The sequence below is a fragment of the Silene latifolia genome, chromosome 6, assembly GCF_048544455.1.
Source record: "Silene latifolia isolate original U9 population chromosome 6, ASM4854445v1, whole genome shotgun sequence".
In the NCBI taxonomy this organism is placed as follows: Eukaryota; Viridiplantae; Streptophyta; class Magnoliopsida; order Caryophyllales; family Caryophyllaceae; genus Silene; species Silene latifolia.
The window spans coordinates 78031208-78102904 of NC_133531.1; the positions used below are offsets into that span (position 1 = coordinate 78031208).

The 71697-nt window shown below is 40.0% G+C and overlaps 5 protein-coding genes and 2 non-coding genes across 8 annotated transcripts; 5 read left to right on the forward strand and 2 right to left on the reverse strand.

Annotated features, from left to right (window-relative positions):
- The first annotated feature begins 2414 nt into the window (after window positions 1-2414).
- Window positions 2415-2521, forward strand: LOC141589140 (small nucleolar RNA R71). Its single transcript, XR_012520090.1, has one exon. It is a non-coding gene; the product is annotated as a small nucleolar RNA R71 (small nucleolar RNA).
- A 19207-nt stretch (window positions 2522-21728) lies between these two features.
- Window positions 21729-21801, reverse strand: TRNAE-CUC (transfer RNA glutamic acid (anticodon CUC)). Its single transcript has one exon. It is a non-coding gene; the product is annotated as a tRNA-Glu (tRNA).
- Window positions 21802-21889: 88 nt separating this feature from the next.
- Window positions 21890-25847, forward strand: LOC141586896 (protein CHAPERONE-LIKE PROTEIN OF POR1, chloroplastic). Its single transcript, XM_074408291.1, has 5 exons — window positions 21890-22018; window positions 22382-22594; window positions 22677-22780; window positions 24027-24474; window positions 25538-25847. The coding sequence occupies exons 2-5, from the start codon at window positions 22452-22454 to the stop codon at window positions 25692-25694; spliced, it is 852 nt and encodes a 283-aa protein (XP_074264392.1). The 5' UTR covers window positions 21890-22018; window positions 22382-22451; the 3' UTR covers window positions 25695-25847.
- A 1839-nt stretch (window positions 25848-27686) lies between these two features.
- Window positions 27687-31173, forward strand: LOC141586898 (fructose-bisphosphate aldolase 2, chloroplastic). Its single transcript, XM_074408294.1, has 6 exons — window positions 27687-27957; window positions 28583-28852; window positions 29285-29394; window positions 29565-29655; window positions 30091-30360; window positions 30751-31173. Exons 1-6 carry the CDS (start codon window positions 27778-27780, stop codon window positions 31027-31029), a joined length of 1200 nt encoding a protein of 399 aa, XP_074264395.1. The 5' UTR covers window positions 27687-27777; the 3' UTR covers window positions 31030-31173.
- On the reverse strand, window positions 30088-38212 carry LOC141586897 (putative serine protease EDA2). Of its 2 annotated transcripts, XR_012519650.1 has the most exons (13): window positions 37871-38186; window positions 36898-37023; window positions 36553-36708; window positions 35666-35848; window positions 35393-35509; window positions 35196-35249; window positions 35038-35109; window positions 34222-34427; window positions 33699-33793; window positions 33574-33625; window positions 33031-33105; window positions 32524-32607; window positions 31309-31679 (listed from the first exon to the last, which is right to left on the reverse strand). XR_012519650.1 is itself a non-coding variant. In XM_074408292.1 (12 exons), exons 1-12 carry the CDS (start codon window positions 38066-38068, stop codon window positions 31534-31536), a joined length of 1512 nt encoding a protein of 503 aa, XP_074264393.1. In that variant the 5' UTR covers window positions 38069-38212; the 3' UTR covers window positions 30088-31533. The 2 variants fall into 2 exon arrangements, 1 of the variants encoding a protein (XP_074264393.1); XM_074408292.1 differs by lacking the exon at window positions 33574-33625 and having other exon boundaries at window positions 30088-31679; window positions 37871-38212.
- A 16093-nt stretch (window positions 38213-54305) lies between these two features.
- On the forward strand, window positions 54306-57743 carry LOC141588255 (uncharacterized). Its single transcript, XM_074409706.1, has one exon. The coding sequence runs from the start codon at window positions 54306-54308 to the stop codon at window positions 57741-57743; it is 3438 nt and encodes a 1145-aa protein (XP_074265807.1).
- Window positions 57744-66047: 8304 nt separating this feature from the next.
- Window positions 66048-66796, forward strand: LOC141588256 (protein FAR1-RELATED SEQUENCE 5-like). The gene is made up of 2 exons (XM_074409707.1): window positions 66048-66206; window positions 66257-66796. The coding sequence occupies exons 1-2, from the start codon at window positions 66048-66050 to the stop codon at window positions 66794-66796; spliced, it is 699 nt and encodes a 232-aa protein (XP_074265808.1).
- Window positions 66797-71697: the final 4901 nt, after the last annotated feature.

Sequence of the window (71697 nt, forward strand, 5' to 3'; positions counted from 1 at the left end):
CATTCTTCCATTCTTCTTCATTTCTTGTGTTCTTCATTGTGGGGGCACTACTAAGGCATGAATAGCCTAGGCAATTCCCATCCCCACACTAAGGTAAGGCACTACACATCAATTGAAGTCGTTAGTCCCTCCCTCACTTCTCTCTTACATGACAATTATTTTGATCAAAGTAAATAAAAATCCAAAAATGACAAAAAAATGCAATGCAAAAATTGAAATGTAAGTTAGGGAGTTAGAAATATTTACAAGTGGTGGTTTAGGGAGGACTCCACCAAACTCTCATTCTTGATGAGATGTCAAGGGGGCATGTTCAAGGTGTTGTTGATGTTGCTCAACACCTTGAAGAAGTAATCAAAAGCTTGTTCATTATTGTGGTAGAGGTCCTCAATAGACCGTGGCCCTTGTTGTTGATCATGATCGATGGCATGCCCAATGTAGGGATTAAAAATCCCTTCAAACTCGTCGTCCCAAAGACCACATACTTCATTGAGTTGATCATTGAAAATCTCTTGCTTAGATGGAGACAACTCTCCCAATTTCTTCTCTTGGCCAATGAGGCCTTCCTCTTCTTCCTTGGTTGATTTTGATGAGCTTTGCAAGCTCTCCTTGTCACAATTCACTTGCTCTTTGAATGGAGCATCTTCAATTTTCTTCCTCCATTGGAGTTCCGATTTCTTCCTTTCATCTTTTCGGCTATAATGATCAATCATGAAACATGGCTCATGCAAACGAGGAGCTCTCATGGTCTTGTCAAGATTAAAAGTTATGCTTTCATCTCCCACTTCTAGAGTGAGCTCTCCATGTTTCACATCAATCACCGCACCCGCGGTGTGTAGGAAAGGTCTTCCTAAGATGATTGGAATGTTGGAATCTTCCTCCATATCAACAATGACAAAGTCCACCTGGATGAAAAACTTCCCAATTCGCACGGGGACATCTTCCCATATCCCTAATGGTGTCTTCGTCGATCTATCGGCCATTTGGAGTGTGATGTTGGTGCATTTAAGCTCTCCCATTCCCAACCTTTTACTCACCGAGTATGGCATGACACTCACACTAGCCCCTAGATCACATAAGGCTTTGTTGATCGTCGTGTCGCCAATGGTACACGGTATTGAGAAGCTTCCGGATCCTTTAACTTTGGAGGTGAACTCCCTTGAAGTATTGCACTACTCACCTTAGTGAAGGCGATAGTCTCAAGTTTCCGGATCGACTTCTTCTTTGTGAGGATATCTTTCATGTACTTCGCATAGGCCGGTACGTGATTGATTAATTCCGTGAAAGGAATTGAGACTTCTAAATTCTTCACAATTTCCATGAACTTTCCAAGTTGATCATCAAATTTGGGCTTGGCTTGACGACTTGGAAAAGGAAGTCTAATCACAATGGGCTCCTTCTCTTTGGCCTTGTCTTCATTTTTCTTTGAACTTTCTTCTTTTGATGATTCCCCTTCTTTGGGGCTTTGCACAATTTCTTCCTTTTCACTAGCTTCCACAACTTCATCCTCAACTTGCTTCTTCGGTGCCTCATACCTTGTACCACTTCTCAAGTGAATGGCACTAACCGTTTCATGTCTAGGGGGATTACTTTGTGGTGGTAATTGCCCCTTTTGTCTTTGTGAGCTTGAAGATGCTAGTTGAGTCAATTGTGTTTCCAACATCTTGGTGTGAGCTAGAATGTTGTTGATGGTGGTGTCTTTTGCTTGGCTATCTTTTTGCATTTGAGTGAAAAATTCTTGTTGATTCTTTTGCATTTGGAGGACCGCTTTTTGGACATCAAAACCTTGGTCATTTTGGTGATTGTATGGATTTTGATTTTGGTAACCTTGGTTTTGATTGTAAAAGGGTCTTTGATTTTGGTTCCTCATGGGTGGTGGAGTGTATGTTGTTTGAGGGTTTTGAACATTTTGGCTTTTGTATGAGAGATTTGGATGGAACTTGGTGTTTTCATTGTAAAAATTTGAATAAGGGGTACCACTTTTGTAAGCTTGGAAAGCATTAACTTGTTCGGTTGTTCCCCTACACTCACTTGGGTCATGACCCAAAGTTCCACAATTCCCACATATCCCACTTGGGATTGATGAGGATGCCGTCATGGCATTGACATGATGCTTTGATGATTTCGAGTTTTCCTCAAGTCTAGCCATAGCTTGTTCAAACTTCAAGTTGATTGTGTCAATGTGAGCACTAAGTTGAGCACCCAATTGAGTAACGGAGTCCACTTCATACTTTCCTCCTCTAGTAGCCTTGCGAGGTCTACTATATTGTGAATTATGGACCGCCATTTCCTCAATCTTATTCCATGTTTGATTGTCATCAACTTCGGTGAACATTCCATTTGATCCCATATTGAGAATGTTCCTTGAATCTTCATATAAGCCGTTCCAAAATTGTTGCACTAAAAACCATTCGCTAAGTCCATGGTGAGGACATGAGCGACAAACACCTTTGAACCGCTCCCAAGCTTCATACAAAGATTCTTCATCCCTTTGCTTAAAACCCGTAATTTGAGCTCTTAGCATGTTAGTCTTTTCCGGTGGGTAGAATTTTTTGTAGAAAGCTAGAGCTAACTTCTTCCAAGAATCTATTCCAAGGGTGGCCTTATCAAGGCCCTTCAACCATTGCTTTGCGGTGCCGATTAACGAAAAAGGAAATAAGACCCATCTAATTTGGTCTTGAGTCACGCCCGTTTGAGAGATAGCATCACAATAATCGCAAAAGGTTTCCATATGAGAATGAGGGTCCTCACTAGGCATTCCCCCGAATTGGCTCCTCTCAACTAGTTGGATGAAGGCGGACTTGGCAATAAAATTACCGGTGAGATGTTGCGGTGTAGGAGTACCATTTGGTAGATTCTCCTCGGTGGGTATAGAGTGTGACGAGAATTTAGGCATTGTAGGTGGATTTTGTGGGATATTGTGTAATGGGTTTTCTTCTCCTTCTATTGCGAAAGGATTGACAAACTCACTAGTGGGTTGAACAACTTCACCAACACCTCTCAAATTCCTCCTAACCAGTCTCCTATTATTCGTCAAGGTTCTTTCGATTTCACGGTCAAAAGGTAACAAATCACTTTGTAACCTTCTAGACATGCAAAATATCAAACAACTCAAAAACAATTAGAACAAACCTTGAGGAGTTTTACTTCCCCAAGGCGAAGAAAGACACAACTAATAACAATAAAAAGAAATCTAAATCAATTAAACACCGTCCCACAACGGCGCGCCATTTTTGATCGAGGCCATTTCGTGTTCACAATTAAGTATATGTGGTCGTTGGTCAATGGTCGATACAAAACACAATTTATACTTCACAAACAACTCTACAATTAGTAAAGAGGCAAGTAAAGGTCGGATCCCAAGGGACGGGTATTGAAATGAGAATTCTATTGTAACTAGTAGTGTCTAGGGGTGTCACAAACTGAGTTGGTGTAGAAGGTCACTAAACTAAAATAGCAATGAAAATAAACTAGCAAGATGAATAAAATAAGGGGTGTAAACAATTGATTAAAGGCAATAGGGTGTCATGGGATCATAGGGGAATCATGGGATATGATCATACAAACATGTTCTCAAATTATAAGCAAGCAATTATTGTTGTGATGGATTGAGTTGGGTTATATCTTACAATCCTAGGAAAGTTTGGGTCCCGGAGCCGAATCGATTAGATTGTACAACACCTACAAGTCGACTTAATCTTTCCTACTCAACACATGCATGGTCTAATGAGACTCGAGTTGGGTTATGTCTTACAAGTCTCATTGAAAAGATAGAAGATGATAGTAAATGCAAGGATTCATAGGCTTGGCATTTCATCAAATATAACATGTGCATGTATTAAGATCAAAACAAGCAAGCAAATAAGATATGAAAGCATATTGATTTAAGCATGAATCATTCCCCATGATGGTTTCCCCTAATCACCCATTAAACCCTAGCTAAGAGACTACTCACTCATTATCATGTTGATCATGCTAGCAAGGTTGTCAATCATACCAACAATATGAAACATGATGAATAAATGAAAGTAATTAACAATAATTAAAAAGGGATTAAGAGATTATACCTACTAATGATTCCAATAATAAAGCAAGAATAATAGAAGTACTTGAATCCTAGATTGAGAGGTTGTCAATCTCCCAATAATAACCCAAATAATCTTCAATTACCCAAAATAAAGGAAGAACAAGAGAGAGATTAAAGAACTAAAACTTGGATTAAAACTTGATTAATACTTGATTACAATGTTGAAGAGAGATTTGATTGATATTAACTACACTAATTATTGATAAGAAGAACATGCTCCTCTAATTAGCCTAATGGGGTATTTATAGTGAAAATTAGGGAGGATGCATTAGGGTTAACTAAGGGCTAAACTAGTAATTACACTTTTTAAGTTGAGCAAGGAGACTCGGTATTTTACGAGAGAAGGGCTTCTCTTTTCGTAGCTTGAAGAATGAAATCCGTCTTTGTGCGAGGAATCCGTGCGGATTAGAGTCGGGACGGCCGGATTTGGCTGTGCAATCCGAGCGGATTCAGGAGAGGGACGCTCGGATTGTTGAGGGGAATCGAGCGGATTCCAAGGAGGGACGCTCGGATTGTCTTGTTTGGGACGGACGGATTATGCGCAATCCGTTCGGATTGTTGGTCAGCGTCAATTCTTCTTCTTTTCTTCCCTTTTCTTCATAAATTCCTTGGGGATTTCCTTGGGGACGCAAGGATCCTTTCTCAACATTGTTCTTCTACTATGATATGTACAAAGGCCTTCTAGTCTTGTCACTTCTTGATGCTTGGTCATTGAATACAATAAATTTAGCCTCGTTTTGCCATGAAAATGCAAGATTCTTACTCCTTTCCTACCAAGGGATCAAAATCTCAAAGAATATGCAAAACAAAGAACTAAAGATAAGAAATGACCCAAATAGGCACTAAAAAGCACGGAAACAATGGTAATTCGGGGGCTAAATATGCGCCAATTATGGTCACATCAAAACACCATTCAAAAGACGAGAAGACCACCGCCTCCGACCCTAACCAACACCACCACCGAACACCCACTACCACCCTACCCAACACACCTAAAAAAGAAAAGGACCTCAGCAAACATGACCTCACTCCAACCAAAAGACAGACGGACTCGACAGACCAGCCACGAAAGACACGGCACACCCAACGAACACCAGACGACTGAGACTCCAAATTCCAAACGACCCTCCCAGGACCATCGGCAGACATACAACAAAACCAATCAAAGAAACCACGACAGACCGACATAACAATCCGGAAAAGGGACCAATCTGGTGGGGGAGGGGGCGAGGGGTAGGGAAAACACCTGATCGTCCCAAAACCACCACCACTAACGGAAAAACGCCACCAAGATGAGTTATGCTCATCGACTAGACACAACAACAACCGACATTCAAGACACCGGAACATACCAGAACAAACCAGGGGTGGGGAAAAGGGCGAGGGAGAGGGGAAACACCCCTGGACCGCATGCGACGCTTTCGATGACAGGACAGGGGAACGTGGAACGAACCGACCTCAGAACAACCACACGACAACACCTGACAAGCCAACCAGACGATCGGGTCGGTAAAAGAGAACCGAAGAAAGAGATGAACGAAGTCAGGCCATAGGGGACCACAGCCGCAGGGAGGCGTGTTCAATCACCGGAGATGGGTCAAGGAATGACCTCATCTCCAGCGATGGGTATGGAGAGAAGGGGGGAGGTGATTGGTAAGGAGAGGCGGCGGATCAAAATTGGGGATTTAGGGTTTTCTTTTTTAGAGAGAGGTGGGAGGTTATTTAGAGAGAGACTTAGCTAAACCAACTATTTTATGCTCTTGTAGTTACGTCCAGTGTTTTGTGAGCAACTTATGCTAGGTTATTTGTTTTGTAATCCGGGTTCATCTCAATAGTATAGTAATCGAATAATTTCTATGCTTGTAGTTTGTGGTTTTGAAGTAAGAGAATTTTTGGATTAAGCTAGCTTGGATTGACCGTCTCGAGAGGTAAGGACTTTTACTTTTTTTTTTTAAAATTAAGTAAGAGAATATTCGGTTTGACATTTAAACAGTTTTTCCATACGGTAACGATAAATTTCTATTGGCATTTGTGAATTTTGAATATTGTTTTATGTGACCGTGGGCAACTCATTGGAATTATTTGGCGCAAGCCGTCTTTGAGAGCTGAATCTGGGAGTTCTGCTGATCTAGAAAGTTTTAAGGTGCGTCTGAGACATCCCTGGGATTACGTCTCGAAAACTGAACTCTTGGCCCGAGTTCCATTTGGGTGGGGTTTAACCGGCCCCCACTCGCTAGGGAGTTAGACTTTCTCCTTTGGCAGTCTCATCCTACTGACCTCCCAAATTTGAGAGATGCGCATTATTATAAGTCTGACTAAGCACATGTGTTACCTCTAAACCGTATCAAGGGTAGGATCTTGGCACACAGGTGGTGATAATTATGAATTTTAAATTGTTTGATCAATATTATTGGATTTAGGGCAATTGGTTTTAGAACATATTTCTTGTTTTTACTTTGGTTTTGAAGCTTTGTTAATTTATAATATTCCTTGTGAATATGTAATTATTTCGTATTTTCTTAAAACTCGGCTTTCTTTGACGTCCCTCTTTGGGCCGTTCCCCTCGGAACTGTACCTATTTGTGATTTTGGGTACAGTTGATCGGTACACTTGAGAGACGTTGCATGGGTGCATAATGGATCTGGGGAGCAGTATGAGCGTGGAAGGATTTTGAATAAAGAACTCTGTCTTACTTTATTTTGGATTTTATTTACTTGTTTTGGATTTTGTAAGACTTAAGACTTCCCGCAACGTTTTATTTAATGGTCATTTCAGAAATCTATTTAGTATTTATTTTCTATCTCTGTATTTACCTTACACTTGGCATTGTAGCTAAGTGTGGAGTGGTGTTGTGAATTTTACGTATCTAGTTTGCATTTTTGGTCGCAAAAATCGGGGACATTACATATAAATTTAGAGAACACCAGAATATAACGATTTTCTTTAAAATAAATACTAGTTTTAACCCCGTGCAAAATTGCACGAGTTTGATTATTAAACTTGTTATTGCAAAAGTTTAACTAAGTTACAAAATATTAAAATCGGAATTCCACTAAATTAAATTTTGAAGTACTAATCAATATCATACACATAATTTAACCACAGTACAAATATTGGAAAATCTTTATTATCCCATTTCAAAATCATTATAAACAACATTAATGTTTGCTTTTTATATAGTTGGAATATTAAATAAGTAATTCACCAAAATCCTTAAATCGAACAAAAACTTCCAGAAAATCTGAAAAAAAACATTATTTGATCATAATTCTTTGGGTTGTAAGAACCAATTTCTGATTGGAATTGGACACCAATTAGGGCCTGCCTGGATTGCCAGTAATGAGGGTGAATAAGTTGGGGGGGGGGGGAATAATTATGGTCTTATTTTACAAGTTTGGATATAGGGTAAATATTTAGGAGGAGTAATTATTTCCCTCAAGAGAGGGTAATACATTACCCACCCACCTGTGGGTTAATATCCGTATACTACCCTTTAATTGCAGGACTATAACGTAAATTTAAACATGCAATTTATAGTCATAAAACGATAAAAACAATAGAAACGATTAATGTATAGAAATAACCTCGGGTCCTTTAAATTGCGGCGTAAAGAACAGAAATCAAAGCAGATTTCCTCCTAATCGTAACACCCAAGACTTGTCCGAGATATGCCCTTGTGCTAGAACAGTGTTCTCCGATTGCCTTGCAATATAGGGAGAACTGATGTGAGTTTGCTTGAGATGTGAGATCTCGGTTTCTCCAGAGAAGAATGCTCCTTTTCGAAACCCTAATTTCTTTTACTGATGAAGATTAGGTTAGACAAGAGGAGAAGCTCTCCTTATGTCCTTGGATGGCTCGGCCAAACCGTGAGGAGGGAGCCTTATGGGCTTCTTAATTTCCTCTTCACTTAAGCTCGCGGTCCGGTCCAAAACTCGCTAAGTGTATATGACGCGGTCTGATTATAAACTGTTATCGGTTATCGGAAATTAAGGCATCAGCTAATAATACGGGTTAGCTGAATTATTAATTCGTGTCCGACAAAACAGTATTGTATAATTATTTTTAATATACATTTAATTAAATATAAATCACGTATATTTAATTTTACGAATTAACTGGTTAATTCGCCTTAGCCCATGATATTTAATCCGTATTAAATATAATATCTCAACATCACATATTTGACTAATTACTAGTCAAATAACTCGGACTAACTGGTTAGTCAATATTTGGCATCTACATGACAGTATTTTCATACCGTCACATCTCTCGTACGTATCCTATAGGTGTGACTTTTAGGGACCGATTGATCACCGCCATCCGTATGACAATAACGTCAAACTTATCTAGCAAGCCAACCGTTATTGATAAACGTGGATCAACTGATAATAATACCAAAGTATGCCCTTTGATCCTTTTAGAGGTTTATAAGTCCTTGCACTAAGCGTTAAGGACACCAACCCCAACAAGCTCCCACTTGTCCGTACAAGTGTATGTGCAATGACGTTATCCGCACTAACCGGAGGACACAAGCTCCAACAAACTCCCACTTGTCCGAACAAGTGTAGGTGCGATAACCGATTCTCATATTCATTTAAAATTTCTCCCACTCAATGTAAAACAATTTGCGGATCCGGATCCACAAAGGTCGTATTTTACAATCGATCTGTATCTAGAGTGGTTTCCCCAACTAGAGAGTAACTTAACCGATAAAACGAATCCGTATCCGAGCATGGCCATGCATTTCGATTCTGACTCCTCGAGTGGCCCCGAGAAATATCGAGTACACGATAAAGGCTGAATATTTCCTTCAACTCGACTCCTTCCGATCTAAGCACGGCATGAAATGACCCAGAAAAAAAATCTACTTGGCCCCCTGTTACGGATGACCGTGAGAAAGAAACCAAAGTCACCCAAAATCTGCCGTAGTCTCAAGAGACAATCGATAGTCAAAAGAATCGACTCTTAGGATCACCATGGAAGTCCTATCCACGACCGGGCAACGAATGTTATAAAACATTTAGGACTCCACGTCGATGTCACAATTGTGTCCTACGAAATATCCGTATAAATCGCCTCTGTGATTGGTCAGTCAACCGGTTGACTTATGGCTCGTTGAACCCACCATCAACCAACGTCACGGAATAATTGCCAGAGTTATCAGCTCATATGGGCAATTAAGGACTAACAAGATATGATGTTTGTTCAGTTCACTTTGTGGTGTTCAAAATTGTCGTACAATTCCACATGAAAAACAAAATATATATATAAAATATCAAAACGATGATGTCGTATAGAGTACAAAGGAGAATGAATCTGATCCATAAAAGAGTACTACAACTCAGGAACACGTTTGATTCCCATGGAATTTACGTGCCCTTCATGCTTATCTTGTCGTAATGCTTTAGTGAGAGGATCAGCTATGTTATCATCTGTAGCAATCTTTTCTATCACTACTTCCTTTTGCTCCACGTAATCCCGGATTAGATGAGCTTTCCGTTGTACATGTCTAGACTTGTTGCTAGACTTTGGCTCCTTAGCTTGGAAGATGACACCACTATTGTCGCAATAGATGGTGATCGGGTCATTCGAACTAGGCACTACAGAGAGCCCATGTAAGAATTGACGCATCCATATCGCTTCCTTTGTTGCTTCAGACGCGGCATAGTACTCGGACTCAGTCGTAGAATCTGCTGTAACAGTTTGTTTCGAACTCTTCCAGCTGACTGCAGCGCCATTAAGAGTAAAAACGAATCCTGACTGAGATTTCGAGTCATCACGATCCGTTTGGAAGCTAGCATCTGCAGAACCTTAGGTTGCGCATAGCTTTTGTTCGCCTCCATAAGTCAAAGCCCAATCTTTAGTCCTCCGTAGGTACTTAAGAATGTTCTTGATAGCCAGCCAATGTGGTTCACCTGGTTCTTTGTTGGAATCGACTTGTCATACTCAATGCATATGCCACGTCCGGACGTGTGCATATCATGGCATACATGATTGATCCTATAGCCGAAGCATAAGGAATCCGTGTCATGCGCTCTTTCTCTTCCGGTGTCTCTGGTGCCTGAGACTTGCTCAAATGCACCCCTGGAGCCATAGGAAGAAACCCCTTCTTGGAGTTAGTCATGCTGAATCTCTCTAGGACTTTGTCTATGTAAGACTCCTGACTGAGAGATAACATCCGTCGTGATCTATCTCGATAGATACGGATGCCTAGAATTCTCTGTGCCTCTCCCAGATCTTTCATCTGGAAATGGTTCTTCAACCATACTTTCACCGAAGTTAAGAGAGGTATGTCATTCCCAATCAGGAGTATGTCGTCAACATACAATATTAGGAAGACAATCTTGCTCCCACTCGACTTGATATATAAACATGGTTCCTCGACTGATCGAGTGAATCCATTTTCTTTTATCACTTGGTCGAAGCGATGATTCCAACTCCTTGATGCTTGCTTAAGTCCATAAATGGAACGCTTAAGCTTGCACACTTTCTTAGGATGTACTGGATCGATGAAACCTTCGGGTTGTACCATGTACAACTCTTCCTCCAAAAAGCCGTTTAAGAAGGCGGTTTTCACATCCATTTGCCAAATTTCATAGTCATGAAAAGCGGCGATCGCTAAGATAATCCGAATGGAACGCAGCATAACTACGGGTGCAAAAATCTCATCGTAGTGCAAACCTGGCACTTGGGTGAAACCTTTAGCAACTAGTCGTGCTTTGTAGATATCTTCTTGACCTTCCACAGAATGCTTTATCTTGTAAAGCCATTTGCATTGAAGGGGACGAACCTTAGCGGGTAAGTCAACAAGATCCCACACGTTGTTCTCATACATGGAGTCCATCTCGGATTGCATGGCCTCAAGCCATAGCTTTGAGTCGAACTTGTCATGGCACCTTTATAGGTTGCGGGTTCACTACTCGTTAAGAGTAGAACGTCATCTATGTCATGTTCCTCGACCATACCGATGTATCTGTCCGGAGGAATAGAGACTCTACCCGACCTTCTAGGTTCCTCAGGAATATTCACCGCAGCCGGGATTGAAGGAATTGGTTCCTCCAATGGTTGCTCGGTGTTTGGTTCTGGAATCTCCGACAGTTCGAAGGTTCTATCACTCTTTGCATTCTCGAGAAATTCCTTCTCTAAGAATGTCGCACTAGCCGCAACAAAAACACGTTGTTCGGTTGGCGAATAAAAGTAATGACCACGTGATCCTTTAGGATAACCTATAAAGTATGTCTTGACCGATCGCGGGCCGAGCTTATCCTCGTGTCTTCACTTGACATAAGCCTCGCAGCCCCAAACCCGTATAAAGGACAAGTTAGGGACCGTTCCCTTCCATAGTTCATATGGAGTCTTGTCAAATGACTTTAGACGGACTTGATTTAAGTATTAGAGCGGCGACATAAGAGCATAACCCCACAATGAATCAGGTAAAACCGTGTGACTCATCATGGATCGAACCATATCAAGTAGTGTTCGATTTCTCCGTTCGGACACACCATTCAACCGAGGTGTTCCGGTGGAGTTAAGCGTAGGGCAATCCCACGGTCCTTCGGTGTTGATCAAACTCGTGAGAAAGATACTCGCCACCACGATCCGAACGCAGTGTTATTATCTTTCTACCCAACGGGTTCGTACCCTATTTTGGTATTCCTTGAATTTCTCAAAGGATTCACTTTTGTGCTTCATTAAGTAGACATAGCCATATCTACTCAAATCGTCCGTGAAAGTGATGAAATACCTATAGCCTTCTCGTGCGGTGATTGACATAGGACCACATACATCCGTGTGTATGAGCCCTAATAGGTCGGCAGCGCGCATTCCAACACCTTTGAAGGAAATCCAAGTCATCTTACCGATGAGACATGATTCACACGTGCCAAATGATTGAAAATCAAAGGCCGAGATAGCTCCATGTTTGATGAGAAATTTTTTACGCGTTTCTCATTAATGTGTCCCATACGGCAGTGCCATAGATATGTTTGATCTTTGTCACCAACCTTTAACCTTTTATTCATTACGTGTAATATTTCCGAGGTCTGATCTAAAACATAAATTCCGTTCATGGAAAGCGCTTAGTAAATCATATCGTGTAATGAGAAAATGCAAGCATTGTTTTCTATTACAAATGAAAAACCGAGTTTATCAAGCGCAGAAACTGAAATAATGTTTTTGGAAAGACTGGGTACATAATAGCAGTCATATAATGACAACTCAAATCCGCTTGGAAGCTGGATCACATATGTCCCCTTGGAGATGGCAGCTACTCTTGCTCCATTCCCAACACGCAGGTCCACCTCACCCTTTACGAGGGGTTCGATGTTTCGAGAGCCCCGCACATGATTACACAGATGAGAACCACAACCAAGTATCAAGTACCCAAGTTCCGTAACTTGCGTGGTTAATCTCAATCATATGAATAAAAGTAGAAGAGAGAGAAGACATACCAACAGGTTTAACACGACCTGCCTTTAAGTCCTCATGATAAACAGGACATGTGCGTCTCCAATGCCCAGTCTTGTGGCAATGATGGCATTCCATGTTTTCACTCTTGCTCTTTGTCATGCCCGATGAGTTGCTCGCCTCACCAGGACCACTCTTCCCCGAACCCGACTTCTTGAACTTCGCCTTACCTCTTTGTTAGGTTTGCCGGAGCTTTGCCCTTACCTTTCCCTTTGTTTGACACAACGAGAACATCTGTTTGAGCTCCCCCATGCACTTCATGTCCTTCTCGGTCATGTACGAGGAGGAGTGCGATTCATGGGGAGTTTTCTTCAAATCATTCATATAGTAATTCGCTCGAAATTGCGAATAACCATCGTGGAGTGAATGAAGAATACGGTCGATAACAATATTCTCGCTGATGTTACAGTTAAAGGTCTCCAGTTTCTCGACATTCTCAATCATGCTGAGAATGTGTGGGCTAACCGGTTGGCCCTTCTGGAGTCTCGCATCAAAGAAGCGAGTGGTATGCTCATAGGTCACGATTCTCGGTGCTTTCGAGAATTCCTTAGTGAGCGTGGTGAAAATCTTGTTTGCACCATGGGCTATGAAGCGTTTCTGCAAATTGGATTCCATTGCAAAAATGAGTACGTTTTTAATCGCACCCGCTTCCATACAGAAATCGTTAAACTTGGCGATTTCGGTAGCTCTAGCCGTGGGACCTGGGTTTGCCGGGAGGGGCTCTAACAAAAATTTGAGCTTCCGTCGGCGGTGGCGCATTCCGTAATGCCGCCTCCCGGTCCGCGAAGTTGGATCCATCATTCTTGATCGAGTAGGCGATTCATCCGATTCATGAAGATCCTAAGCCAGGACTCACGGTCCAATGTGGCACTTGGCATTGGGTTATCACTTGAACCAGCCATTTGTTTGTTTAGCAGTTTAAAACGTGATCTACACTGAAAAAGAAAGAAAAACAAAACGAAATAAGCAACTCATCGAGGTGATTTAAGTCTATTTTAAAATTCATTTTAAACATGTAGACTCTCGCACTTGCATAATTGATCTCCCTCAAGAATGATACAAGTGATCCCAAGACTCAATTTCAGTAAATTGATAAGCCAACTGTTTAGCTAATTCTTCCGGAAGAACTCTTGGTCGATAGATTTCCGTAAATCCTATCTATAGTCCACCATGATCACAGGATCGTACGAGTGACCATAGTGTTGAGATAAAATAGGTCAATCGGTTCCAACTTACCCGACGTAGAAGGGGTCATAGTATGCCTACCGACGAAGAAGGGACTCATTGGAGTTTGACCTATAAAGACCATTCTCAATTTTTGGTTTATACGAGGAAGATCCCATCAACTAAGTTTTAATTCATTTTAAGTGAACGAATAACTAGCGTCTGTCGTGAACGAATTAATTTAGATGATGGCTTTAATACGTGTGACATGAGAATGTCAATGAAAACTAACTCGTGACCTCTATATGTGTCAGTTTTCATGCAATAATTAGGTGGTTTGGTTTTTAGGCGGAATATGATGCAAATTATCGTTGCGAAAAATAAATAAAGGAATGCAAAAACGTAAATAAAATATTCCTAGTGTGGCCTATCCTAGTATAAGAACATAATACAACTTTGGAATCCACCGTTGGACCCGAAAAGCTTGTCTTGATGTTCCATCTTGATCCAAGTAGCGGGAGTGAGCATCCGGTCTCCATCTTTGGTCTTCTCAAAAATTACAATTTAAAATTACAAATATAAACCTATTTACATTCTAATTAAAACTGTAATTACAAGTGAAAAATCCAAAACGGAGATACAAGATCTCAAAATACAACCAAGACCGTGTTCCATCATTACGGTAACACGTTCTACTAAGGCCACACTAAGTTACAATCGCTTGTAAAATTAAATACGTAATTAAAAGGCATTCACGGCATTCATAAATTAACGATAAATAAAAATGCATCAACTAAAAACTAATTCATTCGTGACATAATTCCGTAATTATGTTAAATTTATCCAAACCACCTTTTAATGATTAAAATTCGTGTGATAAAACCGCTTCTATCATTTAATTTTAATCTATTATAACCGATTACTTTAAATATAATTTAAAATAACTTAATGGTACGCGATGTGTGAACGTTTCACAATCATAGCGAGTGTACTATATCCGGATAAAGTACATATTGAAGCCAAGAGAAAATTTAAATCAAAAGAAACAAATTTTAAAAGCTGTTAAAGACGAAATCCCTCGATCCAGGGACATAAGTGCTCGATCGAGGGACAGGAGGGCTCGATCGACTGAACTGCAAGTCGATCGAGAGGTATGCTAATCAGGAGGTGCTCGATCGACTAAACTGGAGGTCGATCGAGTACCTATATCAGCAAAACTACTCGATCGAGTACGAGGACAACTCGATCGAGCAGAGGGGTTTTGAAAGCAGGTCGATCGAGTACAGCAAGGACTCGATCGAGCAAAAGGTTTTTGAGACAGGGTCGATCGAGTACAACAGGGACTCGATCGATCAAAAACAAGACAGAAAAGCACTCGATCGAGTAGAAATACGCTTGATCGAATGCTAAAGTGGCTGAAACTTCAAAACCCTCGTGAAAACATATTTCGAGACAAAATCAATTGTAATTTTGATCAAAAACGCCTCAAAACAAATTTAACAATTTACAAAAACTTGACATGTTGCTATAATCTCTGTATAAAATAACAACATGTAAAAACAACATGAAATTTGAAGCAAAACAGCCGTGTAAAACATGGCACGGTTTGGTTTTCGAGACAAAACAACAACAAGAGCAACCGTGTAAACAAGACACGGTTCCCAAAGCAACCAAAAACGCAGCAAATTAAAAAAATTTCTGCCGAGTAAAAAAATTGGCTGCCGAGACAAAATTTTAACCAAAATCATCGTTTCAACAATCGTTTGATGAAAAACACATATAAAAATTTACGTGGCCTCGCTCTGATACCACTTGTGGGTTAATATCCGTATACTACCCTTTAATTGCAGGACTATAACGTAAATTTAAACATGCAATTTATAGTCATAAAACGATAAAAACAATAGAAACGATTAATGTATAGAAATAACCTCGGGTCCTTTAAATTGCGGCGTAAAGAACAGAAATCAAAGCAGATTTCCTCCTAATCGTAACACCCAAGACTTTGTCCGAGATATGCCCTTGTGCTAGAACAGTGTTCTCCGATTGCCTTGCAATATAGGGAGAACTGATGTGAGTTTGCTTGAGATGTGAAATCTCGGTTTCTCCAGAGAAGAATGCTCCTTTTCGAAACCCTAATTTCTTTTACTGATGAAGATTAGGTTAGACAAGAGGAGAAGCTCTCCTTATGTCCTTGGATGGCTCGGCCAAACCGTGAGGAGGGAGCCTTATGGGCTTCTTAATTTCCTCTTCACTTAAGCTCGCGGTCCGGTCCAAAACTCGCTAAGTGTATATGACGCGGTCTGATTATAAACTGTTATCGGTTATCGGAAATTAAGGCATCGCTAATAATACGGGTTAGTGAATTATTAATTCGTGTCCGACAAAACAAGTATTGTATAATTATTTTTAATATACATTTAATTAAATATAAATCACGTATATTTAATTTTACGAATTAACTGGTTAATTCGCCTTAGCCCATGATATTTAATCCGTATTAAATATAATATCTCAACATCACATATTTGACTAATTACTAGTCAAATAACTCGGACTAACTGGTTAGTCAATATTTGGCATCTACATGACAGTATTTTCATACCGTCACATCTCTCGTACGTATCCTATAGGTGTGACTTTTAGGGACCAGTTGATCACCGCCATCTGTATGACAATAACGTCAAACTTATCTAGCAAGCCAACCGTTATTGATAAACGTGGATCAACTGATAATAATACCAAAGTATGCCCTTTGATCCTTTTAGAGGTTTATAAGTCCTTGCACTAACTGTTAAGGACACCAACCCCAACACCACCCCCCTGGGTAAACATTACTAGGGTAAAAAAAAAAAAAAAGGAACAACGACGAAACGACGCTCTCTTGCTTTTTCATCAGGTTTGACATATCCTTCTTGTTTCTTCTAATTTCATCTGTTTTCACTTCCGTAATTGATGATTTCTCACATATTTTTGGTCGAATAATTGACTAAATACTTTATAGTTGCTGGATTTTCGTTTTTCATCAATCAAATTTGATTCATCAAAGTTTTGTGGGTAATTATTCGATAAGATAAATGAATATTGTTTGTTTGTTGGTGAATGGTTCTATTGAACATGAAGATCATAGTAGTTAGTTGTCATGCTCATGGCAATTGGTATGCACACTGATGATGCATTGATGCGTGTAATTTTCATTTTTTTTTTTTTTTTTTTTTTTTTTGCTTTTTTTCAATTAATTTCTAGTAACCTGATGAACTATGAAGTTGTTTCCATTATTCTTGTATAATTGTTGTTCACCAATATAATGCTTGAATATTAGTTGATATGTACAACTTGCTTGTATGATTTGCGTAAATTATCAATAATGTCGTGTTGAGTTTGTTTACTCGATCTTGTATGCAGTTATGGCGCGTAGATTATTGTCCCGAAAGGAAAAAACTATTGTTGGGCTTATTTGGTACATTAGGATGAGGGACATGATATTCATATGTTTTTGCTATTATATGATATCTATATTAGAAAACATGAAAGTACCTCGCAAAAAAAATGTTCACTCGGCCAAGCGAACATTGATACAAGGAATTGCAAACTTGAATGGGTTCCTTACTTCTGATAGTGCTTGTATAGATCAACTAAGAATGGATAAATTTACTTTTGATGTATTATGTGGACTTATTCGTTCACATGGTCTCTTAAACGAGTCAAAAAATATGTTCCTCGAAGAGAGAGTAGCTATATTTTTAAATATATTAGCACATGATCAGAAGCAAAGGATGCTTGTTAGACGCTTGAAAAGGTCGAAAAAAGAAACGTAAGTAGAAACTTTCGTCAAATTTTGAGAGCAGTTTTACGTCTATATCAATATTTGATAAAGACTCCACAACCTGTTCAAGAGGATTGCAATGATGCGAGGTGGAAATGGTTTAAGGTATAATTTAGTTTAATTTAAGTGAGTTTTGAAAATTTTGATATAATAGATCTTTACTAAAAAAAAGTTTTATAATAGAATTGCTTAGGAGCCTTAGACGGGACTCATATCATGCTAAAAGTTCCGGTTCATGAAAAACCAAAGTATCGTACAAGAAAGGGATTTATAGCTACAAATGTTCTAGCAGCTTGTACCAAAGATATGCAATTTACTTATATTTTACCGGGGTGGGAAGGTTCAGCCGCTGATGGTAGAGTTCTCCAAGATGCGGTTAGTAGAAGACATCCATTTAAAGTTCCTCGGGGTGAGGATTTTTTCCTATTTTTACTTTCTTAGTCTTTAATTGTATGAGAGAGACAAAATTATTAAATCTTTCTTTAATTTATATATTGGTAGGATACTATTATCTTGTCGATCTTTGGGTTTACAAATGGTGAAGGCTTTCTTGCTCCATATAGGGGACAAAGATATCATCTCAATGAATGGAAAGATGGTCGTCAGCCAAACAACCATATGGAGTTTTTTAATATGAAGCATTCATCGGCAAGAAATGTAATTGAGAGGTGTTTTGGGTTATTGAAAATGCGTTGGGCAATACTTAGGAACAGTAGTTTTTATTCTCATTGATACACACACGATATAATAAGCGCGTGTGCTCTTCTTCATAATCTCATTCGTCAAGAAATGATTTTTGATCCAATGGAACCTCTCTTAGATACGGAATTTGGTAGACAATTTATGGATAATTCTCAAAACTATATCAGTATTATTGATACATCTGGATCTTGGACGGAATGGCGAGACAAATTAGGTCGTGAAATGTATGATAGTTGGCGACAACGTAGACCTTTTAGGCATGTTGATCACAATGCTTGATGGTTTTGTGCTTCTAGTTTTGTGCTTATTATTATAGCTTGTAATCTTTTCGAATTATTATGACCCGTTATTTGTGATTGAAATAACAAATTTATATTTTTGTTCATCTATATTCTACTGTTTTAACATTTTTGTAATAATGCCTCTTGAAAAATGTGTATACGTAGAACCAAAGACAATGATTTGAAATAGAGCAAGTATCTTGAAAAAATTAGTCCAAGAAGATGGACACTAGAAGAAGATACCTTGTTGGTAAACTTGTTACTATCTTTGCATGTGGATGGTAAATGGAAAGCTGAAGGTGGATTCAAATCTGGTTATCTTGTACATTTGGAGAAGTTAATTTTCGACAAAATGCCTGAAGCTGGACTCAAAGCAACCAATATTGATTCAAGGTTAGGTTATCTTAAGAAACGATTTAATGCACTCTTGGAGATTAAGCATAAGGGGAGCGGGTTTGGATGGGATGATGTTTTGAAGATGGTAACGGGTGATCGCAAGCTATTTGATGAATGGTGTAAGGTATTGCTTCACTCTTATATCCATTTTTGTGCTAGGTTTGTTTTTAAGAATTTTACTTTCAATTGCAATCAAATGAATTTTTTTTTGTATGGTCTTATTATACAGAGCCATAGGGATGCCAAAGGTTTGTACAGAAAGCCGTTTCCATTGTTTGATGTCATGGAAGAAATTTATTCAAAAGATAGGGCGACGGGTGTTAATAGAAATATGCCTCTTGATAGAGTTGATCAAGAGACTAATAATGAGATAAGTAACGCTGAAACACAAAGTGCTGTTGAGGTGTCAAATGAAGAATCAGGAATCAGTAAGAGAACTCTAGACGAGACTTCAAATCGACCAACTAAGAAGAAGGCGCGTAAGAACAAAGAAATTCAAAATATGCAGAAGAGTTTTGAAAAACTTATGGGAACCATGTTAGAAAATAGCAATTCGCAAATAGCTCAGCTAACGGCGATGCTTGAAGGTCCTAAAAATTTCAAGACAGGCTTGTGTGAAGAATTAGGGAAAGTTAACGGGATATCAAGGAATAATATTTTGACTTTGTTAATGACGATGACTGAGAGTGATGTTGCTATCTTTCGAGATTTAACGGACGAGGATGAAAAATATGATTTTTTGGGTATGATTTTGGCTAGGGATTAAAGTTGCGTTGGAGGTAACGAATATTTGAATGTTCGACGGTAGAATGAAGCACAGTGACATTTTTTTTAGTTTGTTAATGGTTTTGAATAATGTTGGTGGAAAACATTGTTCTCCGTATGACAATTTCTTGAGAACTTATATTATTATATCTTTTGCTAAAATTAGTTTTTGATTCAAGATATTGCATAGAGTTTTATTTAATTACTCTTATGCCAAACCTGGGGAATGATTACTCCAGTAATCATCTCCCTTGTATGCCAAACCTAATAATTGGGATACATTTTCCCCCTGTATTAAACTCCCTAGTAATGATTACACTAGAATATTTACCCCTGGAAATATTACAAGGATTCCAGGCAGGCCCTTATATGTGATGTTAGCCATTGAAATTAACTTCTAGCCAAATTACTTTTGATGAGTTTCGAGAATTGGGAAAATGAGAAATAAAGATGGTAGTGGGAAGTTTCTATGGTCATGCAAATAATGCGGGTCCCACAGTTGTTGAATTTTTGGAAAAAAAAAGTTGTATATGATGACGTGGGTGAAGGAAATTGCTTTAAATGTTCTTGATTTAATAAAGATAAGATTATCCACTTATGGTATTAATTAGTATAAAGATGTTAATTATTTAACATATACAAATATAATATAAATATGTTATATTTTGAAAACTATTAAAAGGTAAATAAATCAAGCTAGATTTCCAAAAAATATTATATTTCATATAATTTTTCGATTTGATTTAATGCATATATGTAATATATTTATATAAATATATAAGCCTCTTAAAATTCCATGCCTAAATAGTAAAAGTAATTCTGTTAGTAGTGAAAAGAATCGTAGTAACATTGGATATAGTAATATGATAGTAATCACTCATTTGAATAGTCAAATTAACAATATTAGCAGCGAGCGGGAGTAATGAAAGTAATAGAAGTAATAACGAGAGTAGTGAAATTATCAATATTAATGCAACAGTAGTGAAAGTAACAATAATTATGGCGGGAGTAATGAAAAATGAGTAATAATAACGAAGGTAATAAAAGTAATAATACTAACAACAAAAGAAAGTATATATGAACAATTAGCTAACCAATCGATTTAAGTAAAATATTAATAGCGGGAATAATGAATTTGTCTCATAATTTATTTCATCGTAATTTAAAGATATGTCATAGAAAAATATATTAATTATAAATTTGTGAGTTATACAACTTTAAAGTAGTTTTATTTAATTAAAAATAAACTAGTTTAGATCCCGCGCAATGAATGCGCGGTATTTATAGAGTTTTTATTTTTGTATTACTTTATCATGCTAAATTAATCCCTCATTAGTTTTTCATATTTCACGTCATTATTCAAGAAAACTGGGTAAAATTGAACTATAAAATAATAGTGGTATCTCAGTAATTGTTCATTTTTCTCGTTATTGTATTTTGTTTCGAGAAAAAAAAATTAAACTGAAAATTAATCCAAGAGAATCGAGAGTAATGTGCTGAAATGTATTTTTTTTTTAAGTATTTTTATATCACAAAACTAATGATTCCAATTTATATATTATCTCAATTTTTTTGTCATGAAAGTAATCAAAACGATTTATAGTTTTGTTTATACATAGTATGAGTCAAGTCATTCTAAAATAATAACATCAATAAAATATTTAATATTTTATAGTTTTAGATTATTTATATTTTAATTAAAATGTTAAATGTTTATTGAAAATTATATAATTTGATGAAAAGATTACTTTTATTGAAAAGAATTGTATAATTAAATACATTATAATTATTAATTTCCTTATTTAGTGAATACAACTAAATTATCACTAGCCTCCTTATTTAAAAATATGCTTTTTGGAGAGAAAAGTTTGTGAATTCACCTATTCTTTTAGTAGATTAAGGTTCCTACCTAAGTATTAACGTAGGATAAATTAAAATATTTAATTAAAAAAAACATGTTGTATCACAGTCTAATTTTACGATTTCTCGATAATTTATTACGAATTTTTGGTTAGAAAGTTAGAATTACTTGAGCAAAAAAACATTCCGTTGCCGGGACTTGAACCCGGGTCTCTCGGGTGAGAGCCGAGTATCCTAACCAACTAGACTACAACGGAAATATGCTTATATTGTAACTGAAAACATAAGTATATTGAAAATATATGTTTTCGCATTTCATCTACTCAGCAACTATGGCTTACATGTATGTAGCTTGCTTTGCTCTACTGCAAAGCAGATGAACAACCAAAAAAAAAAAAAAATCAAACAAACAAACAATTAGTAGAAAAAAGAGAACAAATTTGGACCTAGTTATTTCTCAAGTCTTATTTTGAGGTTAGTATATCTCAAATTCTCCCTTAATTTTGGTACACAAATATATGACCCCTTGTAATTTACCCTAATTGTCACATTTTCATGTCTGAGAAAAATACGCTCCTCTTTAAACTACTAATTCTATGTTTTTTCAAGCAATTATGACCTATTCTTTAGTGGGTCAATCTTAGAACTTGTTTGTTTTTTTGTCATTTTGATGTTTCGTTGTTGCTCGTTATCTGTTCGACGAAATGCCCCACTGAAAATGCTGTTGTTTTTTGTGTGTTTTCACTGCTCAGAATTACTTCTGCTTACTGATTTCAACTTTTTAACCTATAATATGATTTGGGTTAAGGTTTGATGATAAATTGTGTGACTTTGCAGGTTTTGATTGGGTTTCTTTTAGGGTAGTTACTAGGTTTGTCATCTGGGGTTCAGGTATTAGTTCAGAAAGATGTCTGTTACTGGTGTAGCTGGTACTTTATCGGCTTATAGTATTCACTTGCCTACTCGAGAATCGAGATTGTCAAATGCTCGAGTTTCTGCCTGTTCGATGGTTAGAATGCCTAGAAGCGGGAATTTTCTCGGAGTCCAAAGGTCTTTTTTTATCGCCTTCTTTGTATTTTGGTATGTGTAAAAGTGAACCAATGTTTGAATGTGCTTGAATTATGTTTTGCAGAAATAGCTTGGCTCAAGGTGTGAGAAAACAGTGCCGTAGGCGAATTAATATGATCAGCTGTGCTATGGATGCATCCTTTGGCGATGCTATGAATAACCAATTTGGTAATTGTTGCTCCTCTAAGCTCTTTCTATGGTTGGAACTGTAATGAATTTTTTTCTTTGGTGTTTTGAGGATTGTTGCTTCTTATGTGGCTTATTCTGGAAATTTGATATTCTTGTTTGTGATTCTATGCATGGTACTCTTATGTGGAATGCATTATATAGGACATTTGTCACGGTATTACATATCGTCTGTTACTCCGTATTGTGACCCGATTATCAAGGTGCTGAAGGTTACCGCGGTCACATTTTGTTGTGGTCAGATTCACTTTTAGTGTAATGAACGAGATCAGGCCACTGACACAAATTTTGAGATCAAAGCTCAAACTGATTCGTAACCATGACATTAGTAGATAGTGCGTGTGAAGACTTCTTTTTGGCTGGAGGAAAATGCCTCTTGCGACTTTGGTACTATGAATGAACCAGGTTAGCTTGTCCCATGTAGGATTTAGATGCCCTTCTCCTTAATTCCTTTTGTCTTCCCTATGTAGTTAACCTTCAACACCTTAGCCAATTATGAAGGTGTTGAAGGTTACCGCGGCCACATTTTGATGTGGTCAAATTTATCTTTAGTGTGATGAACGAGATAAGGCCACTGGTACCAATTCTGAGATCACTCAAATTGATGCATAACCATGACATTAGTAGATAGCATGTGTGAAGACTTCTGTTTGGCTGGAGGAAAATGCCTCTTGTGACAAAATGGTATACCATGAAATGAATCACGTTAGTTTGTCCCACCCAGGACTTAGATGCCCTTCTCTTTTTGTCTCCCCTGTGTAGTTAATTGTTCATATCTGGACATTCAACTATCCAAGGGCCTTAATATGGGAAGTAGCTTTAGAAAAGCTTGTCATTTTTCATGTTGCTTGTGTGTTGTTGACAACAAAATCCTAGTTGTGGTCCTCTTGTTAGTGTACTTAGTAAAATCTCATCCGTTGACTTGCCAAGATATTTCCAAATCGGATTGTATTTATGACGAGCAAAGCTACTATGAGTTATATGACTTGGGTGATGGGGAGTACATTACAGGTATCATCCAAAACTTCTGGAGACTTCTTACCTATATACTTCTTCTAATTCAATATTAGTGTCATGTCTAGGTTCCTGACTTCCATTATTATGTTTAGTTGCTGTCATAATCATGTGTTGCGTTGTTTCTTGTTGAGTCCTTTAAATGTCGATCATATGTAGATTTCTTGTGTTAATGTCGTTTACGTCATCTATTCTAACGTCATGTTTTGTGCAGATGTCTTTCCGAGGATCAACATCAAAGATCCCTACAAAAGACTCGGTATTAGCAGTGAAGCTTCTGAAGAAGAAATCAACGCTGCAAGGAACTTTCTATTACAAAGATATGCAGGTCACCAACCAAGTGTTGATGCTATTGAAGCCGCTCATAACAAAATAATCATGCAGCAGTTTCATGAAAGACGGAGACCTAAGCTTCATATTAAAAAGAAAGTAAGAGATGTGACACAGTCCCGCTATGTGCAAGCTGTCATGAACAGGTTCCGTACTCCTGCAGACACCAAACTCATTGTGAAGACAGCTATTGTATTCTTAGTGCTTGGAGTCTTAACTGTCCTCTTTCCCACCGAAGAAGGCCCAACCCTTCAGGTTGCCATTTCTTTAGTGGCTACAATATATTTTGTTCATAGCAGACTGAACAGCAAATTACGGGCGTTCCTTTATGGGTATGTAATCTTTGATCTCAATCTTGTGTTTCTTTTTAATTCTTGTAATTTGCTTTTATGTTACTTGGACTCGAGTATGTGTGTCGTTTTGTCAGATATGGGTGCATATTCAGGGGTAGAACTTGGCAAGATTTAAAAATATGAGACACGGGAACTCCGTCCTCAGTACATGTCTTGAAAACCTTTTTATTTAATGAAATATGAGATTTTATGAAGTGAAATTGGAGAGTTGTTCTACACACAAGGCTTTAAAGTCATCAAAAATCATATTATATGCTCCATATTACTTGTCTTTTCCTTATGTTTTATCATGAAGCCCTCGCTTTCTATATTCGTTTAAAGAAGTGAAAAGTACTGACTCCATAGTTCATACCATACCCATATCTGAGTGTTATGTTGGACACAGGTATGGTCTCAAAAGTAAAGAATAGGACTACAGGAGTAGTGACATAGGTTTTTGCTAGGATGATCACACGTGAATGTAGGATTAACATCTCTTTTCATTCTTTAAACTTGAATGCAACAACATTATCATGTTGCCTTCCTTAAGGGCTCCCGCAAAGAGGGGGTAGTGATGACTCAAAATGAAAGTTGCGTTGAGAATGGCGTTGAGATGCCTGCTACTCATAATAAAAAGAAGTGTATCTAGTTTAGTGAGCCATTTTGCTCTATTGCGTCATAATTTGAGACCAAAGAACAATGAATGTCTGGTTCATATGTAAATAGAAAAATCTCAGATACCGTCATTCTCTTTGGAGTTTCCAAATCCAGACACAGTCAGTCACAGCACACAACAAGCAGTTGCTCAGCTTTCTCAACAAGTGCTGCATTTGAATATATCCATCGTCTTTCTTAACTGTCAACAGTGTTCCTTTTGTTTCTCATTCAGTTCGTAGTCGGTTACCCATGTAAATCTTTCAAAGACAATTGAGTTGCTTGTGTGTCCACGGTTTATCATGTAAGATTACTTTGATTAGGTGCTGTAAAGTTTATTAAGATGTTGGCCAAGTGTATTCTATTGTAGCAGTTATATCAGTGATGAAGTATACTTAACATGGTGCAGGGCTGGAGCTTTTATTTTCTCATGGCTCGTTGGTACCTTTCTGATGGTATCTATCATTCCTCCAATACCACTGGTAAAAGGGTTCAGGAGTTTCGAAGTGATGACCTCATTGATAACCTATGTGCTTCTCTGGGTGGCCTCTACGTATCTGAAATAGTACTACTGCCACCATCCAAGATTTTGCAGGTTGTCACTTAGTATTTGTCTTTTGCTTTTTACTAGAATTTGTGCAGGATTTGAGGCTTGTAACAGTGAAGTTGTTTGAGTATATTCTTAATTCTTATACAATGAGTAGAGGATTCCATGCAAATGGTGCAAAATTAGATTTTTTTTTTTTTTTTTTTATTCATCTCTTTGTTGTGTCAATGAGTCTGAGATCTCTATGGCTCATACTTTGGGAAATTATGATTTTGGGATCCACTAGGCTTGTTGTCTTAGCAAGTACTACATGGAACCCACATCCTTGGCGCAGCTATCAGCCTATCAATTATTGCATTTTGCATACACGGACCAATTTGGCAATTTGAGTTTGTTTTTTTTAACCCTCTATACAAGCTCGGATATTTCGAATATCATATGCCCGCATCAAATTGTTGAGGGCTGTGTACTTACCATTTGCACTTCCATTGTTGCTAAGGACTCGTCCATTGTTGCCAAGGACTCGTTGTTCTATATATGTGAACAGGGCAAAATGGCAAAGTGGTTGCCTATTTTAATCGTGAAGTGGTGGTCATTAAATCTAATTCAGGACACAATTTCATTCTGGGTCATTTGGAAACAGCCTCGTTATATTCTTAATGCTGGGTAACCCGATGTGTATGCTGGACTTCCTTTACCATACCATTTGCATGGTAATTGCACGTCTTCAGTTATCATACTGGGGCTCTTCTTGTATTAGTGTGTTCCTCTGGGTTCTTGCGGAGATCTGCAGGTCACTGTAGTTTGTACCCGGTGAATTGACATTGATGTGGTTGGGTTACTGATTCAGGTTGATGAGAGTCATGAAATAGACTGAGATATTCTTCTCTATGAGAATGGAACCAAACTTGTTCTTTATTTTTTCCGCTTCATTTTTCTTGGTGAAAATATCCGAGTGTCTCAAAGGAATTCGTCTGTATAAACCTGTTCCGCTAGTTGAAGAATTGACAGAGTGAATCAGTGGTGGTGCGTGCTATTTCAGTAGAAACAGGACAATGTGTCCGAAATTCTGTGATGTGAGAATCATGAAAGATGCCTTAGATATTTGAAGGGAAATTAGAGGAACCCATTTAATTCTGGACATTGGACACTGGACACTGCTGGCCGTTGTTTTGAAGGGACCTAAAGTTATGAAGGGACAAATTAGTATTAACAGAAAGTTGAAAAATATTGGAGGGAGAAACCAGAACCATATTCTTAGTCTGTCACCTACCTTTACTGATTAGTGTGGCCACAATTTCACGATTCACTCATGTATTGTGGTGACTGGTGATTCTCTATCAATTTAAACAAATATAAACACACCGGAAATTAGAGTCTTCTGTTGTGAAATCGTCTAAAATCACCATTTTGGGTGACAAAGTCAAACGATAATTTGAGTGTTTCTGATGGTCTTATTTTAAAATTGCGCTCTTTTGATAAAAATACTGAAAAAAAAAAAAAAATTTGACTTTTGCATTGCAATGTACCTACCGATACTCAATACATGATGACTACTTTGTATCGATTTGAATTGTACAAGCGATAATATACTCGCTCCATTCAATTGATTTGACCGCTTTTTGAAAAATATGGGATGCAATTTGAAAAATGTACATAATATATAAACTAACGAAGCTAGTAGTTTGAAGTGTAAAATAAATGGTTAGACAAGCAAGTCTATCGGGTTTTTCTTTCCATAGACGAATCTTATATGAGACAATCTCATATAAGTTTTAGTGAGTTTATTAGATTGTGTTGGGCAAGAGAACATGGTTCCCCTAAAAAAAAAAAAGATGCAAAACAAAGAAATAAAAAAATAGCAAGAAAAGAAATTGATATTTTGTATTTAGAGAAAATGCCAGGTCATAAATAGTAACCAAAGATGATCCAAGTTGGCAAGCAATAATTGGCTAAAGTATAGCAGCCTCAAAGGGGATATCCCCATGCTTGATTAAGGTACTATAAAAATGTAGAGCATGTGTAAAGATAAGGAAGAGAAGGCAGGCATTGCATTGCATTTAAAACAGTTGGAAGATATACTACTTTTTAGCAACTGAAAAATGGCAACAGCATCAGCTTCTCTTCTCAAGACATCCCCAACTAAGTTGGACAAGTGTGATTGGGTTAAGGGTCAGTCCCTTCGCCAGTTCTCTTCGGTGTCCCTCGCCAAGTCCAACTCCTCTGCCTCATCCTCGCTCTCTGTTAAAGCTAGCTATGCTGATGAACTTGTCAAAACCGCGGTATGTCCTTGTCTGAAACTTTATACATACATGATATATCATGTTCTCATTCATTCTAGATACTCCCTATCTTAAAAACACCCTTCTTGGTTGTTTGATGATGATGAATTATTTGTATAGAAAATAAAAGACGAGGGCCGGAAATAATTTTCTAAAATACTTAGATTTACCAATAGAATTTCCTTGCATGGCTTGAATAGGTCAATCAAATATACATACAGTTGACTATGGACATGCTTGATGGAGTTGAAATAATATAATAGTATGTTACTACTATGTTACCTGAAATAATGAAATTGAGTCCTGAGACTATAAAGATTGGCTAGATGAACTTTCTAATAACATCAACGAGCCTTTTATTTTTAAAATTTGTATGAAAAGTAAAGCATGTCTGTCTTTCAAATCCAATCTGGTTAATAGCAGTGTGTGAGGAGTCCTCAAAGGAACTCGATTCAACATTACTCTGTTTTTCTGTTCTTTCTCGAAAAGGGAGGCAGCCACATTGATAGTTTCATGAATAGTTGAGAACCGCATCTCAATGAGTACTATGTAAGTATGTAGGTACAATGTAATGTGGAGAATGAGCTGCTTACTTTTCATTAATTTATGGGAATGTTACCTGCAGAAAACAATAGCAACACCAGGGCGTGGAATCCTGGCCATGGACGAGTCAAATGCTACCTGCGGAAAGAGGCTTGCATCCATCGGATTAGAGAACACAGAGGCCAACCGCCAGGCGTACAGAACCCTGCTTGTTTCAGCCCCTGGTCTGGGTCAGTACATCTCTGGAGCCATCCTTTTCGAGGAGACCCTTTATCAATCCACCGTTGATGGTAAAAAGATTGTTGATGTTCTCATTGAGCAGAACATTGTGCCTGGTATTAAGGTGGACAAGGTCAGTATCGAAACTGACACTTGGGAGTTATAAAACTTGATTTGCTAATTTTGCATGAGAATGAAAATAATACTATGAACTTTAAAGCAACCTTTTGTAACTAGACCTTTGTAAAACTGACCTAACCCAAATTGACTAGAACTAAACCCGAAAATAACCCAACCCCCAACCACCGACCTAATCTGACTAGTATCTGAAAGGACTTGATAGTTGTGAATCTCTACGACCTAACCCAAGTGAGCTTTCTGTCGGGTCTACTAGTTGCAACTGTAATACGATTTGAAATTTAGAAGAATGCTCTGAAGTTGATACATTTTGCTACTGTCTCATACAATGAGAAGGCCTGATGCAAGAATAGTCATACTTGATCACTTTAATGGGCGGGTAATTGCATGGCTAACGCGTGGAGCTGTACTGATATATGTCTGACAGGGTTTGGTTCCCCTGGCTGGATCAAACAATGAGTCATGGTGCCAAGGTCTGGACGGACTAGCCTCCCGTTCTGCTGCATACTACCAGCAGGGCGCACGTTTTGCCAAATGGTAAACCACTCTTGCTTCTATGCCCTTTCTTGGTTTCCTGTCTGAAATCGTAACATAAACACTCACTGTAGTGTCCTTAGAAAAATAAAATAATATAAAACAAATAAAAATAGAAACACACCTCAATTTGGATATTTTGTGACTGCCTTGCTATTCTGCTATTTGTGAAGGCGTACAGTGGTTAGCATTCCTAATGGACCATCTGCACTGGCTGTGAAAGAAGCCGCTTGGGGTCTTGCTCGCTATGCTGCTATTTCTCAGGTAATCACACTGACGCATTCTCTCCTTTGTCTCTGAATTTTCTACTTTTGAATAAGTAGTTTATTAAGGCTAAAACAGCCACAGGAGTGCATAATGGACCTGCACACAGTGTAGGAACCAAGAGTGCAAATGAAACACACAAAAAAATAACCAACTCCAAACTCGAATTATTCATTCCGGTGTAGCTATAAGCTAATATCCTCCTTTGAGGGTTTCCACTTTCCAGTTGCACGAAGCGCCTGCCTCATCAAACATGCGTCTCAACACCTGATTATCGCAATTGTCCCTTTATCCCTGCGTGGACTCCCCTACTTTCCTTTTTCTGCTATCCTATACCCTTCACAAGTGTTCTTCAAAACACTATATTTAGTATACCCACATCTTAGTTACAACCATGATCTAGATCTTTGGTCGATTAATTTGTGGGTTATGCAGGACAATGGATTGGTTCCAATTGTGGAACCAGAAATACTGTTGGATGGTGAACATGGAATTGACAGGACATTTGAGGTGGCGAAAAAAGTGTGGGCTGAAGTTTTCTTCTACCTAGCGGAGAACAATGTCATGTTTGAAGGTATCCTCCTGAAGCCTAGCATGGTCACTCCTGGTGCCGAATGCAAGGATCGCGCTACTCCGGAACAGGTTGCTAATTACACCCTCAACCTTCTCCGCCAGCGCATTCCTCCAGCTGTTCCTGGAATTATGGCAAGTACCCCCAAAACTCTAGTTAAACAAGTACATGTTTATTATACAAATTCGTACATGAGACTTAAAGTAACACATTCGAGCATCAAAAAGTATGTATACATTCTATAGTACTTTTGAAGCTTGACGATGTTACTTCCGAGTCAAATCATACAATGAGACAGTCTCTTGCAAGAAAAGGTTCTCCCACCGACTCTTCATATTACTCATATACATGTGTGTGACTGTGTGTGACTTGACTCTCAGACATGGGTATGACATTTAGGTGCCTCACTTTCAACCCAAAACATGAAACTTTCCATAAAATAGCAGAGGTTGAGTAGCATAACCTGCTACTAAATGCGAAATAAAAAATACAACTCACCCTTGTGCTTAAATCTTGTGGTGCAGTTTTTGTCAGGTGGACAATCTGAAGTGGAAGCAACCCTAAACTTGAATGCGATGAACCAAGCATCAAACCCGTGGCATGTATCATTTTCATATGCCAGAGCTCTCCAGAACACCTGCCTTAAGACATGGGGAGGACGGGCCGAGAATGTCCAGGCCGCCCAAGAGACCTTGCTAGTCCGCGCTAAGGCCAACTCCCTTGCTCAACTCGGCAAGTACACTGGTGAAGGCGAGTCTGACGAGGCCAAGGAAGGAATGTTTGTCGAAGGCTACACTTACTAAGCTTGACTATTAAACCGGAGTTCTATATGCTGTTGTATTTTACCCCCTTTTGTATTTTTCTCCCATCTTTTTACCATGGTGTACTCCTGTACTCCATGATTTCATGTAATGAAGCTACATTCAATCCTAGAAAGTTTGGAACAATTTTGCTCTTTGGCGTAAATTATTTTTATCGTTAAATATGGACAGAAAAGAAAAAAACATCAAATACAAAGCTTCCTGATGCTGAAGGAAAAACAAAGTATAGAATATCCACTTGGAATAGCACCAGGACAATCATTAAAAAAGAAAAAAGCTTTTATGCTCCATATAAACTTAATGTTGTGAATAGAGTACCCAAATTACCATGTAAAAGAGGTACAGGCTGATATTTCCATGTCTTGAAATTCATCAGTCACCTAAATCGAGATTATTTTATAGTATGGACAGATAAGCTGGTAAAAGTACAAGATTGAAGGTTTCCAGAGAGGGAAAATATGGAATGCAACAGAAGTAACGCAAACTCTACGAGGATAGCAACGTCTTAGGTTTCATTGCACTCCAATACCCACCAACATCTCCGCACTCAGACAACCACAGATCAATGTGTTCTGTAATATGTTGTCTGACTTTGTTGACAGCATCAGGAGAGCTGCAACCTTTAGAGTCCCCTGAGTCGGAGAATTGAAATGTTTAGCTTGGTTCACACATGCAATTGAATTTCAACAATAAGTTCAAGCTAAAGTAATGGCACATCTAAAAAAGGTAATTTTAAAAATCTAGTGAGGGCAGCAGACAAATTTCTTGAGTTTTCGGACGTATTTCAATGAAACTGGCAATTCTCAAAAATTTCACGGGGTATGGACAATATTTTACTTTCTGCCTTTTCTTCTTCCGCATTCCCCTTCTCATGTGAGTGTGACAAACGCACAAAACCGTCTCAACTTTTCCTCTCTCATCTTGACACTAATTGGCGCCATCTCTCAACTGTGCCAAAAGTATCAAAGTATTCCTTCTCGTATCTCATCATTGACAGAGTTCAACTTTGCTCAGCTAATAGCTCGAGGAAAGATTACATCTACCACGTAAATTTGGTTGTCCAGTGCTACATCTGTCCCTAATTTGGTTGTCCACGCACATTTTATGGCAATCTCACATAAAATAGTGGAAAGTAATATCTTTGTGCAAAGAGAGTAATTTCGGGGGAATATAAAAACAGTAGGACAGTCATTGAGAAACAGATGGATTCTGAATAACTTAAAAAAAAAAAAAAAGCATTCTCAAAGGTTGATGGCAAGCAAGACCTTATAGAACAAAGTATGAGACTACATCCATTCCACTTATACTTGCCTCATTGACTTGGGTGAGCAAGCGATGTCGACTTTCCAATATATTCTCGTAATATACAGTTACTATTCCCACAACATCACTATAATCTTCACATAAGCTGAATGTTACAGACTATGGAGTACTCATGGAAAACAGTAAATAGCATCCCTGTAAGGTGTAGCGTACCTGCCATACTCACTGGTGACTGTGGGCAACCCCGCACATCAGAGCAATGGCCACAATTATGACACGTGATGAGATAAGAAGGCACTGAAATTACAAACAAGACTTTATCAGGACCGAGAAATTAGAATTATTGAATCCGCATGACTGCATCATAATGTCCATTACTCTAACTAAATATCTCAAAAGCCCAACTAAATGTGAAAGGAAACATATATGTTCAACTAACAATCTGATCAACTAATTAATACAATCAAATTCTCGATGAAGTAAAGTAAGACGCATTCGTCAGTTCAGAATTCAATAACTGTTTAAGAGCATATGAGATTATGCATGACTTCAGATAAGAATATGAATTTCCAATTTAACAACAGAAGCCTTCCGGGCACCAATTTAAGGCACGAGAGTGCAACAGCTCATTAATGAGAAGCTGGTCTGGTACCTCCAAAGCTGAAAAAAATAGTCATTTTTAAAATGAAATTTATCGACTTTTATATAGAAGTTACTCACTGCCTGGGGATGAGATCTGTTTCGATGCACGTCTCCAAGGGTCTTGTGAGCCATTCGCAAACACTATCTTTGAACCTGACATTTACAAGGCAGATTAACTAAATACAACAACATTACCCAACAAATAGCGAGGTAACGAGGGTCGAATGTAGGCAGCCTTATCTCTGTGTTGCTAACACAGAGAGGCTGTTTCCAAATGACCCAAGGTGTGAAGATTCGTCGCAAATTGCATTGAATGACTGCTACTCCACAGTGAAAAGATGCAGCCAGTTTAGTAAGCCATTTTGCTTTATTCCACCATAAACCCCAAAGAAGAAGAGTCACAGGGTTCATCAGAAATGGAGGAAGCGCAGATTAACTAAACAATTAAACAAATTCTCAGGACAACATAGTTCAGTGGATTACTACACGACCACAAAGTCATATTTTCAAGGGTTTATGGATGGAACTAACCAAATCCCTTTTAATAGGGAGAAAGTACATTCCAAAGTTTAAGTTTCACTTAATGTGTCTGAAACTCAATTTAAGGTCTTGGATTCTTACTTAACAATTTTTGTGCTGCCAGCTCTGTCGAGATAATGAGGTGGTCTTTCAGCTTCACCAAACATAAAGCATCTCAGATGCACACAACACAATTTAACAACAGATGGGAAGGCAGGTCCACGAACCTGCTATCTGCAACCCTCCATAATATAAGTTAGTTGCCTCAACCTCAGGGTATACATTACCGCCGAAAACATTCCTGCAAAGGTCCAAATGGTACCTGCATATCCAAATTTAACAGCAATTATAAAGTAAAAGCATTAAAAATACTAAAACTTCCATGGTCTTTGCTGACCTTAGATCAATTTTTCACTCTATTGACATGAGATTTGAGAATTTTCCCACTATGGTGAACTAAGGGCTAAGGTATACAATTGTCAAGATCCATCTAAATTAGTGACATATTTAAGCATAGTGAAGAGCGAAAAGTAATATCAGTGTAAATTGTAAGGCGAATTATGCAAAAGTTACACACAATTAATCATGCTAAAAACCATTTGTGTTCATTACATTTAGGCCACCAAAGTGAGAACTCAGCAAGGAATTAGTGAAAAGTATGAGCACCAAAGTGAATTTTTCCTGAAAAAAATATAGAAGGCATACGAGTAAACATACAGGAGCATGCCATTACAAGAAAGAAAAAACAACCTTGTGTCAATTTTAGAAGATCGAATACTATCATTTGCTGGAGCCACCTGGAAATATGCAACTTCGCTGCAAACTTGGAACCACCACAATCTGTCTTCACTATCTTCACCAACAGTAGAGTTCTTCAAATGCTCTTGGCTATATGTTTTAACACTGGCACCAAAGGTTTCAATATAGAAGTCTTTCACATATGAAGCATAAACAGCCTGTATATAAAGAGACAAAATTCAATAAGTAGACTCACCTAATTCCTCGGGGAAAAGGAGGACACAGACCGACATAGAGAGATTACATTTCAAAGAAAATGCACAGAAAGAACTTCCATGTCACACATGTAAATGAAATACAAATCTTCCCTCATAGAGTCATAGGTAAATAGGTGAGAATATGTATAGTGAGGCTGACTTGGCTTCACATTACTGGATAAAACAGACAGCCATTTTGAACAAAATGGTTGTGCTTGTTTTATGTGAAACAACAATTATTCAATGCAATTCTTGATGCAACTTGCATTATGGACCATCCAAAAGCGGCCTCACTGTGTTATTAACACAAAACAAGGGTAACGCTACGCACATTTGATCTCCCTTACCCTGTCATTTGTGGGAGTCATTGAAGCACTAAGACGCCAAAAATTCAACAACAATTTACAAGAAGTCAAAAAATGCTCCTCCGTGAAAAATTTGCAAAAACATACATAAATCTTAGCAGACTTGGTGATATGACTGATATCAGGAAAAACAGCGACAGAATACGCTGAATAGTCGTCAAGGTGGTGTACATTGTAGGATATTAGAAGAATGAAGAAGAGCATACCACCAAATCTTGATTAGCCTTCTTAGCTTTAAGCAAAGGAGGGCACAACTTATCTGGATTTCCATATTGAAACTGCAAGGTTTTGGAAAAAGTGAACAACTGAAAAAGCACACCACCACACGGAATCATGGAACAGAAAATTTATAGATTATTCCTACCGCCATAACTGCAGCATCAGCCAGAAAAAGGAGAAAATCGCCATCAACTTTCAACTGAAAGAAAGTGAAAAGAAAAATATGAGAAGGGAATTTTAGTTTAAAACTTTAAATTGGCAACAACCAAACCATAAAAGATGACGAGACAATACTACATGGATATAGTTCCAATAAGGACTGTAACACGGATAAGACCCTACCTCAGATGCACCAAAGAGTGACTTTATTTCCTTTGCATTTGCCTTCAGTCTTTCTTCAACAAGCTGTGTAACTTCTTGCAATGCAGCTTTACATTCTGGGCCGGCGGAGATACCAACCTACACAAGAGTATCAGGATGAAAGCAAAAAAAAATAAAAATTGTTCAGCGCAGAGTCTTTGCCTAAAAGAAGCGCAACAAAGTAAATCATAAGTGGAGTTTATTATAATATAGGAGTATAAGATAGCCATTGAGATATAAGTACAGTACATGCACCTGTTGATCAAACTCTGTGAAGTTATAAACGGCAAGGACCACAGCAGAACTTGCAAGACTTCCACAGGTCAAATGTGGAAACTTCAGGCGGAACCACGCGCTGAGAGCTCCAGCGTAAGACCCACCAAACACAAACCACGGATTTTCAACATTTGACCGATTCAGCTTACGGTTTAAGGACTCCTGTAACCACAACAAGAGAGCCTTAATCCCCAATTGATTTGGAATCAGCTAGCACAAATCATTATTTGAAATCTTCAATGATAGGTAAAATAATGAAAATAAAAGAAGGAAAACAGAAAAAACGGAGAAAAATACTAATAAAAAGGAGGATATGAATTACGGAGTCCTATATATATGATAAATTCACAGAATCAAGGTGGTCATACTCATAACTATGCAGAAAACTTTATGATAAAAACATTAAGATGAAAAAGAAAACCACCAAAAGACAACATTTTAGAGCTTCCAACAACAAATAAAACTGGATGTGGATAATAAAACCAATACGGTAGGGTGGCTGAACAAAAAGCTCCCGAACTCCAATGATCCAATCATCCAAAACGAGTTATTCAAACGGGTATGAGGTACCATTGAGATCACAACTAATGCCCTTGAATCTAGATTGTAAGGTCTTTTGAGAAAATTATAGATACTATTAGTCACCTAAGGTCTCCCGCAACAAACGCCAGATCTTCCCAACTTCCCAAGATAAGAACGGCCACCCCAGCGCAGGCAATCTTGACAAAAGCCAAAGGTGTTTCTGATAAAGGCTCTCCTAGGCCTCACTGTCTGACTGCTAGGATTGAGACTGTGTGAGATAACAACCGACGACCTTAAAGTTGAAGGATTAAAATAAAAATACAACGGGAGACATAAGATCATACCTGATAATATTGTCGGAAAGAAGCTAAATCAAAGAGAGCTTGCTTAGATGAAAGATATCTAAGATTTTCAGTAGTGTGTGATTCAAATGGAAGGCTCTTTCCGTAGTATCGATGTTCAGGAGAAACAATTGCTGCTCCAAACTTCTTTGCTAAAGCCTGTAGTTGACAGCAGTAGAAGTGTACATGTAATGAATTAATGGAAGAAAATAGCTGAATACACAGTACAATTCTTAAAAACATATTGACTATGCTGATTAAGAACCATGAAATAATGAAACCATGCCTAAGACTGCAACTACCGCATCAGACAAAATGAAAGAATACAGTGAGAATAAGTGTACTCACACATAGATAGTCATTGGTTATCCCATTACATGAATATTCACCGCAAATTTGCAAGAATATCGGTCCATCAGCAGATCGGAAATCATCAAGAAATTCATAATATCGTTGCTCAAATTGTCGATGGTCCTGCAAGTAGCGATGTCTAAGATATTTATCAACTGCAACGTTATCACCCAAGGTTATGTATGTTACCTCAGTAAATTACATGAGATAGCTAAATTATAGACATTGTTTACACAAGGAGGAAACAATTTGAATTTGGAAATATATTATGAATGCTTGAACTACAACGATTGTTGAGACTTTAAATTTAACCCAAGTGACAGCATTACGACTCAAGTATAAAGAATCCTAATGACCCCCCAGCCCGAATAAAAGTACTTCAGAAGTATTATAATTTGCGAAGTTAGTTTAAAAAGGCGTGAGGCACACTGAGGCGACAAGATTCCTTTGGCGACAAGACGCATTAGTATTAAGAATTAGACCTTAAATCATTTATTGAGTCTCAAGTCTCAACCATAAACTTAGACTTGCATTTTCACGTGATTTCAGTGCTACAAAGATTAAGAGCTCAAGCTAGAACAAAGAGCAATCAATGGATATATGGGCATTCGCGTGAGACATTTGTTTCCATAATTATGAATGGATTAACTAAGGTGAATTTCGAAAGGAAAACAGAAAGTGACGTAAACAATCATAGTGCAAAGCTATAGCACATTAATGCCCAAATCAATCAAACTATCCAAACAATTTTCTAACAATTACCCATCTACTATACGTGGGTAACAATTCAACTTTTTAAACAAAATTACCGAAAACATCTACTCTGTACCTTCCATATTAATTGCGAGTGGTATTTTAATCCGAGGAAAACAAATGATTGTGACGGAGTGAGTAACAGTTTTTTTTATAATAATTACAGAAAACCAAACTTGAATGCAAAAAGGAAAAAGGAGGGATAAGAAGAAGATACAAAAGGGGAGAAGTGATCGAGAGATTGATTAAACCGGTGTTCTTGGGTGGTCAGATATTTGTCACCATTGTAACGCAGACGAGAGGAGATATAAGCCGTTGAAGGAGATAAGTGTGTGATTAATATTGAAAATAATAAAATTGGTAATTTTAACAACAATGGCGTCGGCGTCGCCATGCCCGACTTTACCCACTTCATCTATTTCTTCATCGTCATAGATACTACTCCGTACATCCGTACCAGATCCCTCTCGAGAGTGGATAATCGGAAATGTATAACTCACTTGCCTTCCCACTCTCCTTTGCACTCGCACTTGTTATCCATTTACAACTTCAAACAGATACTATCCGTTTACAATGAGACGGATTGCTTTTTAATAGGGTGCTCTTCAATTGAACAACAAACTCAGTTGATGTATTATAAAACTGCTTTTATATACAACTTATTTAGTATATTTGAGCTTTGTTATAAAGTTATCGAGCTCTACTAACAAAACTAGATTTAATGCCCGTACGATGCACGGGCCTATTTGTAATGCTCTGTCGATGTCGGGGCCAATTTTTAATATCCTATGATTACGATGTACTCCCTCTGTCCCGGTCATTTGTTGTTGATGGGGCATATTCTGCACCCGCTGACCGAGTCAACATATTGAGCAAGGTCAAAGCTAAAAGACAGCAAGTCAACATATTAAAACTTAACTGGCAAAGCTCGTCGGCTGTCACTGGTTTCGGCTCAAGAACTAGCCTGCCGAGAGGCATATCCGCGTACTCACATCCAGTCCCCTCGGCATGGAGTCAACAAGGCCCGCCGCCCGTCATGGGTCCCTCGGCCGAGGGTAAGACAGTCTTTCCACCGCTAGCCACTTGGCACCACGTGACAAAGGTGAAAGTTTATAAATACTCCACTTCTCTCATTGAGAAAAGGATCCCAAAACTAAATCGAATAAACCGGTATAAACTCCCTTATCTCTCTACAATATACTTTGCCAAGTTAACACACAACTTATCTCTTTAAGTTTACTGACTTGAGCGTCGGAGTGAGTACGCTCGGTACCAAGCCGAGCCCTCAGTTTGTTCATCTTTACAGGAGAGAGTAAAAGGAAGAGACAAGCAACGACATCATTCTACAAGCTTACGTGGTCACAAAACCTGCTCCGAAATTACATCCGGAACAATTGGCGCCGTCTGTGGGGAATAGATACTAAAAGCTAGTCAGCTACCTTACAAAAAAAAAAAAAAGAACCAAAACCATTCAAAGAGCTAAGAAGATGTCAAAACAACAAGAAACTGTGACTGAGGGAACTGCATTCTTCCAGGATGACACGTTCCCTGATTCTGAGATCGGGATGCCGAAGGACTTCGGGATGCCGAAAGAGCCAGAAACACCGCTGCCTACCGACCAAGTCACCGTCATGGGACATGTGGTCGATGCGGCCAAATTGAAGCTATTCCTGGACCTAATGGGTAGTACGCCGATCACCCCTGTCACGACGACGGTGACGGCAGCGCATTCACAGGTGACCAGGGCCCATAAAGTGACTCTGAACAATTTGACCGGAGCGATACAAGGAGCTGGGCATGCTAGGACGCCGGCGGAGCCCGTGCTGCCAGTGGCAGACCTAAGTCCTTCCCCCACTCGCGGGAGGACAGCGGTCGCCGCGACAACAACAAGGCCTGCCCCGAAGGAATGAAAGAAGCCCGACTCACCAGAGTCGGATAAGAAGCCCGACTCACCAGAGTCGGATCAGAAGCCCTTCCCGCCAGAGGGAGAGAAGCCGGACTAGGGTTGCGAGGAGCCGATCGCCGCGTGTCATTCGACACGTGGTCAGACAGCCCCTCAGTGCCTATGTCCTAGAGGTCCCTGTGCCAACTAAGCTGAAGCTGCCGCCCATATCATACAAAGGGGATAGCGACCCGACCGACCATGCCGAGGCTTTCGAGTCGTACATGTCGGTATGGGAGCAGCCCGATGAGGTGTGGTGCCGAGTCTTCCCAACGACCCTGCATGGGATGACTCAGAGTTGGTACAAGGGGTTACCTAATGGCTCGGTGTACTGTTATACCGACCTGAGGGACAATTTCATAGCCCAGTATGCTTGCAACAAGCGAAGGGCCGTGGAGACATCAGATCTCCTAACTATCCGACAGGGGGAGGACGAGTCCCTCCGGAGCTACGTCAAAAGATTCGACGCTAAGGTTCAACAGATCCGTGAGCTGAATACCGAACTGGCGGCCTTCGCGCTGATGAAAGGTCTCCCGAAAGGCGATTTCAAAAACGAGCTCATCAAGTGCGAAGACCTCAACTTAGACTCCGCCAGAAAGATGGCCGACCGAGCCGTCAAGGTGGAGGACTATCACAAGACCTGGGTAGGCCACAGTAAAGCTGGGCACCCAGAGAGGAAGAGCCGCCGGGACAACATAGACGAAGGTCGATGTGACGTTAATAGGTCACGGCCTGAGAGATTTAATAGGAAACAGAACTCGGCGGGCGCCGGGGGGAGTTCGGGACCGTACAACCAGAAGCGGTACAGTAGTCTCACCCCCCTGGCCGCCTCTCCAGCCGAGGTCTTCACCCTAAGCAAGAACGACGGACAGAAGTGGGCAAGGCCCCCCAAGGCGAGGGGGGAAGGTGACGCAAGTCAGTTTTGCGAGTACCACGGCCACACCGGCCATAAGACCGACAACTGTCGGCACCTAAGGAACGCCATCGAGGAGCTAATCCGAAAGGGGAGCCTCAGCAAGTATGTAGCTGGAGGCCCAGGAGCAAGCTCCGACGGGGCGAATAGAAAATCCGTTTTTCAACGGATGGGAGTGATCCAGGTTGTCATCGGGGGAAACGAGAACGGTGGGTCAGCTAATGGGCACAAACGACACCTAAATGAGTTTTACCAAGCCATCAACTTTGTGCCCACCACAGCGATCCCCGCTTCCATCATCCCCGATATAACCATCGGAAAGAAGGACTACGAAGGAGTCGTTGCCCCGCACAGCGACCCGCTCGTAGTCCACCTAGATATAGCCAACCACTTGGTCAAAAGGTGCCTGATTGACACAGGCGCCTACACGAACATCATGTTCAGGGAGTGCTTTCTCAATCTCGGTCTAAAGATTGGAGACCTGAGCCCCTGCACTAACCCGCTATACAGCTTCTCTGGGGCCGGCCTGGTACCCCTTGGGTCAATCAGACTGCCGGTGATGTTCAGCCAAGCGGATGCGGCCAAAAATGTTTTATCTGAGTTTGTGGTTATTGATGGTTCGTCTGCCTACAACGTTCTCATAGGCCGGGTCACTTTGAGCGAGGCCGATGCTGTGATGTCCATCCGGGCCCTGGCATTGATGTACGTTTCGGACCGGGGGGGAAGCACAAAAGCTCGTCTCAAAGGACGAGAGAGATGAAATCGTCAACATCCAAGTATCTGCCAGGGGGTGCAACATGCAATCCCTCAAAGTGGCAAAGAAATCAGAGAAAGGGAAGAGCCCATCCTTACAGCAGGAGGGCGACCCGATGAATACTCATGTCGGCATGGTCGAGGGAGCCTAGACCGAGGAAGTGGAAATTGACCGAGAGCGCACCGTAACTATCGGTGCCGACCTGGAGCCAAAATTCAGGGCCGATCTACTAGACCTGCTGAGGAAGAACAAAGATGTCTTCGCATACTCAGCTGCCGAGATGCCAGGCGTGAGCCGGGAGGTGATCGTTCACAAGCTGAACGTACTCTCCACCGCTCGCCCTGTCAAGCAGAAGATGAGGAACTCCTCGGCCGAGAAGGATGAGGCCATCAAAGCTGAAGTAGACAAATTACTAGAGGCGGGCTTTATAATGCCTTGTACTTACCCTGAGTGGCTAGCAAATGTTGTAATGGTGAGGAAGTCGTCAGGGGCGTGGAGGATGTGTGTTGATTTTACCAATCTTAATAAAGCGTGCCCTAAAGATTGATATCCCTTGCCTCGAATAGATAGTTTAATAGACGCCACAGCAGGCTACACTATGCTGAGCCTGCTAGACGCCTTCTCAGGGTATCATCAGGTATTCAAGGCCGAGGAAGACATGCCTAAATGCGCATTCATCACCATACACGGCACATACATGTATAAAATGATGCCGTTCGGTTTGAAGAACATTTGGCGCAACATACACTAGGTGGTGGACAAAGTGTTCCAAAATAAAAAAGGGCGAAACATCGAGGCTTACGTCGACGACGCTATTGTAAAAAGCAAGTCCGACAAATGAGAACTTGGCCGATTTAAGCGAGACATTTTGTTCACTAAGGAAATATAGAATGAAGCTCAACCCAAAGAAATGTAACCGGTGTCCGGCCGTAAGCAAGTTCCTCGGCGTGCTTGTCGGCGCCAGGGGGAATTGATGCCAATCCGAGAAAGTCAAAGCAATACTAGACCTACCGGAGCCGAGGAATCGAAAAGAGGTTATGACGCTGACCGGGAGAATGGCGGCTCTTGCCCGCTTCATCTCTCGGTCGGCCGACAAGAGCACTCCGTTCTTTACGGTGCTGAAAGGGAATAAAGACTTTAGCTGGGGGGAGCAACAGAGCACAGCTTTCAGGCAACTGAAAGCTCACCTTCTGACACTGCCGACCCTGTCCAGGCCGATGCTGGGGGAGACGCTATATCTATACTTAACAGTTACCTCGGCCACGGTCAGTGCCGTAATCGTCAGGGAAGAAAATAAAAGCAATACCCAATTTACTTTATCGCCCATACACTGCCGGACGCCGAAAGAAATTACCCACTAATCGAAAAGGCAGCCCTCGCCGTCGTCGTTGCCGCAAGGAAGCTGAAACCCTACTTCGACGCACATCCCGTGACGGTCTTAACCGACCAGCCATTGGAGAAAGCGTTAGAAAAATTCGAAAAATCCGGCAGACTTATCAAATGGGCAGTGGAGCTCTCCGGCTTCGGCATTCAGTACAAACCGAGGCCTTCGATAAAGGGGCAAGCGCTTGCAGATTTCCTGGCCGAGTGCACATATCAAGAAGAATCACATCCCGGCGTGTGGGAAGTGTATACCGACGGGTCCTCCACGGCGAACGGCTCGAGAGCGCATCCTTATCATCACCCTAACGGGGACGAGTTTGAGTACGCCATGAAGTTTACCTTCTCGGCCTCAAATAACGAATCCGAATATGAGGCGGTGATAACTGGAGTCGAGTTAGCTAGAGCTGCCGGGGCGGAGCATGTTGTGTTAAAAACAGACTCGCTATTGGTGACTAATCAAATCCGAGGAGAGTATGAGACTCGAGACGATGGGATGATAAGGTATCTGGAGAGGGTAAAAGCTGACACCTCAAAATTGAAATCTTTCCAAATACGAGTGCATCCCTGTGTCGAGAACAACCGAGCCGACGCTCTCTCAAAACTTGCCAGTTCAAGCATCAAGAATGTCGGTCGAACCGTCTTTGGTGGATATCGAAATGCTAAAAGCATCACTGAGACCGTCGGCATGGTGGGCGACATCGAAGCCGAGACGACGTGGATGACTCCGATAATGAAATACAAGCTTACAAATGAGTTGCCGGAGGACCGCAGTCTGTCTCAGAAGATAAGAAGGATCGCCGCAAGGTACTCAGTGTTCGAAGGAGAATTGTACAGAAGGTCCGTAATAAGACCACTCTTGAAATGTGTCGGCCCAACCGACGCGGAGCTTATACTTGTGAGTAAATTCACGAAGGCGTCTGCGGACATCACATGGGGGCGAGAACGCTAGCCCACAAAGCTCTCCGAGCCGGCTACTTCGGCCTACCATGCTTTGAAAGATTCCGAGCAAAAACCAAGAAATGCAAGAATTGTCGGATGCATGCTCCGGTAATACATGCACCTTCCCGAGACTCGCAACCAAGACTTAGTCCCCTACCATTTGCACAGTGGGGGATGGATTTATTAGGACCATTTCCGACGGCCTCCGGAGGAAGGAAGTACCTGATTGTCGCCGTTGACTACTTCACCAAATGGGTCGAGGCGTCGCGGCACCGCCAAGACCACGGCGGCCGTAAGAAAGGTGATTTGGGAGAACGTCATAACTCGTTTTGGGCTACCCCAAGTCATTGTATTTGACCACGGCCGAGAGTTTTGGAGCGACATGGTGATGAACTGGTTGGAAGGGCTCAGTATCAAATTTGCATACTCCTCCGTCTGCCACCCTCGGCAAGCAACGGCGGCGGAGGCGGCTAATAAAACAATACCGAACGGGTTGAAGAAGAAGGTTGAAGATCTAAAGGGGAGATGGGCTGATGAACTACCCGGCGTCCTGTGGTCCCTTCGAACCATAGAGAAAGAAGCAACAGGGTATAGTCCATTCCACCTAGTCTATGGGTCTGAGGTCGTCCTGCCAATTGAAGCAGCGGGGCCGACATTCGTAACGCAAACCTTTAACCTGGATCGAAAATGAGGAAGGCCGAGAGCCTCCTAGACACTGGTCGAAGAAAGTCGAGATACGGCACGGCTCAACTTGGCAGTATATCAAAACCGAATGAGAAGAGCCTACAACCGTAGGGTCCACAAAAGGGACTTAAGAGTAGGAGATCTAGTCCTGAGAAAGTCGACCGCAACCAACAAAGGAAACATCCATGGTAAAATGACGGCCAACTGGGAAGGACCCTACAAGGTGGTTGAAGAAATGAGGCCGGGGACATGGGTACGACAGACATGGAGGGTGTTCCTCTAATGAGCCATTGGAACACGACAACCTTAGGAAATACTTTGTATAGCGGCGGAGGTGTCCGAGACTGTTGTGGGCACCCCAACGCGTGATTATATCTTATGAAGAATGATCCAAGTTTTCCATCGAAATGCTTGTCCCCTCCGTAGTCGTATCAAAGTAGACGCCACGGCCAAAGCCGGGCAGTCGCTGAAGTAGACGCCACGGCCAAAGCCGGGCAGTCACTACAAATGCAGTTGATACTCGCGAAAGCGACCAACATGCGACCAAAGTAGACGCCACTAGCCATTACTACAAATGCGATTGATACTGCGAAAGCGACCAACATGCTTAAGAACGTATAAGTACGATTGAGAACGCAAATCGATCGCCTCGGCCAATCCGGGAGTGGCAGAGGAAGCGATCAATATGTCTATAGATACGAACGCTGTCGAGCCGTAACCTCGATTGCCTCGGCCAAAGCCGGAAGTGACGGGAACACAACGACCGATACGCTAACATGTTCACAATTTAGTTGGGAAGCGCAAATCTGACCGCCTCGGCTAAGACCGGGAGTGGAGGAGGAAGCGGCCGACATGCCAACATGTTTAAAAACGTTTAAGTACAGTTGAGATACGCATCTAACCGCTCGCCAAGCCGAAGGTAAAACGAAAAAAAGCGCTCAATATGTTTAAAAACGTAAGAAGACAACTGAATGGAGGGCAAATAAACAAAACTTCATTAAAAATGTTTACAAGTGAAACAAAGTCGACGGCCGTCCCCATAGGGATAGCCTAAGCACAACCTACCAATGTTTAACAAAAAACGAAGGAACAACAAAAGGTTACAAACATCAAAACATGAAGCGTCAAAAGGATGGCAGGGAGGAAAGGCTCAATAGTTGGCCCCCGAACAGCTGAAGCTGTCCGAAGGGCCGGGTGAATCCGGTGACGACCGCCCGTCTCCCTATGCTTGTTCTTTGCCGCCACCGGCAGCAGTAGGGCAAAGATCACCAACGGTGGGCGGCCCAGAGGACGACTTGGCAGCTTCACCTGCCTTTGCCCTCTCAGCCTCCTCCCTAGCCTCCTTCACCTTTGCAGCATGGGCCGCCTTGGCCGCAGCTTCCTGAGCAGCCTTCGCCGCCTTCGCCTCGGCCATGGCCTTGGCCTCCGCAGCATCCGCCTTCTCATCCAGAAGCCTGTCAAAATCCTGCCACGGAAAGGTGCCTTCAGGAAGGAGCTCTTTAATCGCATCCCTTGTAGCATCTTCAGCTTGGTCCCGGTACCGGGCACACATGTCAGGGATGATGACAGTTTTCAGCGTCTCAATGTCCTTCTCCCTCTGAACAAGGATAGCCTTTGTGCCCTTATGCTCCTTCGCCTCGACTGAATGTAGGGACTTCCATTTTTCCCTCTGCTCAACCAGGGCCTTATAGCCGCCCTCAAATTTGTCTTTCTCCTCCCCCAGCTTGGCGACGTCAGCCAACGCAGCCTCAACCTTGGCTCTCTCGGCCAGGACCGCCTTCTCAGCGTCCTCCTTAAGCTTCCGCTCAGCAAGGAAGTCCTTCATGGTGGCGAGGAAGTCCCTCTTCGTCCTCTCGGCCTCCTTCTTAGCAGCGGCAAGCTCAAGCCTAAGCCGTTCGAGCGCAGGGGCAGATTGAGCCATAAGCTCTTCTTGCTCGATAAGCTGAGTGCTGGCTAGTTCAACCCACTTCACCAGCCTTTTGGCCAACTTTACGCCATCCGCCCTGAGCTGAACACAGGAAGCCTTCTGGGATGAGGAGTCGGCGGTGACATTTTTATCGCCCGTCTACACAGGCTGCTTCTCCAATTGCCGTTCACTGAGAACGACAGCCGGCGATGGCTGATCTATAAAAAACCCAGACAAAGCATCCATGTCAACATTCATTGACATATCAGAAAGCCTGTCATCAGGAATGCCTAAAGAACCTGCTAAATCCGAGCCATGGGTTAGATCCGTACCAGTCTTAGCCTTCTTGGACAGAGGGCCGGCTGACCCCTTTTCTTTCCCTGCCTCGGTAACAGCAGCAGCAGGCGTTATTTCCTTCCTCTTATTTGAAGGAGGAGGACACTCCAGAACGGTGACGTCCTCGTCAACATTGACGACCACCGTATCCTTTTGGATTGCGGGGATTGGAGATCGAGTTGGAGTTGACGTCGTAGCCGCCTTAGACGTTGTTTTTGGTCTCCGGCGCAGCACGTTACCGCCAATCTCCGCTTGAGTCGCCCCCACATCCATTGCCTTCAACGCCTGCTCCATAAGTTTGTGCGGGGCCGGTCTGCGATCACGTGGCGCGGCCTTAGGGTGCAGCTCAATAACTCTCCCGTCCTGGTCAAGTCCCAACTTGTTTAGGATGGAGACAGACAGATCCCGGCCAAATCGATTTGCAAAAGAAACAAAGCAGGAGTTAAGCAAAAGAAGTAAACCGGGGCTAAAACATTGAAGCATAAAAGCAAAGAGGGGCCTCACACCGACCCTACTCACCCTGGCGGAGGGCCGGTATGAGGCCGACGTGACAAAGCGGCTCGTCTTGAAGGACGATCTGCGTCGGAGGCATCCATCCCTTCGGCGTGCCATCCTTCGTCGCCTCGAACATGCTCATTGCCCGCGTTTCGTCATCTTTAAGATAGACCTTCTTGGCGTCCATCTTAATCTTATTACGGGAGACATATCTTTCATGCTCCCCCTGACTCTCACACCGCAAATTGACGCGGCGCTGGAAGGACCGGGGCAATGGATAGTCCTCCGGAACCTCGACGTATACCCACCGCCCCTTCCAGTCTTTGCAAGATGTCAGCTTGGTGACGGTCACATAACCCGGCTCAGTCAGACATTTGTACCACCCCGTGCCGCCTAGGGTAGTCTGCCGAAGATGGTGGAGCCGGCGGAATAGGTTCACCGTTGGGGCCTCCCCCTTAAAGAGACAGAACCATACGAAGCCAATAATCGTCCTGATGGCCAACGGATGCAGTTGTGCCACGACGACATTCATAGCTTTGATTATGGCCGCAACGTGTTCATTAAGAGGAAATCGGAGCCCATACTCCAGATGTCTGATGTACACGCCGATGCAACCTTCGGGAGGGCAACAGACTGCCTGATCACCCTCAGGGATAATAATTCTATACCCCCTGCCGAAGGAGTAATGATCTTCAAAAAGTTCAGGCCCGGAGACATTAGCGAACTTGTTCGTCCAAACACGATCGGGTTTAATCGAGCAGGCTTCGCCGTGCCATAAGTACTGCGGCCTCTCGGAATCAGAGTGGGTCTTTTCATCATCGTCATCATCAAAATCCTCCAAAAATTTCTCATCAATTTCAGGAGAAAGTGACTTGCGGCCCCCGAACCCTATCGGGGTGACAACCAGTGGCTCCTGTTCATCAGGATGCGACGGTTCGCCCCCCGGAGTTGAGGTGCTAGGCAGAGCATCAGCAGAAGACATGGTGGCAACAATTAATTAACAAATGAAAGATTGGGGAAGAATTTGTTTGTTTACCTTGAAAGAAGGTGTTACGCCGAGTAACGCTTCGAAGATTAGAGAGAAAACGCTTCAAAAAACTAGAGAGAAGAAATTTTTTAAGAAAATGAAGTTTGATGGTCAAAATGAGGGGCACACTGCTCTATTTATAGAGCAAAGACCATTCAGTGGACCAATCAGAGCAAAAGCCCATGAAGCGTCCACCAATCAGCACCAGGCCACGTGTCAAGCATGCAGCCACGGAATGTCAATCGACACACAGTAACCAATCTTCTTCGACACGCTCCTTGGTATCTACTTGCTAACGGCCAGCTGATCAACCAAGCTTGGCAGCACCGGCCGGAGGCAATCAAAAGCACACGACACTCTCAACCTTGGTCTCGGCCAGCGCCGTTTCCTTTTCCACATTCGATGTCCATTACACAACCATGTGGAGGGGGGATATGGTACGGCCTGAACAGAACCAAGCCGAGGAAGAAGTTCAACATGCGCAGAATACGCTCAACACTCATCGAAAGTCCATACCACGACATAGACTACGCTGGGGGCAAATTGATGGAGCATATTCTGCACCCGCTGACCGAGTCAACATATTGAGCAAGGTCAAAGCTAAAAGACAGCAAGTCAACATATTAACAGCCTAACCGACAAAGCCTATCGGCCTGTCACTTGGGTCTCGGCTCGGCAACTAGCCGGCCGAGAGGCATATCCGCGTACTCACATCCAGTTCCCTCGGCATGGAGTCAACAAGGCCTGCCGGCCTGTCATGGGTCCCTCGGCCGAGGGTAAGACAGTCTTTCCACCTGCTAGCCACTTGGCCACTTGGCCACTACGTGACAAAAGGTGAAAGTTTATAAATACTCAACTTCTCTCATTGAGAAAAGGATCCTAAAACTAACTGAATAAACTGGTATAAACTCCCTTATCTCTCTACAATATACTTTGCCAAGTTAACACACAACTTATCTCTTTAAGTTTACTGACTTGAGCGTCGGAGTGAGTACGCTCGGTACCAAGCCGAGCCCTCAGTTTGTTCATAGCAACGACATCATTCTACAAGCTTATGTGGTCACAAAACCTGCTCCGAAATTACACCCGAAACAGTTGTCCTTTTCTATTTTGGGGTGTCTCAGTCACTTGTTGTCCTTTCTATTTTAAAAATGAACTTGATGAGTAATTTGATCATTCACACTCAATTTGTTCCACTTGTCATTTAGCTATTTGCTCTCTTGTCTTTTCTTGGTCTTTGTGCCAAAACCAAAGGACAACAAATGACCGGGACGTAGGGAGTAATAATAATCCAAAGCCTTGTTTTTTACCTTAATTTTGCTGAACTGAGCTTATAGTTGTGATCCTATATAATAACGGTATGCATGAGAATATATGCATACGTTTTGATAATATGGTTATTATAGTCATAAAGATTAGTTGTATAGGAATTCTAACCTACAATCACTAAATTAATCTCTTAAGCAACTTCCGTAATATTTTTTTTTTCCGACTCCATTTTCGTTGGAAAATTGGAAATGAATACATTGTATTGAAGGTTAGTTTTATACTTTTATGTAACCAATATTGAATGAACAAACAAAAGCATGCATAATCAAACAGTATATATGAGGACTAACAAAATTGTACTTCGTATGAAAAAGACAGTTTCGTTTTTAGATAATTGAGGATGTGTCTTTTTTTTTTTTTTTTTTTTTTTTGACAGTGGGGAAAAGACGTATTACATAAGGTTCAGACTCTCCGAGCCCATAATACATCCACTAATTAAAGCTAAAACGATATCAGTAATACAAACTAATAAACTTAAGATAGTGTGGAGTAAAACGGAATATGGATAACGAGCTTTTGCACCAGCTTCACCATCACAACTGACTTCCAAAGACCGCTGGCACATACGAGCCGCCGGGTGGCAATAACAAGGTGTACTTACGCTCTTGCGAAAAGAATGTAGATAGAAAGGGTGAAAAGCAAGACGACGAAGTCTGCCATCGGTGGAGATTACTCTCCTACACCTTAATTGAGGATGTTTGAATGTGTTTGGTTTTGTTTTTTTATATCTATGGTATATAAACAATTCATTGCTCTTTGAAAGCTGTAGTTTTGTAAAAGCCATGTACATATAGATTAGCCAAGTTAATTCTTAGCATTTATGAAAGACAGTTTAGCAACTATACATGGCAGTTGACACATCTTTAGAATTAATAATAAAAAAGATAAAATGTATTAAAAAAATCATAAACTCGTATATCCGTATAGTAATAGATATATTAACAATTCAAAAACTTGCTAAACTGATCATATATTGATTGTCTCGTGATTAAAGAGGATTGAATGTTTAACTTAGATAAGGGTACAAACCATTAAAACCGTAAATAATACTCCGTACATATTTATGGAAAGAGCCCTTGAATATATGAAGCCTTCAAGAATCATGAAGGCATTATGAGTTACTTCTCTCTCTTCTCTAGAGAGAGCTTTTTCTCTCGATTCTGAGAGCACAGGGTTTTCCAAAAACCACTTTTTAAAATATCAAAAACAAAACAAAAACTCTGCATCTTCCTTGTTTATCTATTGGGCTGTGAAGAACCCTAGATTTTCTCTGACAAATCTATACAAAAAACGCTTCTAAAAAATTTCCTAATCATTACTTCCCTGTTAATTTATTGGTTGATTGTTTAAATTACAATTAACGTTTTCTTCATTTTAATTTCTATTGGCTAGATGCTTATGTCTAGTCTTAATCAAAAACTTTTAAACCCAAAAATCTTTCTTTAATATTATAATCATTGCCATTTAACCCATTTAATTGGCGATTGAGGTGCCTTGAGTGGCTTTAACAAGCTATCCCAATCAAAACCTGCAGCTTTTGGTGGGATTGGGGAGAGGAAGCGTTAACCCTAACTTCTGCATGCATTAGGGTTTCCTCATCCAGTATATATAAGCTATTAAGATGGGGAAGTTTTCACCATCCAAATTCAAATCTTCATCTTCCTACTTCAAGTTTAATAATCATCTGAGTAATAATCATCCTCCAGCTACACAAAAATCATCTTCTTTTCCAATGGATTTTGAATCACAGTTTGGGCGTTTTGGAAATAATGAACGTCCTGAAGCAGATGTTCATCAGAATATTTATCATCATCAAAATTATCATCAACCTTTTCAAAATGCTGAGTTTAACCCAAATAACCCTTTGCATGCAAATCTTTGGAGATTTCCGAGGTCGGGGGAGTCATTAATGTGGTCCCAGCTGAGTTGGGACGATCAAGGGAGTTTTGGGGTAATTGTTGTTTAGGTTTCCTTGTGGATTATAGGCTTTTTGAAGATGACTTACTTAATGATATGATTAGGAAGAAATGGAGTACTGATGGCAAGATTACGGTGTTCAGAATGGGGGAGATTTATGTTTTTCATTGTGAGAGTGCTAATGATCTTGAGGGACTCCTGGCTAGGAGTACGGCTACGTTTGATGGGGCAGTTCTGGTTTTTGCTAAATGGTACCCAGATACCATACCTAGGACAGTTCGCTTTCCTTATGCTGAGCTTTGGGTAAGGGTTTGTGGTTTACCTTTTGAGTGTTTGAACATGCATGTGGCTCATGTGGCAGGAAAACTTTTGAGTCATCACTATAATATCGAACCATTTGAAATTTTGCCTAGGAATGATTATCTTAGGTTAAGGGTTTGTCTGAAACTTAATGAGCCACTGATGCCAGGTTTTTTCCTTGCTATGGATGATGGTCACCTTTTGTGGGTCCAATTTAAATATGAGGAAGTGTTTAAGTATTGTATTAGATGTGGTAAGATTGGACATAAGGGGTCACAGTGTCGGGAAAATATGATGTCAGTGGTGTCGGCGGTGAATGGAATGTTGGATAGGTCAGTTGAAAGAGGGTTTGTGGTTTTTCAGGCGAACAGTAGCCACACAATGTTTCACTTGGATTTGAGGGCAACACCTTCTACTACAAGGTATATTTCTTCCAGACTACATTTGGGAGATAGACGGCTGGCTTATGAGAATCCAGGGAGGCGTACCAGAGAAAGGGCGGTGGAATTTGACTTGGGGACAACACCGGTGGTAAATCTTGTGTATGAGTTTTGCGGTCACAGCGCAACCTTTTGCTGGACCTGTGGTGTTCCAAGTTGGCTTTGGGGCTGTGCACTTGGGAGAGGAAGGAGGTGTTCAGGTTCAGGGAGGGTATGGTCATCCATTAGGCCAGGGAATCACAGAGGGACAGAATCAAGATGTTGTGATGGGAGAAGGAGCTGCTGGTGGGGTTGGGATTTCTGGGAATCAGAATATAGGGACGGCTGGGTTTGCTGAAAATGGTTTACAAATGAATAATGAAGCTGTGGGAGAAGGGAGTGGTGCTGGTGGGAGGCAGGATCAGCAGGGAAGGAGGTTAGGTGCTGGTGGTTGGTTAGTGGGGAGGGGAGTAATGCAAATCGGGAGATGTATTTTAGTGTCTTTGAGGATTTTAAGAGTCCGGGGAACAAAGTTCTTTGGTGTGCACGGTGCCGCTACAACAGATGCAGGTAGCTGACCCATACGTTATTTATGCTGGTACTAATCGTCAAAGGAGAACGTTGGATCGTGATTTAAGGTTACAAGAGGCAATTTTAAAACGTGTTGAAAGTGACATTGAGTGGGTTAGGGTGTTGGATGACGATCGTGGGTATAATCAGACGTTTGATCCACCCCCTGAGGGGTTTCCAATTACGTATCATTATCCTGAGGTTGGTTTGGGAGAAAATGATGTTCCTGAGGGTGGTATTAGGGACCCCATTGTTTCTGATGTGGCAGGTAACAGTCCAAATAATGCTATCGTTATCAGTTCTGATTTTGAAGAAGAACCACTTGAGGGGGCAGGGAAGTCTGATTCGTATCCGAGTAGCTGGATGATTCAGCCTGGTGATGGGAGGACTCCTTCAAATGAGTCCTCTCCTTTCCATCACAGTTCTGCTATTAACCTCATGACAAGCTCTGAACAGATGGATGAAGGAACTGGGACTGAAGTTAATACTGATTTGTGTTTAAATGGTATCCCTCAGTCTGTGGAGGGAGGGGTGGTGAGTTCTGTTCAACCTGCTGGGACTGAGGTGGTGCTATCAGTGACTCCTGCTGCACTTATCAGGAAGGATAAGGAACTGGAAACAAAGATGGCTGCTGTTAAGCCATTAAAAGAACTCTGGAAGGACGTGAAAGGTGGCCATTTATCAGGTTTAGATGTTGGTGAGGGTTCTGCGTTGAAGAAGGCTAAGCTCTTTGATTTCCCGTCTTATGGAACACTCTCAGCCAGATTGATTGCTATGATGGATGATGGCAAGAAAGCTGCTAGCATTTCAGATAGTCTGATGGGTTTAGCAGATTGTTATTCCAAACCTGGGGTGGAAGGGGATAATAGGGAAGCTGTTCTGGTGGCGAAAAAAAGAAAATGCTGCTCTGAGGTTAATGAAGGCTTGGTTCCAGAGAAGGCTGTTGAATCTATTGGTAGTGCTAAGGACTATCTTTCTCAATTGGCTAAAAGAAGATGCTATGGTAGTGAGCTGCACACTCCTCGAACCGTAGGGAGGGGGGTTGAGTTCTTTATTTTTCGACATGGAGATTGAGGTCTCTTCTGATTCATCACATGATTTTCTTTTTTTGGTTGAAACTAAATGTAATGTTAGTTGTATTTCTCCTTTGTTTAGGCAGTTTGGCTTCCATAATTTTGTAGGCATTGATGCCAATGGGAGCTCGGGGGGGCTATGGGTAGGATGGAGGCATGAGGCCAAGTTACGTCCCATTTTGACTTGTAATAATTTTATCGTATTATTAGTAGAAAAATGTAATGGTCGGTTGTGGTACTTGGTGCTTTTTTATGGTGCTCCGTCTTTTCATTTACGAAGTTCGGTGCTTGAGGATTTGGAAGATTGTTTAGCTACGCTTGTACATCCGTTCCTTGTCTTTGGGGATTTTAATCAAGTCGAGTATGGAAGTGATAAACTAAGTTTAAACACAAGACCTATTAGTGGGGCAGTGGAGTTCAATCAATGGAAGATCAACAATCAATTGGTGGACATCCCTTTTAAAGGGCCACGATACACTTGGTGTAATAATCGCAAAGGGCAAAAACGAGTTTATGAAAGGCTTGATAAGGCGTTTGGTTCTAAGGATTGGTTTATGCCTTTTCCGGAGACGGGAATAAAACATTTTCCTATACAAATATCGGATCATGCACCAATAGAGTTGGATCTACACCTTACCCGTAATAAAAATAATAAGCCTTATAAAATGGATGCATGGATTTTGGAGTATGATGAGTGTATATCTCTTATCAAAGAAGTTTGGAAACGAAGATTATGTGGAACGCCGGCTTACCAAGTTGCAAGAAAGCTCTCTATGGTACGACAAGAAATACGACATTGGGCTTTAGATAAGAGACAAGAGTGGCAACAGAAATGGGATGATTTTGATTCGGAATTAGAAAGAGGTATGGATGCTGCTATTAATGATGGTAATGATGATATGTATATGAGAGTTAATGATAAGGTCCGGGAATTTGCTAAAGTGGCTGCGGTCTTTTGGCGACAAAGGGCAAAATTAAAGTGGATGATTGAAGGTGATACTTGTACTAAGTACTTTTTCAATTGGGTAAAAGGGCGTGCGGGTAGGAATTTTATTCTAGGGATTAAGAATGGTAATGGAAATTGGATTTATGAGCCGGATCTTGTTGGGGAAATTTTTTATGAGTCTTTCTATAATTTATATAACCCACCATGCACTGATAATGGACCTGTACGGGAAAACTTAATGGAGGAGGTCTTAATGGGGATAAATAAGACTGTTCATGGGGATGATTGTGATGTGTTAAGTCGGCCCTTTACGGCTCAAGAGGTGCGAACTGCTGTTTTCCAAATGGGTGCACTTAAATCACCGGGACCAGATGGAGTACCAGCTATCTTTTACCAGAAATGTTGGTATTTTATTAAAAAGGATGTAACAAGGGCAGTTCTGTCAGTTCTCAATTCGGGGATGGTTCTCAAAGAACTTAATAGGACTTTCATTACCTTAATTCCGAAATGTGATAACCCGGAGACGGTGGGGGACTATCGACCGATAAGTTTGTGTAATGTTTTCATGCGTATTGTCTCTAAATGTATCACAAATAGAATGGCAATAGTGATGGGTTATCTGGTTGGGGACTTCCAAAATGCTTTCATTCCGGGAAGGCAAATATCAGATAATATTATTTTGGCTAATGAAGCTCTACATAAGATTAATTTACACAAAAAAGGGAAATCTGGGCGGTATGCTTTTAAAGCTGATATGAGTAAAGCTTATGATCGCGTGCGGTGGGATTTTTTACGGGCTGTGCTTTATAAATTTGGAGTGCCGAAAATATTGATACTTCTGATCATGAATTGCGTCACGACAGTTTCATATCAGGTTCTTTTTAATGGAGCACCATTAAGGTTATTTCAACCGCATTGTGGCTTAAGGCAGGGTGATCCGCTTTCCCCCTACCTCTTCGTCCTTTGCATGGAGGTGTTATCATGTAATGTACTGAAAGCACAACAACGTGGCTTGTTGAAAGGGATTACGTTGTGCCGTGGTGTGGAGGCATTGTCTCATTTGTTCTTTGCGGATGATGCGATATTCTTCTTACATGATAGGAAAAATTCGACGAGGAATCTACGAGCTATTTTGAATAAGTATTGCAAGGTGTCTGGACAAGTAATGAATGAAGATAAATCAGGGATTCTGTTTAGTCCTAGTACAACACTTGCACGGGCACGTTGTGGAATGCGGAATTTGCGAGTAAAAGGAACCAAAGGTTTGGGAAAGTATCTGGGGTTACCAACTGATTTACAAGGATCGAAGAGAGAACTTTTCAGAGGACTTATTGATATTGTTATGAAGCGAATCTCTTCATGGAATGGGATATTTTTGACTCCAGCGGGAAGGTTAACTTTAATCACATCTGTCCTATCAAATATCTCTAATTACTTTCTATCGGTTTTTAAAATACCGGTAAGTGTGACTAATAAGATTAATTCTTTATTATCACATTTTTGGTGGGCGGGTGGTAGATTGGGGAGAACAATCCATTGGTGTAGTCATAAGTTTCTTAGTTTACCGAAAAGGGAGGGCGGCCTTGGCATTAGGAATATTGAGTGTCTTAATCAAGCAATGCTAGGGAAGCATGCATGGAGAATTATATCTGGTGATCAATCATTTTTCGCACGCATTTTCCGGAAAAAATTGTTGGGAGAAGAAGTTTTGAAGGATAACTGGGTGATTCAAAATGGTAACAACTTATCATGGGGTGCTAGAAGTATTCTTCATGGTCTGGATTTTGTGCGAAACCAAATCGGGTGGAAACCAGGTTTGGATTCTGAGATGAATGTGTGGACTAACAAATGGGTGAATGGATATTATCCGGAACCAAAGGATGATTGCCTGGGAATTGACCGTGTTGGCCTTCAGTACTTGATGGTTAAGGACTTGCAGATAAATGGTCAGGGCAGGGAAATAAAATGGAATGAAGTTTTTCTTCATACTTTCTTGGTGGATGATAGTGTAAAAGCTATTCTAGCTAAACCCATTTGTCGATCACAAACATCAGATGAAGTTTATTGGTTACATAATAGTGATGGCCAATATAGTGTTAAGAGTGGTTATGGGATCCTCTTTCATGATTTTATGTTAAGGAGAGGATCAGTGAAGGATAAGGAACGGCTTAGTCGTGTTGGGTTGACTTTTTGTAGACAAAAATTATGGAAGTTGTCGGGTCCTCCAACTTGGAAAATTCTACTTTGGAGGATTCTTACTAATACTCTCTCTGTGGGTATTAATTTCGTGAAGCGGAATATTGAGATTGATCCGAGTTGTAAGTTTTGTAAAGGGAGAGAGATGGCCTTAGAATCTATGGAGCATTTATTTAGGGACTGTCCTGTGTCCCGAAGATTGTGGGCAGGTTCTGAACTTGGCATTCGCACGAATCAGACTTCGTTTTTGCAAATTGACTCTTGGATTATTGATTGGATGGTATACCTGGAAAAATCGGAGGGTCGTGAGGAACAACAAATCCGGTTTCTTGCCACACTTTGGTGCATATGGAGTACTCGCAATCAAATTCTTTTTCAAGGTGTGGATTTTCATCCTATAATGTTTTTTAAACATTGGTCACAAATTGTAAGTACCGGGATTCAAGCTATTAAGGAAATAAAAAAGGGTGATTGTGCCTTAGAAGGAAACTCAACATCATTAGCAAGGGATAACGCTAATTGGGTTCGCAATAGTAATCCAATTTGTGTTGTGGGTCGGATTGGTGATTGTCGTTATGTGCGAGTGATGGTGGATGCGGGTTGGAAGGGTTTTGATAAGGCAGGTGTTGGGTGGATTGCTATGTCTGAAAATGGTTACATTTTCCATAGCATGGAAAAGAAAATTATGGCGGAATCTGCTTTGCAAGCTGAAGGTCTTGGTGTGCTCTTAGTGCTTCGATGGGCTTGTGAAAGGGGTTTGCATCATTTGGAGATTTCATCAGATTGCTTATCTTTGATTTTGCAGCTTGCAGGAATGGAGAGACGTCAACTTATTATAAAGACTATCTTAGAGGAGATTTCTGATTGTTTTTCTTACTTTCATTGCTTAGCTTTTAGTTATGTCCCTAGGCGTTTTAATCATGATGCCGATCGTCTTGCATGTAAGGCTATGGATAGTTAGGTAAAACTTTATTTACTGCTGCCAAAAAAAAAAAAAAAAAAAAAGAATCATGAAGGCGAAGCGTAACAGTGTAATGACAAAATCATAGGAATTGAAATAGGCTCCCTCCATGTACACATACCAAATTATGAATACGAACTATAATGTGTGTCAATTGTCAACATCCTAACTCGATTTAGTGTACCCATACACACCTGCTATCAAACAACAAATCATTAAATTAATAACGAAACTTAAGATACTCATTAAGTATAGAAATAATATGTGGTACATATTAATACAATAACTAAGAAAAAAAACTATAAAGAACATATAAGAAGAACAAAAGATGTATAACAAAGTGTAAAGCGATATCATCAACATATTATGCTGTCAAACTTAGAAAAGATTATAGCTAAAAACGTAAAGTCTCCCAATAACGATATGCAACAGCAAAAGCTAATATATAAAGAATTCGATATTGGTCCTCCCTGAGTCATCTGCGGCCGAAACTCCAATAACTGAGCACCGTACTTTAGTCTTCATATATATTTCCTGCGATAAAGAGAAGAAGATTATTCAGTAAACCTATTTTAATCAAACAAATATAGGAATATGTTTTATGCGTAAAAAAGCTACGGAGTAATATACTACGGGGAGGGGAATTACGTAAAAAGAAGTTCGTCTTCGGGCTATCAATATCTCCTATTTATACATATAAAATGTGGGAGTAAGTCTCCAATACATAATCAAATTGATACTCTTTACGTAAATTAGAACTTAGAAGTTGTGTGTACTAACTATATTGTTTAGACGAAATTTAATCTACAAATACTATCAAATATATTAATTTAATTCTTTTAATCTAAGAATATCTCATACAAGTTGGAGATTCCAAACATTAATGGGCTGTACGCAGTAGGGAGATACATCCCACAATTTATATACACTATAATTGTAATCAATTACATCTACATAAATTATGATAGAATTTTAGTAGCTTATTAGTATTATCTCCAAATATATTTTCATTTATAATTATAATTATTTTAGGTAGTTTCAAAAGATTGGACTCTCTGTAATCGCTCGAAAAAAGTTTCCTTTAATAATATAGATAGATTATCGAACTATAATACAAAGTTATTGAGCTTAACAGAATAATTATTAAACTCAATAACTTTGTAAAAAATAGCTCAACAACTTTGTGTAAGAGCTTGTAGACACCTCGTTTCTGCACCTCCCGCAAACCACCCGGTGATGATTGGGCCGCATGTTTGATTCGCGGAACGATTTGTGACAGTTCGTAAGATTATCGTCAAGTGTTTGCTCAAATATTAATGCCAACCTCTTAGTTGTCATCTACGTCCTGATACGGTCGTTTTGGCAAGTAATTAGAGTACATTTGAGTCCGGTCAAAAACCGTCTCCATTTTTCGATATTTGTTAAATCCCGAGTCAGAATGTTCTGGAATGTTCCGGATATTTCTATTCCATATTTCATAAATTTTATCTTTTGGCAAATAATATCCCGTAATATTCACAAGATAATCGAATTATTTCCGTCCTACCATAACTCAAACGCGGAAATCTTTCTTCAGCAGGAGGAAACCTCCTGGGAACAGACGCAACAGGTGCTGCGCCTCTTCCAAGAGACGCAGTGACTGCTGCGCCTCTTCCCAGGCCCTTCTTTGCATGATTTACGTATCTTTTTTATATCTTTCCGAGATTCACTTCCAAAGAGTCTCCGAAACCCTATTCCTTCACGTGATTAGTATAAATAGGAGCTTTCGTTCCTCATATTTCTCACGCGAGTGTCCGCCCTTCTCTTCTCCCTTTGCATTCTAGACTTCGTTCTTACTAATTGGCGCCTACGTGCTTGGACTTTCGACCACGTAAGCTCGGATCTTTCCGGGTACCAGCCTCTCCGTTGCATGACCGACCAATTTGACCAACTACACTCAATCAATTTTAATTAATCAATCGTTTTCCTCTTACGAGGGCACTCTTTCCTTGCATTCGCGTCGAGCATTCACTAGTCGATTCTTAGTTCATCTCGTTCCGTCAACATGTAAGTCTGAGGGTGTATAATTCTCTTTATTTATTGTATTTTATTTATCGTATCATCATGTAAGATTTATGTCGAAAACACCGTTAAAACCGATTTCTAAAACCGTCTTTCAAACTCTTTTTTTACGGATTTTGAGATCGGCGATCGAGAAAAGACGCAAAGAAACCGCTGCGCCTCTTGAAGGAGCTCTTAGCGATTCTGCCGCGCCTCTTCGTGAGGCCGCAGATTCGCTTCTTTTCTTCTTCTTCGTCCTCTGTAATTCGTCTTTCTTGTTTGTTTCCGTATGTTTCTCTTTAATTCGTTCACATGATAGTTTAATAATCACATGTATATAATTTATTCATCATTAATATGTTTAATTCGTTTAAATCCGACTTAAAATCCTAAATAGTCCATATTTGCGGGTTTTCGTCATTAATATTCAAACTCGGATTTTAGAGATTCAATTTGTTCATATTGAGTTTCTGGAATTCGTCATTGATATAGTTTTCATCTGTTCATTCACGTATTCGTCATTAATTCATCATGTTTAGTTTGTTCTATTCACCGATGTCACTAATTAATCATTCATTAACATCGACCCTTCACATAATTAATCCGTCTTATTTCCGTCTTATTCATGCTTTACTGTTTTCATGACTAATTCACATGTTAAATAACCTGTTAAATCACTTTCATTCGAGTAATTGTATCAATCAATCATTAAATTTACCAATTGACATTAACGATTTGCAGTTCCGGCTTCACAGCCAGAACTCACCCTTGGAACAGACGCAAGAATCGCTGCGCCTCTTCCGCAGGGCGATCTCTGCTGCGCCTGTTCCAGGATGAGTTCTGTCTCTGAACTCCGTTTCTGCCTTGACGTAATTAATTAGTCTGCGTATTAATTAACTATTATCCGTAATATCACGTTAATTCCTGTTCGTTATTTCTTTTAATTTATTCTTTTATTCCTTTTTCTCAAATTGTCCGTTTTAGCGGTATTTTCGACATAAATCGCCTATCCATTGTAATTAATGTAATTTCCATTATTGTAATTTATCGTTATTGTATTCCTTTTATCATTTGTATGTTTTCACATGTAAATCAACATCTAATTCCAACTTCGACCCAATTGTATGCTAATTACGTGTCAACCGACTTAGTCTAATCTTCACATGCTAGGATTAAAACATGGATGTTGCATTGCATGCATATAGCCGACGATATATCAAGTATGAATAACTTCCCTAATCATTAGTAGAGGCCGCTATCGAGGCGGGCGGGATTAGGTGTTCGATCAAAAGAGCTTCCTAATACGTACCCTCACCCCTTACTCCAGATCTCCGTGAGCACCCGTGTTCATTGGCATCCACGAGAGTCATTCTAGACATAGAATGCTAAGGGTAACGATTGCTTAGTGTTCATGTCACTACTTTGTGTCTTGACATGACACGAGGTATTCGAACGGTTCCAATTTCCCATAAAAATTGGTGGCGACTCCATACAAAATGCAAACGCTTGTTCCCCGTTTCTCACCAAGCGCCCCCGTGGGCGGCCCGCTGTCCACAGAGCTCAACAACTTTGAGGCGGTTGTACAATGCTACTATGCAACTGGTTGTAGGATAGTATTTGTGACAAATAAATTAGAGTAAATACTTCAACATCACAAATAATATCCTACAACTAGTTATATAATAGCTATGTACAACCGCGTCAAAGTTATCGAGCTCTCACACAAAGTTGTTGAGTTATTTTACAAGTTATTGAGCTATTTTACGAAGTTATTGAGTTTAATAATTATTCTGTTAAGCTCAACAACTTTGTATCATAACTCGATAATTTTGTTAATAGAGCTCAACAACTTTGTAACGAAGCTCCACAACACTGAATAAGTTGCATATACAACCGGTTGTATAATACATTAACTGAACATACATGTGATCACGTCCCAATTTCTACTTTGTTTTTTTCATTTCCAACCTGATATTCTCATTTTTAACCCAAAAAACAAACGTCTTTGAATGGTTATAATTCACGACTCATGATCATAAGTTCCAAAAATGACGATATTTTTTTTCAAGTCGGAGATATATTAAAGAGTAAGAATGATTAACTTGAGGAAACAAGTCGCATTCGAAACCCGCCTCAAAATGATATGGTCGGTCAAAGTTTAAAGTTTGACTAACCGTAATTCTTACGACGAGTTCAAAAAGTCATAACTTTATTTTTTTCAAATCGAATATCTCATATAGCCGGTCATTTTGAAAAAACAAAAAAAATGATCGCTTTAGAAACTCCTGATCGTGAGTTATAACCCGTCAAATACTTTTTTTTGGTTAAAAATGAGGTTAACACGTACAAGGCCGGTCTTAAATATTTTGAGGCCCTTGACAAAATTGTAAAACGGGGCCATAACTCTTTAAAAATCTTTGTTCAAGTAATTCATGTGTCATCATTATCTAATACAATTCAATAAACGAAATAACAGACGCACAAAAACTTTTGAGCTAGATGAGGTTGATTATTGAAGAATCCTAAAAAATTTAAAAGAAAAAATGATTTTGGATTTGGATAATTAGAGAGAGGGAACCTTATAATTCAACTCTTTTATCGTCAAAAAATCGCAAAAGATCGAAATTCTTTCAAAGTTTAGAAATCAGCTTGGTTAGATGAGTCCATTGAATGTATAATTTGGCCAAATTATGCTACGAGGAACACAATTCGCATAAAATCTCAGAAGCATGGAAAATATTTTATTTAAATTCAATTCACCCACTAAAATATAAGTAGAGGATTAAATGGATGAGCCTATTAATATAGTGAATTTCAAAAATATATATATATATATATATATATATATATATATATATATATATATATATATATATATATATATATATATATATATATATATATATATATATATAGAAATTGCATCAAGTGAGTCTAGGTATCTTAGGTGAGTCTAGCATTTTAATCTCATCCATTAGATCTACTCTAATCAACTACTGAGATTAAATCTTAAATTATAACAAACGTATAAAAGCTAAGAATTCAAACCTCCCCTCATAATTGGTTTCACTTTCTCTCTCCTCGTCTCTTTCCTCGCTTTCTCTACACTACTACAAATCCAGGCAACTACAACGCCCCTTTAAACGGCGATTATTCACGAAAATCACAATAGACGTTGTAGAATGTATGGCGCGAATTTTACTAAACTTAATTACAACGGGTATGGTTATAAAAACCGTTGTTATTAGTTTTAACAACGGTCACACATGCACAACCGTTGTTAATAATTTGGCGCAAAATTGGCGCAAAGTTAGTGATAAGTAATCACAACGGTTACTTTTGTAACCCGTTGTTAAAACATATTTGACAACGGGTGTTTTTTACAACCGTTGTTAAAACATATTTGACAACGGTTGTTGTTTAATAACCGTTGTCAATACCTTCCATACTATAAACCACACAAACACAAGTCATTGCGACCACAAAACACAACCCTTAATACACAAACACAAACACAGCAGACAAACACAAACACAAAACACACACTTTCTCTTTCTCTCTTTCTCTCTTTCTCATCGTCGCTTTATCTTCTCGCCGTCACTGTTGATTTCATCGTCTCTTACGTTCTGTATTTATCAGGTAAATCTCGCCGTCACTGTTAGTTTCATCGTCATTATTTTCTTTTTCTATTTATTTCTTTTGCATGTATGTGTTTTTATCGACCATTATGTTATTTGTTTAAGTATTGTTCGCATAATTAGTTAGTAAAACAATGAAGAAGCAAGATGAAGAAGCAAGATAAACATAATATATATATATATATATATATATATATATATATATATATATATATATATTTATAAATACATAAATTAAAAAAAAAAATTACATTAATAAAAATGCAATTCTTATATTTTCATAGAGGATCTTATTCTCCTCTATCGTATCCGTCCTCTCCTCCTTGGCTATTTGGAGGTTCCGTTCAGCAGTTGCTATATCGTCATATAGCTGCAACTGCTGCTGCTCCGTCAAGCCATCTTCTTTGGCGTCCTTTAGTACGGATCGAGCATCCGCAAGATAGCTCCTGAAACTTTTCTCAATATGGAGGAACCGGCGGATGAAACTGTTGTTGTTCTCGATCATAGTAAGAGTCTTAAGGATTAAATCATTCATTTTGTTGGAGTTTGGAGTTTGTTTTGAAAGATTAAGTAGAGTTATTTATTCGGAGTTTGTTTTAGCAGTTAGGGTTTGGAGATGTATATATTGAGATAATGGAAATGTTAGTTGAGATAATGCAATGTATTTATACTAAGCAATGTGTGGGTTGAGTTGTTTTTTAATTAATATATATGTTAGGAAGTTGTGCCATAATCATCATCATATCTCTCAATGCTGCTTCAAATCTTATTACTAACCCTTCTCATTCCATATTGTCCCTTCATATGCACAGTGATGTCAGTAATAATGCATGCATCGGAATTATAACGGGCCGTAATTATGCATGCATCTAGTAATATTTAATTTAATTTTTTTTATTTTTAAGAACAAACAACAACGGTTATTTACAAACAACCCGTTGTCTTTAGTTATAACAACGGTTTTGTATATTAAAACCCGTTGTTATAACTTTTCCCCCAAAATTGAGTCACACTTTCCACAACGGGTTTTTATACTTAAAACCGTTGTTAATAGTTTTAACAACGGTTTCCTTAAGAAAACCAACCGTTGTTAAAACCTTTTACAACGGACGCTTTAACAACGTCCGCTTTTTTATATAACAACGGTTTTTGACCGTTGTTATAGCCTGTATTTGTAGTAGTGCTATCTCTCTCTCTAAGTCAAAATAATCCTCTGAATCAAGCAAACAAACCCTAGGTTCCGTTTTTTTACTCGCTTTTATCAATTCATTCACAAATCAATCAAATTCGTGTGTTTTCCAGGTTCTCGTTGCTACAATGGATGCAGATTCTACCGACATTAACATGCAAACAGGTAATTTCCATAATCCTTTCGTTTTCAGTTTTCCTTTTCGCGATTTCATCTGGATTCTATGTCGGTGATCATTCGCTATTGTAATTTCATTATTCCGTTGCTTTTCAGTTTTTTAGGTTAATCGATTTTATGTTTGCTTCAATTTTAATGACATCCGTTCACTTCTACTTCAATTTGACGGTCTCCTTTCCTTTGATTATTCTCGTATTTGCTTTTCTCTTAAATATTAGGTGCAATCTCCTTGTATTTGTTGTTTTTCCTATCGAATTTTCATATTTACGTTTCTCTCGCTTCGCTTACAATCGCAGATTTGCTTTATCGTCACATTCCGTCAATTTTGATTATATTTGTCTTTATTCTGTTGCTTTTCAGTTTTTTAGGTTAATCGATTTTCTATTTGCTTCAATTTTAATGAAATCCGTTCACTTCTACTTCAATTTACGGTCTCCTTTCCTTTGATTATACTCGTAGTTGCTTTTGTCTTAAATATTAGGTCAAATATCCTTGTATTTGTTGATTTTCTCGTTCAATTTCGGTCAAATTTCATTATATTTGACCTCTTTCCCTGTCTTGTATATTCCTGTTCCCCTGTCTGTATATTCCCGTTTCCGTCAATGCTTACAGTGCTCGACTTGTTACAATATCAATGTTACAGTAACGCAATCACATATATTCATTTCCATTGCACATATAACATATGTTGTACCACTTCTGGATGTCCTATTGTTCTACTGTTACTTCAATGTACTTTAGTTTCTTGTTCTAAATTGTAGTCCAGCCTCTTCGCATATTTCCTGTTCTCCCGTCCATCCTTATGTCACTACATTGTCATAGTACTAGTATTACTGTAACAATGTTACTCTTTGTAATACCACCGTTGTATTTCAGATCACTAATACGCGTATTTTCCTTTTTGTATTACAGACTCAAGTACTGTCACTCAACCCCATTCTACGCCAATTGTCCAAGAGCAACCCAATCGTCAACCAAATAATCAGCTTGTTCTGTCTCACACGCCTAATGGAGGTGAGCGCTAGATGCGTGTGGTTGAGCACAAGTTTAGACCTACCATTGGTGCAGTTTTCGCCTCCCTTGAGGCTGGAATCAAGTTCTACGAGGTTTATGCTCGGGCATGTGGATTTACCCCTCGGAAGCACAGTACGAAAACACTACGAGGTGGTGTTGCACACCAAAAATTCGTGTCGCAGAACCGTCAAGGGTCTGGGGAATCTAAACCAAACAACGTCCCCAGTAACCAAGGATGATGAGAATATGGGTGATGGTTTGTCCACAGCTAGTACAGTTACACGGCGAGTTAAAATCACAAGAATTGGATGCCGAGCGTACGTCAGATTTGCCCTTCTACATGGCCTTGATGGCCCAGCTATGATTGACGAGTTTTCTGAAGTCCACAATCATCGTCTCATCTCTGTCTGTAACAGAGATCTCGATAAGATTTCCGATCCCTTGATATGTTCCAGAAGACGCTTATCTTGGACAACTCCAAGTTGAATATTGGCGCTGGATTGACCTTTAGACAGGTTAAGGAACTTGTCAATGGGTATGAAAATATCGGTGCTACATTGATAGATTTTAAGAACTTTCAAAGAGATATCAAGTGCTACATTGGGTTAAGAGATGCTGACCTTTTCATCGATCGACTCGAGAAACTCAAAGCGACCCAACCCCAGTTCTACTTCGCCTATGATGTTGATCCGCAAAACCGTCTAACAAAGTTCTTTTGGGCTGATGCTACATGTATTAGAAACTACTCATTCTTTGGGGATGCTGTGAGCTTCGACCCTACTTACGGAACCAACAAGTATGATATGGTTTTTACACCATTCACAGGTGTTAATCACCACAGAAAGTTGGTGTTGTTTGCCGGTTGTCTCCTGTTACACGAGGATGACATCTCCTTCCAATGGACCTTTCAGCATTTCTTGACTGCCATGGGACAAAAAGAGCCGCAGTTCATGATCACGGATCAATACCCTGGCATAAAGAAGGTAATAGTGTGACAATGTTACTGTTCCATCTCTTCCTCTTTTACAAGTGTTCCGGGTGTAATTTCGGAGTAGGTTTTGTGACCACGTAAGCTTGTAGAATGATGTCGTTGCTTGTCTCTTCCTTTTACTCTCTCTCCTGTAAAGATGAACAAACTGAGGGCTCGGCTTGGTACCGAGCGTACTCACTCCGACGCTCAAGTCAGTAAACTTAAAGAGATAAGTTGTGTGTTAACTTGGCAAAGTATATTGTAGAGAGATAAGGGAGTTTATACCAGTTTATTCAGTTAGTTTTGGGATCCTTTTCTCAATGAGAGAAGTGGAGTATTTATAGACTTTTACCTTTTGTCACGTAGTGGCCAAGTGGCTAGCAGGTGGAAAGACTGTCTTACCCTCGGCCGAGGGACCCATGACAGGCCGGCAGGCCTTGTTGACTCCATGCCGAGGAGACTGGATGTGAGTACGCGGATATGCCTCTCGGCCGGCTAGTTGCCGAGCCGAGACCCAAGTGACAAGCCAACAGGCTTTGTCGGTTAGGCTGTTAATATGTTGACTTGCTGTCTTTTAGCTTTGACCTTGCTCAATATGTTGACTCGGTCAGCGGGTGTAAAATATGCCCCATCAATTTGCCCCCAGCGTAGTCTATGCCGTGGTATGGACCTTCGATGAATGTTGAGCGTATTCTGCGCATGTTGAATTTCTTCCTCGGCTTGGTTCTGTTCAGGCCGTACCATATCCCCCCTCCACATGGTTGTGTAATGGACATCGAATGTGGAAAAGGAAACGGCGCTGGCCGAGACCAAGGTTGAGAGTGCCGTGTGCTTTTGATTGCCTCCGGCCGGTGCTGCCAAGCTTGGTTGATCAGCTGGCCGTTAGCAAGTAGATACCAAGGAGCGTGTCGAAGAAGATTGGTTACTGTGTGTCGATTGACATTCCGTGGTTGCATGCTTGACACGTGGCCTGGTGCTGATTGGTGGACGCTTCATGGGCTTTTGCTCTGATTGGTCCACTGAATGGGCTTTGCTCTATAAATAGAGCAGTGTGCCCCTCATTTTGACCATCAAACTTCATTTTCTTAAAAAATTTCTTCTCTCTAGTTTTTTTGAAGCGTTTTCTCTCTAATCTTCGAAGCGTTACTCTGTAACAACCCGGATTATAAAACAAAGGAAAAACGTAATATAAAGTAAATATCAGAGTACGATACTGATAAAAGGGTCAAGGTGGCGGAAACACCTGACCAATCCGGTTCGCTACTAAATCCAAAACAACTAATACATTATTAAAAGGTTCTTAAAACATAAAGAAAACTCCTATCTTATTATTAAGCTCGCTTCGCACATTCCCCAAGCAAGCATCAACAAGTCAGCAACAAGCGTTCAACCTGAACAACCTGAGAAGGGGGACGACAATTCAGTCGGGAGTAACTAGATGCTCTCCCAGTCATGTTTACAACAATTGAATATAATCAACAATCATTAATAAATGAAATGTAAAACCAGTAAACATGCGAGATCATCTATACTCATGAAAGACCCAACAAAGCTTACCATGACTTATCAACCTTGAACGAATGCAATCATGCAAACCTAGACCATATGCAACCACTAGACCATGAACACTTACAAGACCAGTAGTAACAAACGACTACATCAATGAAAGGCACAAAGCTAGCATTAAAGCTTAGCAAACATGGCGACACACAATCCACAGCAACAGAAGGCACAAAGCTATCATCAAAGCATAGCCGAATAGAGCGAACGCCGTTAGAGCGTATAACGCACTGCCTCTAACTGATGGAGCGTATAACGCACTGCCTCCATCGGTGTGGAGCGTATAACGATCGCTCCAAGGTACTATGTATAGCGTATAACCACTGCCTATATGTCTAAGACCTGGCCAGACTCTCGGTAAACCGAACGACGCTCGGGGAACAGAGCGTATAACGCACTGCCTCTGCTACCCCCCCGACCATAGACCATACACCAATCCCCGAAGGGTAGCATTTGTTCATTCCGATAGTATACAACCGATACCACCGTCATCTATTCAAACCAACCAACAAACAAATGCACAATATAACTGACTGTACTAACATGCGTGAACAACATCACGACTCAACTCATAGGATAGTATAACTGACTATCCTACTTATCATTTCAATAAGAGTAACCAAAGATATATGCAAACACGAGGACATATCACGTTGAACATAATACAACATATGAAACAAGTATAAGCAACCAATGTTATAGTAACTTTAGCCATAACTTTAACATTAACCATTCAATGTTATAGTAACCATAACCATAACATAAACTCTGGATGCGAGGTTATAGTAACCTCGACTATAACTTCAACATATACGACTTGAAGTTACACTTACCTCAACTATAACCTTGACACGAAACACAAAGTTATACCAGCGTTAACCATAACCTTGAGCCATAAATCTCAGGGTACGTTAGTTCCAGCTATAACCTTATCTCGTACTTCAATGTTATAGTAGCTTAAGTCATAACTAGAGTAACTACCCAAAGTTGTATTAACTTTAGCTATAACACTTGAATCATCATCAAGGTTATACTAGCTTTAGCTATAACTTTGGAGAGAACCCTTGGCCGCCTATCATGCCGCCACTTAGGGTTTATTCGTAAACCCTAATTACGCTCATGACACCCATAATAAACACATAACCAACATACGATATATAATTAATGCAATAAAACATATACAACATGCGAAAACATAATCAACATGATAATAAACAATCTAACACGTACCAATCATACAAGACAATCATTAAATCATATTAATTACATCTATTGGCATAAACACAATTAAAAGAAAACACCTAGTTACCTTTTTAGCAATTAACGATGCGAATTAATAATGAAAACTCCATGAAAGACACGACCATCAAATCCTTGCCTCGATCCAACACGTGTCAACATCCCGAAAAGCGACACAAAATAAAAGCATGATCGAAACCCTTGAAAACGCCATGAAAGGCTATTCTTGTTCTTCACCCATTAAAATAAGAGACCATAAAGGTAGGTTTAAAAGTCCATACAAATAATCCCCATAAACATATTTGGAGAATAATATGTTGTAAGGATAAGAGCAAGGATTGTGAAAATATAATTTATCAATAAGTTTGGTGGAAGAAAAGATATTCAACAATGGAGTCAAAGGGAGAAAAGAAGAACAAAAGAGAGAAATAGAGGAGAGGCCGTGCGGCACTTTACGTGAGAAAACAAAGGAGAGCAGCTTGCCTGCTAGGTTAGGTTTCACGTGAAAAAGGAGAAGGATTGACCTAGTTGCTTGCTAGGTTAATTCTATTTATAAGGGATTAACTAATGGGCTTTGGGTCCATTAGCTCATACAATGGATTATCTGATTATAAATTGGATTGAGCCATATTAAAACGCAAGAAGGCCTTATAATAGAAAAGTAGTTATTAAATTAAAATAGTAAAATCATCCACGGACATTTTAACCCAATCAAAAGTAGATTAAAACGAGAAATGATAAAATAGAAAACGAAGGCGATACATATAAATATTTCCAAAATACATCCATCCACTTCGAAATAATTAATTTAATAAAATACTTTTATAATAAAATATTATTATAAAATACGGGGTGTTACAATCCAACCCCCTAAAAAGAAGTTTCGTCCTCGAAACTTGAATTTCAAAGATAAAATCAAAAGAAGGTAAGAATTACAAGTGATCATCAACAAAAGCCATCTCAGAATCCTAACCGCTGCGCACTCTGATCCTTATCCAAGCTCAAACCAAAGAAAAGATCCTAGATCATCAATGTCGTTATCAACTTCACACACTCTACAACCTCAAAAGTCACATCAAACTCATACCATCAAAGTCCATAAAGATCATTAAGTCAACATCTAGTCCTCATATACAAACACTCATCCAACTACCTTTAACCATCATTCAAAAACATATATGCTCTCTCAAGGTTGTAAACTCATTACTATTACTCCAAATCCACATAACTTTTAACAAATACTCCAATTCTAGTTTACCATTACCACAAGATCTAACATCAGTCAAAGCCCCAAACATATAATCTCTAAACTAAGAACATCTTCGAATGAGAAAACTCTTTCACTCACGAATGCCATTAGAATCACTCCTACTCTAATATCCTCAAAGCAAGTAGTGCTTACTACCAACCACAACTCTTAAGCTCAAAAGACTTTAATAAATCTCGATGATTCTCTATATACGTCTAGTATCCAAAGTCATCAATCTCAAACCTCAAACTATGACTAGACTATTGTCAAAATCCTATCCAACCTCAATCTCATGACAAATCCTTTGTCGCACTCGCAAGACCAAACCATTTCCTTTGAACACCTATAGTCACAACGTTCCTAAGTGCCCAAGGAACCATACACCTTTAGTTAAGCAAAAACCTATTGTACCACAACACACTTGTCATCGACAACGCAATACTATCAATGTTTACTAATAACACCATACAACTCTCATCACCTGTGCTCATATAATCACCCAACTTATAACCTCAATTTGTAATTACAATTTACTATCCATGAATATCATCTCAACATCACAATTCCACCATAAGACTATAAGAATCTATGTCCGTCAATTAATCACTCATACGCTTAAATGAAACATTCCATCTCACGTAAAACAAACAAATATCTACACACCCTCAAGGTAAAACATCCTCAAACTTTCATAAGCTCGGTATAAAACCTTTAATACTTCTTCTCCAAAACTCTATATGCTATCCCAATTAACACTCGCATACTACTATGTTACTAAGTTCTCAACCTCAAATAACAAAACATCGAACTCGAAGATCTTACATCGCTCGCCAAAGGATCCAAGCTCCCACTACGAGATGATCACAAGTAGCTCTAAA

What these genes read in the sequence shown, in the direction of transcription:
- LOC141586896 (XM_074408291.1), top strand. Translation starts at nt 22,452, where the DNA reads ATGTCTGTTACTGGTGTAGCTGGTACTTTATCGGCTTATAGTATTCAC. An exon ending in AATTTTCTCGGAGTCCAAAG is followed by an intron (nt 22,595 to 22,676) that starts GTCTTTTTTTAT and finishes TATGTTTTGCAG; the next exon opens with AAATAGCTTGGCTCAAGGTG. An exon ending in TGCTATGAATAACCAATTTG is followed by an intron (nt 22,781 to 24,026) that starts GTAATTGTTGCT and finishes TGTTTTGTGCAG; the next exon opens with ATGTCTTTCCGAGGATCAAC.
- LOC141586898 (XM_074408294.1), top strand. Translation starts at nt 27,778, where the DNA reads ATGGCAACAGCATCAGCTTCTCTTCTCAAGACATCCCCAACTAAGTTG. An exon ending in GGCGCACGTTTTGCCAAATG is followed by an intron (nt 29,395 to 29,564) that starts GTAAACCACTCT and finishes CTATTTGTGAAG; the next exon opens with GCGTACAGTGGTTAGCATTC. An exon ending in GCTATGCTGCTATTTCTCAG is followed by an intron (nt 29,656 to 30,090) that starts GTAATCACACTG and finishes TGGGTTATGCAG; the next exon opens with GACAATGGATTGGTTCCAAT.
- LOC141586897 (XM_074408292.1), bottom strand. Translation starts at nt 38,068, where the DNA reads ATGAAGTGGGTAAAGTCGGGCATGGCGACGCCGACGCCATTGTTGTTA. An exon ending in TAACCAATGACTATCTATGT is followed by an intron (nt 36,709 to 36,897) that starts GTGAGTACACTT and finishes TGTCAACTACAG; the next exon opens with GCTTTAGCAAAGAAGTTTGG. An exon ending in TCTTCTAAAATTGACACAAG is followed by an intron (nt 33,794 to 34,221) that starts GTTGTTTTTTCT and finishes TTGGATATGCAG; the next exon opens with GTACCATTTGGACCTTTGCA.
- LOC141588255 (XM_074409706.1), top strand. Translation starts at nt 54,306, where the DNA reads ATGGATGCATGGATTTTGGAGTATGATGAGTGTATATCTCTTATCAAA.
- LOC141588256 (XM_074409707.1), top strand. Translation starts at nt 66,048, where the DNA reads ATGGGTGATGGTTTGTCCACAGCTAGTACAGTTACACGGCGAGTTAAA. An exon ending in ACAATCATCGTCTCATCTCT is followed by an intron (nt 66,207 to 66,256) that starts GTCTGTAACAGA and finishes GATATGTTCCAG; the next exon opens with AAGACGCTTATCTTGGACAA.